The sequence below is a fragment of the Setaria italica genome, chromosome VI (genome assembly GCF_000263155.2).
Source record: "Setaria italica strain Yugu1 chromosome VI, Setaria_italica_v2.0, whole genome shotgun sequence".
Taxonomy (NCBI): Eukaryota; Viridiplantae; Streptophyta; class Magnoliopsida; order Poales; family Poaceae; genus Setaria; species Setaria italica.
The window spans coordinates 7822907-7888473 of record NC_028455.1 but is presented as its reverse complement, the minus strand read 5'-3'; the positions used below and the strand labels follow the sequence as shown (position 1 = coordinate 7888473).

General features: G+C 46.4%; 5 protein-coding genes and 2 pseudogenes across 8 annotated transcripts; 4 read left to right on the top strand and 3 right to left on the bottom strand.

Annotated features, from left to right (window-relative positions):
• The first annotated feature begins 8102 nt into the window (after positions 1 to 8102).
• Positions 8103 to 12608, top strand: LOC101755050 (peptidyl-tRNA hydrolase, mitochondrial). 2 transcript variants are annotated; one of them, XM_004972962.3, is made up of 9 exons: positions 8103 to 8241; positions 9240 to 9447; positions 9525 to 9609; positions 9726 to 9793; positions 10120 to 10170; positions 10245 to 10318; positions 11204 to 11262; positions 11336 to 11412; positions 12003 to 12608. In XM_004972962.3, the coding sequence occupies exons 2-9, from the start codon at positions 9298 to 9300 to the stop codon at positions 12132 to 12134; spliced, it is 696 nt and encodes a 231-aa protein (XP_004973019.1). In that variant the 5' UTR covers positions 8103 to 8241; positions 9240 to 9297; the 3' UTR covers positions 12135 to 12608. The 2 variants fall into 2 exon arrangements, with proteins under 2 accessions (XP_004973019.1, XP_022683573.1); XM_022827838.1 differs by lacking the exon at positions 12003 to 12608 and adding an exon at positions 11500 to 11996.
• A 286-nt stretch (positions 12609 to 12894) lies between these two features.
• Positions 12895 to 22187, bottom strand: LOC101760202 (annotated as a pseudogene).
• A 1176-nt stretch (positions 22188 to 23363) lies between these two features.
• LOC101759790 lies at positions 23364 to 28113 on the top strand (annotated as a pseudogene).
• A 2649-nt stretch (positions 28114 to 30762) lies between these two features.
• LOC105914554 lies at positions 30763 to 31433 on the top strand. The gene is made up of 2 exons (XM_012846784.1): positions 30763 to 31071; positions 31161 to 31433. Exons 1-2 carry the CDS (start codon positions 30763 to 30765, stop codon positions 31431 to 31433), a joined length of 582 nt encoding a protein of 193 aa, XP_012702238.1.
• A 3125-nt stretch (positions 31434 to 34558) lies between these two features.
• Positions 34559 to 36520, top strand: LOC101759386 (endoglucanase 19). The gene is made up of 2 exons (XM_004974452.3): positions 34559 to 34837; positions 34943 to 36520. Exons 1-2 carry the CDS (start codon positions 34613 to 34615, stop codon positions 36224 to 36226), a joined length of 1509 nt encoding a protein of 502 aa, XP_004974509.1. The 5' UTR covers positions 34559 to 34612; the 3' UTR covers positions 36227 to 36520.
• A 934-nt stretch (positions 36521 to 37454) lies between these two features.
• LOC101755726 (heterogeneous nuclear ribonucleoprotein Q) lies at positions 37455 to 41432 on the bottom strand. 3 transcript variants are annotated; one of them, XM_004972964.4, is made up of 9 exons: positions 41341 to 41432; positions 40597 to 41013; positions 40386 to 40502; positions 40147 to 40287; positions 39886 to 40065; positions 38708 to 38912; positions 38244 to 38407; positions 38067 to 38152; positions 37455 to 37975 (listed from the first exon to the last, which is right to left on the bottom strand). In XM_004972964.4, the coding sequence occupies exons 2-9, from the start codon at positions 40996 to 40998 to the stop codon at positions 37864 to 37866; spliced, it is 1407 nt and encodes a 468-aa protein (XP_004973021.1). In that variant the 5' UTR covers positions 40999 to 41013; positions 41341 to 41432; the 3' UTR covers positions 37455 to 37863. The 3 variants fall into 3 exon arrangements, with proteins under 3 accessions (XP_004973021.1, XP_004973023.1, XP_004973022.1); XM_004972966.4 differs by having other exon boundaries at positions 39886 to 40059; XM_004972965.2 differs by having other exon boundaries at positions 41158 to 41355.
• A 3321-nt stretch (positions 41433 to 44753) lies between these two features.
• On the bottom strand, positions 44754 to 47395 carry LOC101756668 (L-gulonolactone oxidase 2). The gene is made up of 2 exons (XM_004972967.2): positions 46571 to 47395; positions 44754 to 46289 (listed from the first exon to the last, which is right to left on the bottom strand). Exons 1-2 carry the CDS (start codon positions 47234 to 47236, stop codon positions 45201 to 45203), a joined length of 1755 nt encoding a protein of 584 aa, XP_004973024.1. The 5' UTR covers positions 47237 to 47395; the 3' UTR covers positions 44754 to 45200.
• Positions 47396 to 65567: the final 18172 nt, after the last annotated feature.

The following is a 65567-nucleotide window of genomic DNA, read 5'->3' as shown; positions in this document are numbered from 1 at the left end:
TTCTTGGGACCTAGAAACCTACAAGGTACATGCTAGACAAAACATTAGTCCCGATGACTATGTTGTCACTTGATCACCAAAATCACAAACTATGGCTTAACGAGGCCATGTTAGCTACAAAGCGACTGGACACGCTGGAAGAACCGAGCACACATGGCGGGGCAGTGGTTGGCTAGCCAGCGTGCCCGCTCGGACGAGGCCAAGGTTCCTTGTATTTCCACTGCGTAGCGATGGGAGCTCGGCGGCCGGCGCTTGGAATCATTAGGCGGTGTAGGGCGACCAAGTGGCCAACCTCGTCATGGTCATGGCAAACAAGATAAAATATAGCAGTAGCGGCTCATCATTCTTGCTTGGACTCGCAGATCCATGGCCGCCTCATCTCTAAACCTCATCTCATTCAATCATATTCAGTTCTCCGTAACCCAATGTGATCAATCATTCTCTGTTGAGGATTTAGGCATCATCATTTTGTATATCCATTGTTAGGATTCAAATTTCTATACACATAGTATCTTTGGTTGGCTAGAGATTATCTTCATTATTATCTTTGTTAAAAAAAGAAAGTTCAACTTTTCAGTTCAGGTCCCATTTTCCTACGCACCGGAATCGATTATTTTAGGATGGTAGAAGAAAGATGGTGGTTGCGGTTTTTTCACCTTTGTGCTATGTGTTTTCTTGTGTGTGCATCAATACATGATCTCTAGCTTTCCAAGCTCATCATAGGCGATGCCGATGCTTATATACTAAAATTTGTTGCTGGGAAAAGCGAGGTAGCCGGGGGCGCATTGTTGGCCGCTTGCATTGCTTGGTGGAGCAAAAGGGGGCCGGAGAAGAGGAAGGCGCTTTGATTTGAGTTTGTTTGAGGGGAGAATGTGGTCTGCGCAAGACGCTTTGGGCTTTTGAGCTAAGCCTAATCATCACTGTAGTGCCGCGCTGTGTGCGCTAGCTTTGAATGCTCGATCACAAGCGCGTGTTGCTGATTGTTGATTTGTTCATGCAAGATGATAAGATGATGGTTGACAAGATGCTATTGTTCTTCTCAGTTCTAGGAGAGACGATGATGCTTCTCGTAACCAAATAGAACCTGATGCCAGTTTTTGTTCAGCCTCAATAGAACCTGATGCCAGTTTTTGTTCAGCCTCAAATTTTACACGATAGTAGACCCTTGCACGTTCGACATCATATTTATGGATGAATTTTCCACGCACCGGTTAACTACAGTGCAATAGCGTAGCTCAGCTGGTAAAGTTCCTTATGGTGCAACATGTCCACCCGAGTTTGAGTCCTCGACTCAGCACAGGTGCTCGCATTTTAATGGCGCTATTCTTTCAGTGGTAAGCGACATGCCTGTCAACTGCGAGGCGCCAGTGCCGACTTCATCAATTTCAAGGATTTACCAGCTTAGTCTCTCAAAGGTGCTCATAGTGTACGGTTGCGTGTGTGTGTTCCTAGGAGCAATATGCATGATGTATGTACCGATTCGAAAATAAAACTATGGTGCACTACAATGAATTAATGGCCCTTTGAAATGATATAGAGAGTAAGGGTTCCTATGTAGCTTCCATGTGCGGGATAAGCAACATGGCTTTACAGCCCATTAGGACCAAATTAGAAAATTCAACATTTTGTATCAGATCCAACATTTTAGCATATCAGATTCAACATTTATTTGAAATCATATCAACATTTGCAAAAATACTTAATTCAATATTTTATAAAACATACATTCAACATTTCAAAACACATATTTCAACATCTTGAAAAAACAAATTCAACATTTTTCTAAACCTACATCAACATTTTTAAGAAAATGCACATCTTCTCCGGTGCCGACAAGGGCATCCGCCGGCGAGGTTGGCGGGAGCCGCGGCGGTGAGGCTAGCAACTGCGTGCGTGGCCGGCGGGCGCGGTAGCCGCGGCGGCGCCGGTGGGGGCTAGGGGCGGCGGCAGTAGTCCCAGCAATGGGTGTGGCGGCGGCGGTAGCCGGTGGGGGGTTGGGGGTGGCGGTGCCATGGAGGAGGGAGTTAGGGTTAAGGAAGATGGGTGCATACAAGGAGTTGAATTGTTTGCACGAATCTTAAACAATGGAAACCATATAACTAATGGGCTACTGGAAGCCATATAGGATTGGAGCATAGAGTAAGGGTGGATATACGCTGACCCAACAAAATCAGAGTGTGTCTGGTTGGGCTGTGGCCTTTGGAAAAGCTGCTATGAGCTGTGGACTGTGGAAAAACAGCTGTGAGAAAGCAGTTGTGGGAAAAGCATAAGACTGTTTGGTTAGAGCAGCTGTGAAACTGTATGCTGTGTAAGAAATACCAGTAATGCCCCTAAAGGTCTGTGGGTGTGTTTATATGCAAATTGCTCGTAACAAAATAATGAGTTCACTAATTCGCATGTAAATAACTATTTTAGAAAGGAAAAAAATAAATTTATATGTTCGTCATCCATTAGTGATTGGTCCACATAAATAGAACAATATCCATCAAAAGTTTTATACAATGATGCCATCCCTCAACATTACTGTCCTCCTCTCGCACTAACCAAAGCATCAGCTATTCTAGTACGAATGATATTCATGGTATCCTCATTCTCTACATCGTCAGTCTCATCTCCTTGTGTTTGTCTCATGCCACTTGTATGTTGTACCAAGTAATCCTCATCATCACATCTCTTGCACTTCTTATCACACAAATTGCTGTCACGGATAAAATTATGCAATGCAAGACAAGCCATTATGATATGCTTCTGAGTACGAGGTGAGAAACTTGGCATGCCCTCCAAAATACGCCACTTCTGCAAGACTCCAAAAGACCTTTCAATGATATTACGAAGAGATGAATGCAAGAAATTGAACATCTCATACTTTCCTCGAGGAGGCCCTGAACGTTGCCGAAATTCTAGTATATGGTACGTGCTTCCTTTGAAAGGCGCAAGATACCCAATTCGGTTTGGGTAACCCGAGTCCACAAGATAATACTTTCCTACAAAACCAAGTTAGTGAGGTATATAATAATACAAGTATTGCTAACTTGATGAAGGAACCATTTATACCTTTAGGAGGCACGGGAAATGAAGGAAAATTTGCCAATGCAAGGTTGAGGATACGTGTGTCATGTGCAGAACCCAGCCACCCGGCAACCGCAAAGGTGAACTTCATGTCGAAGTCACAAATAGCTAGCACATTCTGAGATGTATATCCATGACGACATGTGTGGTTAGCACATTCTGAGATGTATATCCATGACGACATGTGTGGTTAACTACTTCATCCACTAGCACTACCACTTTAACATGTGAACCATCTATTGCTCCAATTGCGCCTTTAAAGTATGGCCAAAAACGGTCCTCTCTCACCCTTTCATGCTCCGTAGAAAAAGTAGGATTTCTCGGCTTAATGTTGTCCTTAGCTAACTTGCGCAAACACTTCAACACTTCGTGAAACTTCATGTGAACCGTCTAAAGTGACCGTGCGAAACGATTTTCAGCTTGTGAAAAAGATTGTGATCCTCCGACAATCCACAAGAACATTGCCAATGACTCAGTAAATAAAACGTTGTTGCTTGAGGTCAATTCGTAGGTTGAGACTAGCAAGTCACGAAGTTTCTCGAAAATCTCGGTGCTCATCCGAAACATCTTATAAAAATACCTCGGACATGACATACACCTTATCACCCATTGAATTCCAGTTTCTGATGTTTCCCTATATTCAGCTTTGTGCAAATACCGCTCAGTGTACAAGTTGCCCATTTCTCCAATAGCACCAGCATGCTGAGCAAGTTCAGCTAGCAGTAGTATTCCTTTTTGTCCTCCTTTGACTACATCTCCCAATCTATCATCCATCTACATGAGACATTAGTATATTAATAATTAAATACAACAACTTTCTTGACAACACTAAATGAAGAAGCTCAACATAACACAGTAATAGATAAATAATGTTTCACATCTCCAAGCAAATTATGGTTCAACATAGGGAAATTGTTGTCACATATGACAAGAAAATAATCTGACAAACATGGAAACAAATCAGTGGCGCTTCATCATCTTCTTTTCTAGCTCCCTCTCAATCAAATCAAGCCTACCTTTAGTTGTTTCTAGATAGCTAAAGAGCTCCCTAAATTCAGGCTTAATAATTAGGGAGGCGACTGTGTACATTAGAGCAGTTACTTCTTGCACCCCACATTCTTTCACCATCTTCATAGTCTCTGCAATGATAGGAACTGGATTGGTTGGAGGAGCTGATGATGCTTAAACACTTGTGGAGATCCTGTCTGCAGCATTTTCTATCTTCAAACAAGTGTTCTTGTACAAACGAAAGAATGGGCTCTTCTCATCCTTCTCTTCAACACCAATGGAGGTACCCTTGCGTTTCCTTTTTCCTAGGTTCACTGTCATATCCTTCTGTGTAGGTTTTGGTACCACATCAACATCCTCATCACTTGCCTCATCGGAGGATATATCTCCAGGACAGGATGCAAAAGACCCACTTACATATGCCTTGCCAAACAAGATATGCAGGTCATCAAGGAACTTGGGTCCTTATTTTCGAAACTTCACATGGTGGCATTTGATTCCTTTCTCACGATTGTTGCATCTCTAAAATTAAAATAAATTAGGAAGGCAACCAATAACAAAGAATGGGAAGAATATATTTAAAATGACAACATAGTTCTTACAGCAAGGTGTTCGTTCCAACATTCTTCTGAGCAGTCAACAATTTGTTTTGCCTCATCCCATCCAAGGCCAGTGGCATAATTCTTAAACTCCATAAATGTTGAATACTCCTTTTTTAAAGATCTAACTTGTTCTTCAATTATTTTTTTTTCTCCTATCATCGGATTTTTCTACAAACTTGGAAACAACATTCTTCCAACCGGTAGTAGAGAAAATTCACATCGGCCTATTCCCAGCTTCAATCTCTTCTTTGCAAGCATCAATCAAATGCCTTAAAAAAGCATCACCCCAATCTGCCTTGTCACCCATTCTTCAACCAACCAAAAATATTATTTGATTCAATTCATATGACTAATGAAAGATACTGTGACTTCAATAAATTATAAAAACTAGAACAAAAGTGCTAGATTCCACATCCCTCACATGTGAATTACAGTACATAGTCAGGTAGTCAGGTCTTGTTATGTAGTTTGACATAGTCCAACAGTAACACATTCATGTACTAGAAAACCATACTCCATAAGACCATATCAGGAGCACATATGTCATTTTTATTTCCTTACCAACAAATCAAGCAGTGGAAATCATATCACCATATCCTAGTGTCATACACTTCCACAAGGATGTTCTGACCCATTTGTGAAAATCCATCCAAGTGAGGACAATTGCTAGGGCATGGACACATCAAACATGAGGTGAATAAATCGATTTAAGGTTGGCTAATTAGTAATCTCAGTCAATGTTTACAATGGAGATAAATCGCACGAGCAGCAGAAATTTTTGAAGTAAGAAACAACTTCTTCTATGTTTTACATCCACTAAGTAATGTTAGACCGTAGGCACTTGGCTCAACTTTATAAAAATTAAAGCAGAGTACGCTGAGGTGCGAAGGGTATGGAAACATGAGCAGATCAGAAAAAGGATTCATACCTCGGGGCGCGGCGGACGGCGGCCGGCGCCGGGCGGGCGCGTCGGGCGGTGGCCGGAGGCGGGCGGCGGGGTGTGGCGGCCGGGGGTGGGGTTTGGCAGGTGACCAGGGGTGGCAACCGGATTAAGCAGCAGGCGGACTGGCAAAAGGGGCGGCGGGCCGACGACTGGTGTAGGCGGGAGGCAGACCGGCAACCGGGGACGACGACTGGTGTAGGCGGGAGGCGGACCGGCAACCGGGGATGGCGACCGGCGACCGGGAGCGGAGGGAGACGGTCCGCTGGGGGCGGCGATCGAATGCGGGAGGCGGACGGTTTTGATGGAGGACTATGGGAGAAATAGATACGAAAAAACAAATCGTTACCTTCATAAACAGTGGTAGGTGGGTAATTTTTTACCCCAAAAGCACTTGAAAGCAGGGGGATGGTGCTTTTGCATTTGTACTAGAGCAAAAGCAGCTTTTGGATAAAAGCATGTAGAGCTTTTTAACCCTTTGGTTGGCTTTTGCAAAAGCAAAAGCAAAAGCAAGTTCAAAAGCCTAACCAAAGGCACCCTCAATGCGAGTGATTCCAGACCACACGACCCAAACACATTTTCGAGAAGCAACACGACAGCACAAACTATAATCCCATCCATCACACCTAGGCCTAACCCACTCAGACGAATGACTAGCCAACAATGTTGCCGCGGGCGCACGGCGGCGGTGGACCGGAGTACGACACAGTGCTGGAACGGAGCAGTTGCGCACCGGCAGGCTGCAATAGTGCTCAACCAACATCCAGCCACCGAGCCACAATACCCCGTTCCCCTCGTCGTGGCCTCCCTTATACCATTGGCGAGGGCGGGACACTCCTTCGCGTTGCCTGATGTGAACCCGTGGGGTTGAATTCCGATCTTTCGATGAGAGAAGGTAAACTACCACCGCCCGTGCGGAGCACAGGGTAGAAGATTTCCTCCACGATTTAGCTAGGTGATTAGTGTCTGAGCACTTGCTTCAACCGAGTTGTATCCTGTTTTCTTTATTCCTCTCATCTAGTTGTCTTGGTGCGGGGGTGCGAGCTGCGTAACTGGCATCGTTCTGGCGAGATGGTCATGACGCTTGCGCTTGCTTATGCTTTGGCATCAAAGTTCCACATTGGTGCAAGCGCTTTGGGTGAAGGTGGCAGCAGAGGCGGAGCACCCCCTACAGCAGGATGGGACACCAGCGGCATTTTCTGATTTTCTTTCTAAGGACCTGTTTGGTTCTAGCCTCCTAAAATTTTAGCTCCTAAAAAGTTTTAGTCCCACTTTAGTCCATGGACTAAAGGGTGTTTGGTTCAAGTGACTAAAGTCCATAAATGCTGTGAGAAAATGACCATGCTGCCCTCCCCAGATGCCCCTAGCGCTTCTCTGCTACTGTCCACACCTTCTTCTCTCCACGGTGCCTAGGAGCAGCTTGCCGGCGAAGGGAGCAGGAAGGGGCCGCTCATCTCCAGCGAGGAGCTCTTGCCCCACTCATGGATAGGAGAAGAGTGGCGCATGGCTTGGAGAGATGGAGCCAGGCCATGGAGCTCCTCCTTGCCGTGCTCGAGCTTCCTGCCCCGAAGCTCATCCCTACCGTGCTCTAGCTCCCCGTCCTCCTCCGTGCCGGTGGAGGGAGGTAGGAGAGGGGCAGTGCTGCCCATTGGAGGAGGGAGGCAAGGGAGGATGGGCGGCCCCCTGGCGGAGGGAGGTAGGGGAGCACGACGCGCGCCTCCGCCGGTGGAGGGAGGGAGGAGAGGGGCGGCCCATCGGCGAAGGGAGGCGGGGAGGGACGAAGTGTGCCTGCCGGACGAGGGGGGAGGGAGAGGAGGGTGCCAGCGGAGGGAGGCAGGGGAGGACAGCGTGCGCCCGCCGGCGGAGGGAGGCAAGGGATGGTGGCGCGGCTGGCCGTCGGAGGGGGCACAGAGGAGAAATCGGGTGGATTCGTCTTGGGGGCGGCGGACTGGCGACTTGGGTGCGGCGAACCGGCGGGGGAGGGCGCAGCCGACGGTGGTTGGGCGCGGTCGCCGGCGTGGAGGACAGATCTAGCGGCGGCGGGGTTGGGGTTGGATGTGTCTGGCGGCAGGGTACGAGCGGGTCGGGACGAGGGTGTGGGGGGCAGGGGCCGCCGGTGAGAAACCCGGGCGACGGCGTGGAGGAGGAAGGGATCGGTGGTGGGAGGGCGCGGCAGGGGCGGTGGGTGGGGCAACAGGGGTGGGAGGGCGCGGGGTGGGCAGAGTAGAGTGAATGAGGGTATGTGGTGTCCAGTTACTACTTTAGAAGGTTTTAGGAGGGAGTGGAGTTCCTAAAGAAATTTTTTAATCACTTTTAGTCAATGTGTTTGACTCTTTAGTCCCTTTTTAGTCACCTTTTAGGAGTTAAAATTTTAGGAGGCTGGAAACAAACAACCCTAATTTAATTTCTTCGAACGTGGCAGCATCTTTATTAATTCGTGGGAAAACGTAAACTATCAACCCGCACGTGTTTACGTCTTCACATGGCGCAGGCGCACCCTATCGGCCAGAGTTCTATCTCCACATCCAGACTTCGTCCGTGCTCTCAACAGCTCTCTCTTCTCTCCTCCGACGATTCGTGCTCGTCCAATTGTGGTGGTGGTGGTAGACGGCCGGCGACGAGGTGGGTCCTCCTCCTCGTCCTCCTGCTCCTCATTCCTCTCTCGGATTGAGGCATGGTGGTGGCTGGGTTAGGGTTTCCGGTTCGGGGTCCTCGGTGGAGGGCTCCATGGCCGGCGGGCTTAGAGTGTCTGGCGGCGGCAGTACGCACGGCGGCGGTGGCGGATCGAGGGTGGCGAGGTGAGGTGCCGCAGGCGGCGGATGATAACCGGCAGGAAGGGCCGACGGCGGGGGCGAGCGGCTTCCTCAGTTAGCGAATGGCGGGGTGGAGGGCGGCTTGTGAGTGGCGCGGCCGGCGGCGCCATTGCCGACTGTGGTAGGGGCAGTCCAGTGCGTTGAACCTGGACTGTGGACACCGTCGCCCCAAATCTTGCATGTGCAGGCGTTAGTAAAGTCCTTGATTTATTTCCGTGTCGAAGCTGCGCATCCTGGCGGGCACGCCTTTCTCCTTCACCTTTTTGTCATGTGATGTTTTATTTTAGCAACAGGGAAATAGGAATTAACTGATTTGTCTTTCAAATTGAAAGGTTTGGTTCGTTTGGCTCTTGCATCCTGGTTTGTGTTGAATTAATGAATTTTTATGGCATTAAAGACTTTGCTACCTTTTTATAGGAGGTACCATCTTCAATATTTAAACATAATTTATTAATCGTTTGTACTCTTATTTGTGTGATTTCAAAGAGAATGTTTGGCATGCGTACATGATCTTTTTTACTATGAGTTTTGTCTCACATGTTTGCCCCATCTAAAATTTAGAATGTGCTCCACCATTGGGTGGCAGGTGGTCGTACCACCGCTCTGCTGCGTGCCCTGCAGCTGTTCGATGAAATGCCTAGGCGCTTAGATAACAGGTTATGGAGGCAATTTTTCCAAATGCCAACAATATACGACGTGCTGTTGCTGGATGCATTAGCTGCTACTCCTAGGCCTGTTATTCATATTTGCATGATTCTGCCTGGTTGATCTAGTGTATTTAAAGAACCAATGCGTCTTGTTTTGCAGACTTTGGCATCTGCGTTTGGACACTGTGGATTTTTGGATGGCGGTGATTGAATAAATCATGAGCGAGATGCTCTCAAATAGATTGGTGCCCTTCCTTTCCAAGCGTTGTTTTTCTAGCCTTCAGACATCCTCATTGTCCCCAATACAACCATGGTTATTTATTGGTCTTGGCAACCCTGGTGAGAAGTACCAATCCACCAGGCACAATGTAAGTTGAGCACCTAATCTTGTATTTAAAAAATTCTCAGGTTCTCATAATTTATTCTCAGATTTTCTTGAATGTAGGTGGGGTTTGATATGATAGACGCATTTGCACAGTCTCAGGGTATACCATTGACTACACATTACTTCAAAGCACTATTTGGTGAAGGTTTGGCTCCATTTATGCACTCCCAGGAAGAATGTTACTCTCATATTTTGCGATGCATGCTCTTGTTTCATAGTACAAAGGTTTAAGTGAATGTGTTTTCCTCACCATTGATGCAGGGATGGTTGATGGGATCCCTGTTCTTCTTGCCAAGCCTCAGACTTATATGAATCTCAGTGGAGAATCTGTAAGCAACTTCTGGGAGTCTTTCCTAGTTCTCCTGCCCTAAACTTTTCTATTGTTGCACAATTTGTTTCTTTCACGCATTTTCTAAAGTCTGGGGCTTTAATTTGGTTGATGCAACTAAAATACTATTTCAACTGCTACCTCTTGAATTTGAAGTACTGTCACATAGCATGCAAACATAACCATGCCAGTTCTGTTCAATGATAACATTCTTGATGCATTGTGGCTTTTATTCTGTTGAGCTTTCTTTAACTGAACATATAAAAATGTTAATACAATTATGTTTCGATGACTACTAATGATCAGTCTCCATTTCTCTTATTGCAGGTTGGTCCACTTGCTGCCTATTATAAACTGCCACTTAATCGCATCCTGGTGGTAAGTGTTTGTTTCTAAACTTTGCTAGTACTACATTGTGCTACAATCTGACTCCTCTGATGTGTGAGTTTCAGGCATTTGATGACATGGACTTACCATGTGGAGTTCTCCGTTTACAGCCAAAAGGAGGTTTTGGACGGCACAATGGGTTGGTAGACTTTATTTTTTGTTTTGTTTTGTGGGAAAATCTTCCACCTGACAAAAGTAGTTTGTCTTTTGGAAGGAAAACCATCCTTGCTATGCTTATATGCATATATCAGCAGAGTTGTAACTACTTTATCAGTTCAAAAAATTTGGCCATCGTCTTAGAGCATCTCCAACAGACTCCATTTTTTGCTCTCTATTTGACCTAGTTTGTTGGCAAGCTTTTAGGAGACACTTGTCTAATGAACTTGATAAACAAGATGCTAATAACCTTCAGTAAGCAAGTTCTGTAGTTGATAAACAAGATGCGAAGCACAGATGCAAGTACTTCTAAAGTTCTGTAGTTTTTTTACTCCCTCCGTCCCAAAACATAACGCGCACATGCATTTCAAGATTCAAACCTTGTAATCTTTGACCAACAATTAGTCTAACAATATGAAAATCTTGTGGTAAAAAAGTGGTTATGTTGGATTTGTACTTAGAAATACTTCCTCACAATGAAACTTTTGTTGCCACAAATGAATCAGTGGTCAAAGTGTAAACTTGATGATATTTTGGGACAGAGGGAGTACTTTTTTCTTTGGTGTGGTATTCATTCATCTAGCTTGCTTTCTTGTTTTCCTTTCATTTTTTATGTTTCTTTTATTATGATTTTCTTGCTGGCATCTTCCATTTTGCATAACTTGGGGCATCTAATTAGTTCTCCGAAAAGGTTATCCGTACCTTACAGCACTCTTAATATGTGTGACAGCATACTCCTGAATGTCAAATGTTGGAAGTTTTTTTTTTTGTTGATGTGAAAAAAAAGCATAGGCTATATGATATCTATTTGATGTTGGTAAGGTTTATCTGATCTTGACAACAAATATTTACCTTTTTAGTTTACCAGGTTGAAGAGTGTGATATACCACTTTCGCAGGAATCGAGAATTTTGCCGATTAAGGATTGGTACTTTCTACACTTTTGGCACTTATAATTTGTTTAGTATTGCTTGACAAAGAAATCATCTTGACTTATTCAGGAATTGGACGGCCACCTGGCCAGATGGATCCTAAAGCTTTTGTTCTTCAGAAGTTTAATAGGACTGGTCGCGAACGGGTAAACATCTCCTCACAAGTAATATGTACCTTTTTCGTTGTTGTTAGCCCCTATCTCCCAGGATTAACACTCTTAATGCTCACACAGTGTTTAGCTAGATTTGAGCCAACCTCTTGAAGATGGAGGGCCTTAAGCTTCCTTAGTGTGCCATCCATACTGTTGACCATTTAACACTGTCACTGATACGTGGAGTCACCTGAGTCATTGACACTGGACCAGGGTGGCAAATATTAATTATTTCCGTGGAAACTGAACTGCTAGATTAAATTGAAGTTGAACACTGCTTGCCACTGTTATCACACGGAAGAATGGGAAATGGCAATCTCGTACTCCAGAGGTTTGATGAGCTATGGTCATGGACTCATTCTACTAGTGCCGTTTTTGTCAAATACATCAGATCTGAATTTGTCATTGTATTGTGACAATTTATGTTCTATAGTATTGCACAACAATATTTAGATTCTAAAAATTCGATGGACCACCATTTAAGTTCCATACTGGTAAAAGCACAATAAATAGTATGTTATCTTTACTCGCTCTCCTGCAACCACCAGAAACTCATCATACTTGCATGTTTTGTTTCAACCTAGATTGATTCAGCCATAAAAGAGGGTGTTAACATTCTGAAGATGGTGGCCACCAAGGGTTTGACAGAGGCTGCAAGATTGTCAAATGCAGATCAGAAGTATAAGCATCTGAGATCACATGATCTTCAAGACTGAAAATGATGAGACTCTGCTTATCTGGGGAATTGTTCTTTCAGCATGCCTCTTGATGCCCCTCATGCTCCAGTACTTCTATTGGATGGCTGGATTGAGAATCTAGTATACCCAAATGTTCTCCCTGATCTCTGCAGCATACGTCTCTTTGGTGCTGGATATGGAGTTTTCGATGTTTCTCGGTGGTCAATTTCAGTTGACTCGACAGTTGTTGATGTTGAACTGGTGATCCAATTTCAAAGCTTCTGATTAAGTTAGAAGAAAGCATCTTTTGAATTAGTTTTGTTCATTTTGGGGAAATCAAGTTTCTCATTACCGCATGGTGATCTGGGGATGCTGTTGTTGTGGTAGCACATTACTTTGGTTTGCAATGGGCACCAGTGTAATGTGAATCTTGTAAATATAAAATGTTGAGCCATTTTTCCATACATCACATTAGCAGAGATGCTACGACAATAAATATTCCTTCTATTTTCACTTGTTGAGGAAAATCACAACCACATTCACATACAAACATGACAACAGCATAATCATATTTATCATGTTCAATATCCTATATCCATCCCACACAACACTGACGACATGGCAAGCAGTACTTAGAAGAACAATACTTTTTATGAAAATAGTGCAGAGATGCCAAGCTAGCACATTATCTGATGACGCGTGCCTCACTCTCACTCTCCTAAATATTCATAATTGTTTATGCCATTTTCTTAATTTTTTTACCCTTTCCAATCCATAATCAAGAATCGCTGGTATTATATTAGAGGGGAATGTGCTTGACGAATTGGCTCTCCAGGGTCTCTTTAAGTCCCTTGCTGTTTGTATAACCATCTCTCTGGTCGAGGAAAAATATCATCATGCTCATTGCAAAGTTTGTGACTCGTAGAACTGGAAGCGATGTTCAAAGAGTGCATGATTTAGTGTTTTCCATGCATCATCAACAAAGGAACCGATCTTGGCCAGGGCAACCCCAGCACTGACATTGTGCTCCTTCATGTAGCACTCCACAGATGTGACTACATCCATTTTGTTCCTTCCTCTCTGTGAATAAGATGTAGCTAATTAGTTTAAAAGGCCAGTAATTCTGCTTGTGAATATTAAGCTAGCTGAGTCATCGTACAATGCTTGCATGGTGCTTTCATTAAAAGAAAGCGTTGGTTAAATAAAAGGTTCTTTAGACATAAACATCATTTATACATGGCTAGACTTTGCCCCAAAACCAATCGTGGAATGAACTAAACATATTTCACTTGAACTAATCCCCGGAATCTATATGATGCCTTGTGCAAGAGCACAGATTCTACCAAGGCTGACTGGATCACTACTAGAGCACTCTCGGTATAGTACCGGTTCGTAGGGTACATATCTCCAAAAAATGCATCCGGGATTAATCCGTCGAGATAAAAGGGGGGTCTTTTATTACGGGTCCCTCAACCAGGATATAAGACCCCCTTTTAGTCCCGGTTGGTACTACCAACCAGGATAAAACGGTCATCACGCCAGGGGCTGCCTCCCGTCCCTTTTATCCTGGTTGGTATTAATAGTTTTGCAAAAAAAATTGCAAAAATAAAAAATATCGGGGGGACTAAAACTGTCACAAGTCACAAGTTATGCAATTTATTTTGCGCATGCGCGGTCCGTGGGATTCGAACCCATGACCTCAAGCCTCGCGCGTAGCTTCCTTACCATCCCACCTACACACCACATCTATCTATATAAGGGATGTTATCCTTTTGTATTAACTCATGGAGGACCCTTTAATCCGGGTTGGTAACACCAACCGGGATTAAAGACCTCATTTAATCCCGGTTGGTAAAATGTTCGAGGGATTTAGTCCTTTCCCAGCCACACATGGGGGACCCTTTTTATCCCGGTTGGAAACACCTACCAACCGGGACTAAAGGGTGACCTTTTAGTCCCGGTTGATCTTACCAACCGGGACTAAAGGGTTCCCCACGTGTGCCTGAATTTTTTAACTGGGTCTAAAGGATCCCCACGGGTGGCTGATTTTTGAACCGGGACTAAAAGGTTCCCTTTAGTCCCAATTGCAAATACCAATCGGGAGTAAATTCTAGCCTACCGTGGCGCACCCCCTTTTCTCTCGGACCTAAATTAAATTGGGACTAAAGAGGAGGGATCGAAAGTCAGTTCTCTAGTAGTGGTTGGCCATTTGGGATTGTGAACTTTCTAAAATCAACCTTTTCAAGTGACCAATGGATGCAAGTAGAAAATCATTTTTTGCGATTGAGGATAAAGTTTTTATGATGAACTCTATTGTAGTACCAGTCTTGGCTCACTCCATATTTGGAGTGCAGCCTCCCTTGAGGGAGACACTGCCCCTATGACGAAAAGATACGGATCACCAATAATCAAGCCCTTTCCCCAATTGAATATTTAATCATGGCGAAGCTCTTCATAATGTCTCAATAAATGTTTCTTTTTCTGATTTTGAAAGAGAGAGAATGACTTCTCTATTTGTTACATGTTGTGCAATATACCTATAGGGCATATCGCCCTAATTTCAAGTTGCTATATACCCTGTAGAGTAAGAGCATTCCTTCTAGTATCCTTAAAACAACTTTTAGTAAAATACCTTAAAATTCGCCATGTCATCCATGAAGCGTGACACCTCTCCAGATGCTCTTATGGCATTAGTGTTACCAATGGCCCTGTTAGAAGTAAAGTTTGTAACGTGTAAACATGCATGTAATCTGGTAACATGGAAACCTATCATGGCGCTAGGATTGATTGTTAGTTGCCTTGTAAATAGGATCTGTTAGGATCCTGCGCCTAGAAGGTTCCATGGGTGCATATATGTACTGCTACGGATGGGGCTGTTTCATCCACTTGATTTAACACGCAACATCGTCGCAAGTCCCCGACGTTCAACACGCAAGTCCTGCCCTCTGTTTTTGACATGGTAATCAGAGCCAATTCCATCTAGATACACCTCGCCGCAATGTCGTCCTCTTCAGCCCTCCTGCCCAACCCTCTCTCGGCCACGGCCATCACCGAAAAACTCACCAGGACCAACTACCCCATCTGGGAGGCTCAGGTCCTCTCGGCTGTCAAAGGTGCTCGCGTTTATGGGCACCTCACTGGATCCATGGTGGCACCAGAGAAGGAGATTGTGGACAAGGAAGGCAAGCAAGTCCTGAACCCGGCGTTCGAGGAGTGGGAGGCACGGGATCAGCAGATTCTCAGCTTCCTCTTTGCCAGCGTTTCCAGGGACATCCTCAGCCACATCGCCAAGTCCAAGACGGCACAGGCTGCATGGGCAAAGATTGAGGCGATGTTCGCCTCACAGACCCACGCTCGCGCAGTGAATCTGCGCATCGCGCTCGCTAATACCAAGAAAGGTAATCTTTCCGCTACTGAATATTTCACTAAGATGAAAGGTTTCAGTGATGAGATGGCGGCGGCGGGGCGATCTATCACCGACGACGAGCTGGTTGAGTACATTCTCACCGGATTGTCCGCGGAGTATGAGTCGCTGGTTACCTCTCTCGTTACGAGGGTGGAATCGGTGACGCTTGATGAGCTGTATGCACAGCTCCTCAACTTCGAGACCAGGATGGGTCTGGTCCATGGCGGTGAACAGACGTCGGCCAATCTGGCCGGTCGCGGAGGCGGGCGCGGTTCAAACCGTGGCCGTGACTCCACACGTGGGCGTGGTCGCGGTCCTCCCAGCACTGGAGGCCGTGGTCGTGGCCAAGGATTCAGCACCAACAGTCAGCAACGTGGCAGCTTCAACAACAACAAGAAACGTGACAAGCCAATCTGCCAAGTGTGCGACAAGGAGGGGCACACTGCCCTTCGTTGCTGGTACCGGTTTGATGAAAGCTACACAGATGAGAAGATAGGGGCGGCGGCTTCAAGCTCCTACAACATCGACAACAACTGGTACACAGACACTGGTGCCTCTGATCACATCACCAGCGAACTTGAGAAGCTGGCGGTTCGTGAGAAGTACAATGGAGGAGATCAGATCCACACTGCGAGCGGTGCAGGTATGGCAATTAGTCACATTGGTCAGTCTATGATTACTGCCCCTAGCCGTAATCTTCGTTTGAATAATGTTCTGCATGTTCCTGAGGCACACAAAAATCTTATATCAGTTCATCGTTTCACATCTGACAACTCAGCATTCATGGAATTTCATCCAAATTATTTTTTGGTAAAGGATCTGGACACCAAGAAAATTCTGCTTAAGGGTCCGTGTCGACGCGGACTGTATCCACTTCCTTCCACTTCAGCAATAAAGCAGGCCTTCACCGCGTCCAAACCATCTCTGTCCCGGTGGCATGAGCGTCTGGGTCATCCTGCATCTCCCGTAGTTCGTCAGATTGTCAGGAATAATGAGTTGCCATGTACCTCTGATTCCAGTCATGAGTATGTGTGCAATGTGTGCCAACAAGCCAAAGCACATCAGTTACCATATCCCATATCCACCAGTGAGTCTAGTGCACCTTTAGATTTGGTTTTCTCTGATGTGTGGGGCCCTGCTCTTGAGTCTGTTGGTCGCAAACAATATTATGTGAGTTTTATTGATGATTACAGCAAGTTTACATGGATTTATCTTATAAAGTTTAAGTCTGAAGTATTCCAGAAATTTCATGATTTTCAGAACCTTGTTGAGAGGTTATTTGATCGAAAGATCAAGGTTGTCCAAACGGATTGGGGTGGTGAATATCAGCGACTTAATTCTTTTTTTACCAAGATTGGTATTTCGCATTTAGTCTCATGCCCGCACGCACATCAACAGAATGGTGCTGCGGAGCGAAAACATCGACATATCGTTGAGGTCGGGCTTTCCCTTCTCTCCCATGCATCTATGCCTCTGAAGTTTTGGGATGAAGCCTTCATAGCCGCAACATACTTAATTAATCGCTGCCAAGCAAAGTCATTGCCTCCTCCACGCCTCTAGAGCGACTATTTCATCAAAAACCAAATTACTCAGCCCTCCGTACATTTGGGTGTGCTTGTTGGCCAAATCTCCGACCATACAACACACACAAGCTTCAATTCCGATCCAAACAATGTGTCTTCCTTGGCTATAGTGTCCTTCACAAAGGATTTAAGTGTCTAGATGTATCTTCTGGACGGGTATACATTTCTCGTGATGTAACATTTGATGAAAAAGTGTTTCCCTTTGCAAAGTTGCACCCTAATGCAGGCGCATGGCTAAGGCCAGAAATTCTCCTGCTTCCGTCCGAAACAACGGCTAATCCTGGGGCTAGTGACATAGCTGATCAATCCACTAATGTGCCAGTTAGCATTGATAAAAATTTTGAGCGCAGGAACTCTGGATATCAAGAAAATCCAGCATCAAATGATACCTCTACCGGCCGCACGGAGTTCCAGGAGGATTCGGTGGAGACAAACGGTGCAACACACTCTACGCCCGGTTCTGCGTCTGCGCCAACATCCCCCTCGGGGTCGCGGCGTGAGATTCACGAGCCCTCGCCTGGCCACGCGTCTTCTCCGTCTGGCGAACCCAGGGGCGCCACGCCTCCTTCGCTCTCGTGTGTGGGCCTTGATGGCGGGTCGCTCGCCGAATCTGCGGGTGCCACAGCCTCGCCACATGACGACGCCGACGGCGCAGGCGTCCAGGGTCCTGCATCATCCACGGACGCGACAGGTGCGTCGGGGGCTCAGCTTCCAGGGGAGATCTCCTCGCCAGGATATGCCGTGCCGCCAGATGCTGTGCACCGCCCTACAACGCGTCTTCAACGGGGCATCAGAAAACAAAAGGTATACACCGATGGAACCATTCGTTATGGATTACTAACTTCCACTGGTGAACCTTCTGATCTTGATGAGGCATTAGCAAACAAGAATTGGAAAGAGGCCATGAACTCTAAGTATGCAGCACTAATGAGGAACCAGACATGGCATTTGGTTCCACCGCAGAAAGGAAGAAATGTAATTGGGTGCAAATGGGTTTACAAGATTAAAAGGAAGGCTGATGGGACTTTGGACAGGTATAAAGCTAGGCTAGTAGCTAAAGGATTCAAACAGAGATATGGCATCGACTATGAAGATACGTTTAGTCCAGTTATTAAGGCAGCGACAATCCGTGTTATCCTATCGCTAGCTGTCTCATGTGGCTGGTCCCTTCGGCAGTTGGACGTACAAAATGCCTTCTTACATGGTCTCTTAGAGGAAGAGGTGTATATGCATCAGCCTCCAGGTTTTGAAGACCCAGAGAAACCAAATTTTGTATGCAAGCTAGACAAAGCACTGTATGGGCTCAAACAGGCTCCGAGGGCTTGGTATTCTCGCCTCAGTGACAAGCTAATTCAGTTGGGATTCCAGGCATCCAAGGCTGACACTTCACTGTTTTACTTTAGCAAGGGAGGCATCACGATGTTTATACTTGTCTACGTCGATGACATCATTGTTGCAAGTTCAAGTGAAGCAGCCACAACCGCCTTACTTCAAGATCTTAAAGGTGAATTTGCTCTTAAGGATCTCGGTCCTCTACATTACTTTCTTGGTATTGAGGTCTCAAAAGTGCGTAATGGCATTGTTCTCACTCAAGAGAAGTATGCGTCAGACTTATTAAAAAGAGTCGGTATGGGAGATTGTAAACCGGTAACCACACCTCTCTCTAGCAGTGAGAAGTTATCTTTGTTTGAAGGAACTCCATTAGGTCCAAGTGATGCAACAAGGTACAGAAGTGTCGTTGGGGCATTACAGTACTTGACTCTCACTAGACCTGATATTGCATTTGCCGTAAACAAGGTGTGCCAATTTCTCCATGCTCCGACTACAACACACTGGGAGGCGGTGAAACGAATTTTGAGATATGTGAAACAATGTACCAAGCTCGGTTTGAAGATTCACAGGTCGGCTTCTACTCTAGTTAGTGCTTTCTCTGATGCTGACTGGGCTGGCTGTGTTGATGACCGAAAGTCCACTGGAGGCTTTGCAGTATTCCTAGGCGGAAATCTTGTATCATGGAGTGCAAGGAAACAACCCACAGTATCTCGCTCTAGTACAGAAGCAGAGTACAAAGCGATTGCCAATGCCACAGCTGAGGTAATGTGGATACAGACATTATTACATGAGATAGGGGTTAAAGCACCTAGAGCAGCCAGATTATGGTGTGATAATTTAGGAGCTACCTATCTGACAAGCAACCCAGTGTTCCATGCTCGAACAAAACATATTGAGGTGGACTATCATTTTGTGAGAGATCGTGTGAAGCAAAAGCGACTTGAGATCGACTTTGTGTCTTCTAAAGATCAGATGGCGGATGGATTCACCAAGGCTTTGCCGGTTCAATTAATGGAGAACTTCAAGATCAATCTCAACTTGACCAAGCTGTGATTGAGGGAGGCTGTTAGAAGTAAAGTTTGTAACGTGTAAACATGCATGTAATCTGGTAACACGGAAACCTATCATGGCGCTAGGATTGATTGTTAGTTGCCTTGTAAATAGGATCTGTTAGGATCCTGCGCCTAGAAGGTTCCATGGGTGCATATATGTACTGCTACGGATGGGGCTGTTTCATCCACTTGATTTAACACGCAACATCGTCGGAAGTCCCCGACGTTCAACACGCAAGTCCTGCCCTCTGTTTTTGACAGGCCCACTCAAATACCTCCTTAGTTGCAACATCACCCATGCCCGCAAGCAGCCCAGTGCACATCACTTGACCACCTCGTGATATGGTGGATACATTCACATGATCATTGAAACTTGGTATGTGATCGTGATGAGACCATTCCGCTTCTTGGAGATAACTTTTGGATATAAGCTGGAACTGGATGTGCGTAATATAAAAAGGACATTGTGTTAGTATTCAATGAAGAAGAATCATAGAGGTGTGAAAAAACTTGAATCTCGGTGGACAAACGAGTTACATCTTTTACTTTATTTTTCTTTTTTGGCAAACAAAAGGAGCTACATCGGTTTCCACCTCCTAAATATATCCATGTTAGGTGTTATATATGACTTTTCAAATTTTACAATGAATAATTGTGCATTTTTTCTTTCAAGATAGATTTACATAAGCCTTTTTATGATTTCTACATTATATTAGGTAGAGTCGTTAGTTATTTCAAAAAAAGGAAGGCAGAGAGTAAGAGTCGTTAGTTATAACATACCCCTTTCCTAGCATAAGCAATGCGGTACTTCTCATGTGGTTCCAACTCATCCTCAAATTCCTTGAAGTTTCTTAACACCTTGAGAAAGAATTTCTTCATGTATTCAGGTAGAAGAGAAATATCACTCTCGTCACATCTGCATGTATAAATGCCAAGCATTTAGGCCACTGATGGTCATTCTCATTAATTTTCATTGTCAAATTGATTAGTTCACACCATCTTATTCTTATGGATGTTTTGTTCTTTAGGTGAAGGTTAAGCTACCTTTCTATAGCCTTGGTGAGCTTCCGGCTCTCCTCCAAAGTAGCATGACCATCATAAGTGTCGTCTAACAAACATGTTAGCATAAATATCCTGACAAGAATCATCCGTGCACGTGCATACTCTTGCTCGTAGTACACACTATAAGCCCAAAAGTAACACTCAACGATCCGATCCCTCACATATTCTAGTCCGATGTCTTCAAAAAGATCCTTCCACCACCTGGTATAAATTAAATAGGCATAGTCATCAATCTGAGCGAAAAGACTTTGAAGGTGTCATTTTATCAATCTAGAAGGTTGAATTTCCAAAAAAAATTAATAACAAGTGCCCTTTTAGGACACAACCACCGCAGCATTTGAATCCATGTGATATCTAGGAATATTTTTGTTCACAAAGAAATAGTGTGTGGATGTTTGTCTTGCAAGTTCATTTCATGGTATCACGAATTTTACTAGCCTCTGTACACATAAATATGTAAGGTATAGTAATGGTATCAATCATGTTGAAGCTGTCGTCACTTATACCATGTAGTCTAATATACTTACAGAGAAATTGTCTTGAGATCCTTTTGGTGAAGACGTTGTAGGAGGTTAAAATCTAGCTTGGCAAGATCCAATATGTAAGGAGACTACTTTTCATCGATTCCAGATGGCACCTTGCAAATAGAAGGGCTTCTTCAAGTGCACCCTCGTCGTGTGTTAAAAAGGTTAGCTACGCTGTATAAACTTAGCAAGCCCTTCAGGTCATTAGTTATGTCATTGATAAAGCTCCCATCTTCATGTTTGAACTTCTCAAATACACCTTCACAGTAAACATACATTATATTAATTCTTGTTGTAAGAAGCATTTAATTATTCATGTCAATCACGTAAGATGTGCCATCGTACCTGCTGAAACCCAAAACCCATGCTGCCTAAGCAAGCGAAAACGAAGGGCGACCTCATGAAGGCTTGAGCTGTTGAATTCACCCATGTGAATGCTTCTTAAGGTGGTGGCTATTTGTTCCTTGAAATGGTGATCTATCCCCAAATGTTGCAGCACATCTACCAGGTCCATTTTTTCCACAACATTCTTGCAAGCCTCAAATAGACCACTTACTTCCCCTTTCAGTTGATTGACTCTCTCTAACATCTTTTCATCTGAAATCTGCCATTATGAAAGGAGACGTGAGATCACACATCGGTTTTGGTACACATCATACAAATTAAGGTGTTAGTTGTGCATTTTGTTTTGGTAACTCATGGCTACTTTATACTTAAAAAATAGTTATAGAAATATTGGAATATTGCAAAGAAATAGGAAGACCGTATATTATTGTGTTTTTCCAAAAAAGAAAAGAAAATCCCGACACGTTACCAACAAATAGCTCTACACACTACATGATATACAATCATTCCCAGAGGTTTTTAGTGAGTGGCCAACAGTTTTGATGCTTCTTACTATTTTTCTCGAGTGGCTGACAGTTTTTCTAATGTAATTTGCCTCTTTGCAAACAGTTTTACCAAATCACCAATCCAATTCATTTGCTTTGTTTGATGCACAGAAGGTACGCAGATTGGCTGAATTTTATCCTAAGGACTTCTCCAAAAATGATAGAATTGCAACTTGATAATTATATTGATGACGTGCGACGAGATGATAGCTTCAAGGGTCTAGACAGCATCGTTGATCTCTCAGTTAAACTTGTTCAAACACGGAGACACAAAGTGTATGATATGGTTTACTTGCTTCTCAAATTGATATTGCTTTTACCGGTGGCAACAGTGAGTGTCGAAAGGGTATTTTCTGCATTAGTTAAGTGAAAACAAAGTCAAGGAATAAGCTAGGTGATAGTATTTTGGATGATTATTTAGTCACTCATGTCATTCAAAAAGGGTATTTTGGATGATTGTCTAGTCACTCATGTCATTGAGGCTTATGACAAAGCAGCCTAATGCTAGTTAGGCAAAAGAGAGAGAATTGTGATTCTTATAAGTTTTGGCGTACGTGACAGTCTCTGTGATGGGCCGTCACCACACAAGGACCATAATGACGACGACACGCGCGCCACGCAGCAGTGAAGCCCATCATGTTAAGCAATCAACCACAAAAGGCAACAAATACTGGCGGAAACGCTCGGCCATGGCCCAACCCAACCTGACCATGCCCACTGAGTAGCTTCCATGAGTAAACAGCAGGTCATGCTTTTGCTCACAACGTTTGCTGTTCACTGTTGACTTCCAGAAACGTCCCAAATTACTATTGACTTGACATTTAACCATTCATTTTATTCAAACGTTTAATGCAAATATAAAAAAGATAAATCAAGACGGACCAAAAATAAATAATACACACGCGACCATGCGCCTCCAGCTCTTCTATTGCAATAAAGTTTCTTGCGACTGGGCACGGAATCGCCATGGCGTGGAGCAATTATGAGCATATATGGACCATCAAAATCTAGAGTTTTTATATCGACAAAATTTAGTGATATACATCTGTTGCCATCAAATCGTTCAAATAAATAAAAACCATTTACAAATAATATAGCCATTACAAATCTTACGATTACTAATAATTACACACTCTAATCCTTATGAGATGCGTAAAGGAAAAAAGATAAATACTATACATAGAAAAATCAGAAACATCTAGCCATCAATTAAGCCCCCCTTCGCACGGCTCATCGAGCAGCTTAATCAATTAATCCTCCAAACCAACTAAACCGGGGACTCAAGCGGCTTTTGATGAAGCCGTACCAAACGGCATGAGCGAAAACGGCTCCGGGGGAGAAGCCCCCGAAATCGTGCTGAGATGAGCCATCGCACGGTGCAAGAGCCAAAAAAAACTGGCTCATTGTGGCTTCTCCTCCATGCATGGACATGCTGCCCCAAAGTACCCCTCCTCCTCGTACCTAGAGGGCAGTGGTGGCGACACGCTCTCCTCCTCGTACCTGGAGGGCCGGGGTGGAGGGGCGGCGGCGGAGGGAGCAGGGGCCGACGGGGTGGCGGCGGAGGGGCGACGGGGTGGCGGCAGAGGGGCGGCGGCGGAGAGAGCCGGGGTCGGCGGGGTAGCGGCGGAGGGTCGGAGGAGGAGGGCCGGGGTGAAGGAGCGGGTGCCGTTTGGATAAGGAGAGAGGAGGGGGAAAGAAAAGAAGGGAAGAAGCCGATCGGATAAGGAGAGGGGAGGGAAAAAAGAACGGGAGAAGGAAAAGAGAAATAAAAAAGGAAAGAAAAAGGAAAGAAAAATGAAGAGAAAAAAGAAATATAAGGGTAGTTTGGACATTGACATCTCATTTCCGATCTAAAAAGCTAGGAGAAGCCGTTTTGCCAAATGTTTTCTTACAAAATAAGCCAGAGCCAAAAAAATAAAGCTACTTTTCCAGATGAGCCAGAGCCAGATCTGTTTTTTCAGGAGCCAAAGCTGTGCCAAATGGACCCTAAGTAGCCTCTAATCATCATTGATAATAATAGTTATGGAAACAGTCTAAAGTAATCCTCAACCCTAAATTTATATATAAACTAGCCACCTCCGGCATTATGAAATATACTGGAAAGTAGCTCTATAATCTTCATATAAATTGCTCACATGTACATTATAAAAATAATATAAATTAATCCTTAATTTTTTATCTAAATTGCTGCATCTGTCATTATTTAAAAATAATCTAATAAAGTAAATTGTCTATATTTATCATTATAAAAATATCAAAATAAACCAGTATTGATTTCAAATTACAATATTTCTATAATTATTGATGTATTAAATACTAACTGAATGTATACATGCATCATGTGTGTTAGCATGTTGACCATGTATACATGTAGGAAGTGATAAGTTAGGACTTAGAAGTAAGGATTTAATTTAACATATGTCGGACGTATATGAAGGTTTAATGCAAGTGAAAAAATTATGAATTTGGATGAAAAATGTATAGCAGTACTTGCTAACTAAAATCTATTATTACTGGATAAAGATAAGTACATATTTATATAAGTATTGTGTTAGGATATTTGATAAATGAGGGAGTAAGAGAGACACTCACATGGTAAGCAATTTTGATTATTACTTATAAATCCTATTTTTTAATAAGTTTGTAATACTCATGTCATTCAAAATTTTGGAGGGACTAGTAATTTATATAGCAATAAAATATAGGCCACTAGGATTTGGACGCCGAGATTTATCTAGAGAGCTGAGGAGCATAGAGAGGGAATCTTTTAAAATGGATAATCAACTAAAGATGTGGACAGCGAAATATGCTGCCTACTCGCTTGAGCTTAACAGCCGCTACAGCATCGTATGGACTAATCATGAACTAATTAGGATTAATAGATTCATCTCATAATTAGTCCTCATTTATGTAATTAATTTTATCATTAAATTATATTTAATACTTCTAATTAGTGTCCAATATATGATGTGATAAGAGTATCCAAATGCCCCTCAGGTGGTCTCGTCAGGTCAGCCGTTGGGTTCGATGCATCAGGGAACTGTCACTGCTCGGTAACCGAAGCATGGAACACGAGTTGGATTAATCAAATCAGGTATAAGTAATCGAGACCAGCCGCAACCAAAGAGATCGCACACGCTTATACTCAATATCACAGAGAGTTCCAGGATCAACCGCTGGCTGCAGGAAGGCGACTTTCACCGTCGGCAAGATCTCCGCCAGATTTCAGGTTTAATTTGGCGGCCGATCTCCGCATATACAGAGCTTAAGCTCGAAAAAAAAATCGTGTGATCTTCTGATCGGTAACAGTATACAACCCTGTGTGATTCGGAAATAAAATGTCATGTAACGCTAATCACACTACTAGGGAATCCCGTCTAGTCCCCTCCGGTTCCGCAACCGGTACTGAAAATTCGGTACTAGAGGGGACCCTATAATACCGGTTGAGATAATCGGTACTAAAGTATTAAAAAAAATTGAATCATGTAACGCTAATCACACTACTAAGGAATCCCGTCTAGCCTCCTCCGGTTCCGCAACCGGTACTGGGAGTTCCATAAAAGAGGGACCCCGGGCTGCCCGGTTATAATAACCGGTAATAAAGGGTATCAAAAAATGAAAACCCCACCCCAGCCCCCCCCCCCCCCCCCCCGCCGCCAGCCCCCTCCCGCCTGCCCGCCCGCTCCTCCGCCACCGCCCCGCCACTGCTCCTTACTGCCGGTGAGGGGCTCGTGGAGGGGGGAGGGGAGGGGAGGCAATGGAAGGAGATCTAGCTAGCGGAAGAAAGAAGATAGAGGAGAGAAAGATAGCAGTGGGGAGGAGAGAAAGATTGCGGAAGGAGGAGATAAGGGAGGGGGTGGCGGGGCAGGTGGGGCATGGAATCGCATGAAAAAAGCTAAGTCCTTGCGGTGCGTCCTTTAGTATCGGGTAAGGGTTCTACCCAGTACTAAAGGTCACCCTTCAATACCGGGTGGAGCCCCCACCTGATACTAAAGAGGATCACCTCATCGGAAGGTCCGGTATAAAGACCGGTACTAAATCTTGAGATGAGATGTCATTTTTTTAGTAGTGTCACTTGATTAAAATAGGCAGGGAAGAGGAGGTGAGGCAGATCGTAAGGGACACCTTTGCCTCCTCTTTGGACATGGCTCTCAAGCTGGAGCTCGTCGACACGCTGCAACGGATCGGAGTGGGCTACCATGGAGGAGATCGATGACTTTCTCCGTGCTGTTCATCGCGACGCCCTGCGTCAAGAAGAGAAAGGCAGTGACGACGACGACGACGGGCTTTACGTCACCTCGCTGCGGTTCTATTTGCTCAGGAAGCATGGCTACAGATTCTCTTCTGGTAACCAATACTACTAAGGCAGCAACATCATTAAAAACTCATCTGCAGTATTAACAATATAATATACTAGTGTTACTTGCAACTAACTAATCCGTTAACAGGAATGTGTTATTCTATACATACGCAGATGTATTTGTGAAGTTTAGAGATGAGCAAGGAAACTTTGCAAGTGATGACGTGAACTGCTTGCTGATGCTATATATATGACGCTGCACATCTTAGAACTCGTGGAGAGGAGGTACTTGACAGCGCCGTCACTTTCACCAGGGTCCGGCTCCAATCTGTGGTGGATTCTTTGGAGCCAGAGCTGGCAAAAGAGGTGCGGTGTACATTGGAAACGCCTCGGTACAGGAGGGTTGAAAGAGTGGAAGCAAGCCGCTACATCTCGGTGTACTACGAGAGAAAAGCAGCTCCTTCACGCAATGACACGATCATGGAATTTGCAAAGCTGGACTGCAACATTCTGCAGGCTCTATACTGTGAGGAGTTGAAAGCTCTAACAATGTAAGAAAGACACACACCGATAGTTTACAAACTACAAAGTGATAATGGGTGGCAATTCACTTGAATTAATTGCAAAAGTAAAGCTCTCTAATGACTAAATTTGTATTTGCTCGTTATTCTACAGATGATGGAAGGATCTCCGGTCAATGGCAGACCTGAGATTTGCACGAGAAAGAGTGGTGGAGATGTACTTTTGGATGCTCGGAGTTGTGCATGAGCCTCAGTCCTCACATTCACGGATACTCTTGACCAAGTTCTTTAAACTTGTGTCGTTGATAGATGACTTCTGTGACAGCTACAGCACCACGGAAGAAAGCGAGAAGTTCACTAATGCAATACAAAAGTTCGCCTTGACCTTGATTATCACCTCTTCAAACGGCAGATGCAATGCACAAAAATTAACCATGATGCTTACACATTTGCATTTGCTTCTTCAAATTGATGCATTATTGCAGGTGGGATGAACAAGATGCCGAGCTATTCCCAGCATATATGAAGGCGTTATACATCAACATACTTCACAATATAAACGATATCATCCAGGAGCTACAACTTCGGAAAAAACAGTCATGCTGAATTGGTCAAAGAACTGGTAAATTTTTAATGTTCCAAAGATCGAACTAAAAGTAAACACAAAAACATTTTGCTTGTGGGCTTTATTTCTAAGTTTCTAACATTTGTTCCATGCATGTGCATATTGTTAATTGACATCACTCAATGTTACCATGCTGAGGTGAAATGGCGCGATGAGCATTATATACCAGCAAAGGTTGAAGAGCACCTACATCTTTCGGCGCCTAGCAGTGCTTGTATGCACATAACACTACCTCACATTCATTTCACTGGGAGATGCGACGACCAGCAGGGAGGACATTGAGTGGGTTTCCTCCTATCCAAAAATCATCAGAGGTGTTTGTATTATCGCGCGCATTAGCAATGACATCATGTCACATGAGGTACTGACTCTATCTACATATAAATTAAACATTTTTTATCAGTGAATTGACAGCCCATTTATTCATTCCTTTTTCCGTTTCTTTTTTCCCTTTGAAGCGTGAACAAGCTTCGAAGCACGTGGTTTTCACGGTGCAAACTTGCATGAAGGAGTATGGGTTCACCGCAGAGCAAGCCAAAGGAAAGCTTGGGGCGCTAATCGACGAAGCATGGATGAACATTGTCGAGGGATGTTTGGATGGGGAACATCCCATGGGGTTGTTGGAAAGGGTGGTCAATCTTGCGCAAGGAATGGATCACATGTACAAGCGACGATGCATGCACCTTCCCAATTAGTCTCAAGGACGCGATAAATTCTTTGTGAATCCAACTGTGACGATGGTCCAGCATCAAGTACTACATACGGAGGCCACATACATAGGCTTCAGCATATGGATGAATGTCATGTTCTTGCAGACTTTGCATCCATGACATGATCCTTATAAATAATTCAAGGAAGCCTATAATCAATCCTTGTATATAACTTTATGGTGTATTGGATGAAATGACATGCAGCTCTCCTCCGTTGTTGGAGAAAAAACAATGTTGCGAATAGAGAGGCAACGCTACGAAAGCACAAACTAGGATAGTGCAGACAGGTGAATGTAAGCCTATGTGACTACGTTTTAAGAAAAAAAAGAAGCTATATATGAAACCAAGAAACGTATCAGTTTTCTATACAGAGCTTACATCCACAAACTCTAAATGCCTGAAAGAACCACAGAGCAAAATAGAACAAGTATTTCCTTTGCTCTGAAAGACAAGTAACAGCTTATATATAGGGATGACTAGCCAGAAGTGCATCAATCAACCTGCACGCTATCGTCTGCAATGACAACATCGATAGAGAGTCCTGACGTAGTAATGCTGCTGGCGAGACTCATCTGGAGTTGCTCAACGCTTTGCCCCATGACGATTCTGCAGGTGCTCCAGTCGTCGGCCTCTATCTTAACTCCCATGTAGGTCAAATGGTCAGTAGCACTCCAGAACAGCACAAACACGCTCCTGGAGTGAAAAACAGAGATATAAGAATAGATGTTGAGCTAGGCAGCAACAAATTGAAGCTACCAGGTCCGGTTGAAAACAGGTGCCCACCTGCTACAATTTGGGTCTTCACCAATGCCATCGCAGACTTGAAAGGTTGTGTTGCCATCAACATCATGTTCCCACACCTAATACATGTAAAAGTTTTGGATGATGTCGCAAGTATGTTTTGAGTCAGGTAACACTTCAGATTCAGTTCAGGTAAGATTCTAGTCAAAACACATGTAGTTGGTCTTCAACAGCCCGTTCGGCTGGGCTGAAATAGCCGGCTGGGCTTTTTCCACCTGGGCTTTTCAGCCCAACCGTTCGGCTGGTCCAGTAGAAGCCGTTCGATCGGCTGCTGGCACCGACGTGAGACGCGTCATTTTTGCTTCCTCTCGCCTCCCGTCCTTATCCATTCGCCTCGCTCTCGTCCGGTCGCTCGCTCTCGCCCCCGATCCGCCGCCGTCGCTCCCTCCGCTCGCCCGCTCCCTCGCTCTCGCCCGCTCTCCGCCGCCGTCGGTCCGTCGCCTCGCCTACTCCCTCGTGCTCAGCCGCTCTACGCCGCCGTCGCTCCCAAATCTCGCTGGCTCTCGCCGCCGTCGCTCCCAAATCTCGCTGGCTCTCGCCGCCGTCGCTCCCTCGTCTCGCCCGCTCCGTCGCGCTCGCCCACTTGCCGCCGCCGTCGCTCCCAAATCTCGCCCGCTCTCCACCGCCGTCGATCCCTCCTGCTCCGTCCCAAGCGGCCGCCTCCCTCCGTCGGTCAAGCGGCACAAATCGGGTAGATCCACCACGGGAGGCCTCTTCCGCGCCGGTGGCGGACTATTCGGCCCCACCGCAGCGCCGCGGCACCGGGGGTGAACGCGGCTGCCAGGGATCCTGGTCGCTGCCCAGCACGGCAGTCGGGATCCGGGCTCTCCACCATCGCGGCCTTCACCGTGCCCCCCCTCCCCCCCCCCCGGCCGCCTGCCAACTAGAGCTGGAGGAGGTCACCCAGATCCAACATCCGCCGCATCCAAGCTGTGCCGCCGCCGTCCCCTGACGAAGCGCACCATCTACATCCAGGTACGCCTTCTGCACCATTTTTGGTAGCGGTAGGGGTGTTTCTAGTACTTGCCTGAGTTCATTTTCCACTGTTTTGCAGGTTCATGGTTGACATTTAGTTGGGTGGGGCAACAAATTCTTCACTTCGTTCTAGTAACTCTTGCCTTCCTTAATGTAGAGCAACTGCTTCGTGAACATGCTTTACTGCTGGATTGCCTGTGATTATGATCCATGATGCCTGCTTTCAACAAAAGCCGTGAACATGCCTGTGGACCTCGGGCTGCTTTGCTGTTCTGTGCATTAGCATTGTAAATTGTTAACTTTCTGTTGCTACTTGGGTACACATGATCCATTTTTATACTTTGATGTTGTACGATGAAAATTAGCCATACATGTTCTGTCCATGACATGTTTGCTCGTACTGATCTCTTCTTTTGTTGAGTTATGGGTTTCATTACGATGTCTTATTTCTTCTGTTGTCCTGTGCTTCATTCCAACTGCTGCTATAATTCGAGTTGGTTGAAACTTAGCATGCTACTATCCATGTTCATGAAGTTAGCACTTGTGTGCATTATGCTTGCGGCATGTTCTTCCTCTGAAATGTGCAAACATTTATACAACACACTCAACATAAGTAATGTGTCTGTTTTTTTTCACCTCTCCAGGCGTCTGCTACAAGACTAGTAGCAGCCCACCCATGACGAACTACCAACGGTGCCCACACTGGCATCGTCATCCACTTCTTCGTGCTCTCCCCCACCAGTCTGTCTGTACAGTTTCCATCACAAACGTGCCAAGACAGCTGCTAAGGCAAGCGACATATCCATTACTGTTGAAATTGTTTACTTGTATGCCTCCTACTGTTCCTTCCTTTGTTGCAATATAATTGCAGCTGCTGTCTACTCAGATGGCTTGCTGCCGTGCCAACTGGGACGAGGCCACAACGAAAACTTTGCTAGACCTATGCATTGCTGAGAAGAACCAATTCAATTGGAGCAACAGGTGCCTAACTAAGTTGGGATGGCAGCACGTATACCGCAACTTCAAACAACAGACTGGTCTGAATTTGGGCAGCAAGCAGCTGCAGAACAAGCTGAACGCCATGCGGAGAGCATTCCAGAGCTGGAAGGACTTGCAAGCCCAATCTGGTTTAAGCCGTGACAAAGAAATTGGTGGCGTTGCTGCTGATTCCTGCTTTTGGGATGACGATGAAGGGGTACGAACTTTGACAGTACCATAACTTATTGCTCATCTTATGTGTACCAACATATTTTTGTTACTAACATGTACTGTTCATCATTGCAGGAAACCAGTGCTGGTGCTGCCCAAACGAGTTCTGCTAAGCCACCCCCATCCCTCGACGAATTATACATGTTGTACGGCCGTGACACCCAAGATAGGGGCACCTTGCTGATGGTAGGAGGTATTCGTGAGGCGACACCTAGCGTGAGGACTGAGGCCAATGCACATGACTTCTACCTGGACCCCATGGCTGCTAGTAGTGCTCGTAACTTATCCAAAAGGCCAACCCGGGAAATCTCTGTTGACAGTCCTCCGAAAAGAAAAGTGGCAGCTTGAAGGACTATGTCAGAGAACTTTCTGAAACTGTGGCAACGAGGAGCCAAAAACGTGGCGGCCGTGAGCAGGAGGAACTGCACCGTGCAATGCAGCTTATAGAAGAAGATGGTATCGAGGAGGGGTCTGAGCTGTAGTGTCAGGCACTTTATTTATGTAAGAATGTAGTGTATCGGAGGGCCTTCACGAAGATGAAAACGAAAGAGGACCGATTGAATTGGATCCAATTCAACTGGGATAGGGAGAACAAGTAGAGTGATTGTGATATGACTTTGTTTTATTCTAGTGATGTGTGCTGATGGGTTGAAACAATAATGTTTGCATATGTAACGTATCCTGTGCCATGAACATTGTGTTGTACTGCAAGTTAAATTTTTTTCAAGTTCAATGTCGCCCATGATCTGTACTACATGACCACTTTTTTTACTTATGTCACAACGCTTGTCTTAACAGTGACGAGGAATTTTAATGTCTGTTGTCATTGTGCCATGAACTGGAAGGTGGGGAGGCCATTGGAGGCCCTCAGCAGGCATCCCAGGAGGACGATTGGTTTTATTCTGGTGAACCTGAAGGAAGGTGGGGAGGCTATTGGAGGCCCACAGCAAGCGTCCCAGCAGGAGGATTGGTTACTTGTCTGGTGAACCTGAAGGAAAGGGAGGATGCTTGCCAATCCTGAAGGAAAGCGAGGACGCTTGACAGGTTTGAAACAAATTCATATGTAAATTGTGGTGCAACTAGTAATGTGTAGGCTTTGTTGATTGATCCCCCCTCCGTTTGTGCATGCACAAGTTCATTCAAGTATGAGTAGTGCTGAGGAATCAAACAGTGACACCGGCAGTGATTCCAGCTCCATCGTGTACCAGCTGGCGAGTGTAGCAGCAGCTGTAGCAGCATATGTGGAAGTGATTAGAAAGCCACCTCCTGTGGTGAACCCGCCAGTGAAGTTGCCCAGCAGGTTGAACTAACCTTGGGCTCGCCGGCGGGTGCACGCCCGGCGCAAAGACGCGCGATCCAGGAACTTGCAGGGGCAAGAAGCCTGTTGGAACAAGAAAAATGGAAAGGGTAGAGGGCGAAAGGGAGCTTAATAACTACTACTACTATGCCAGAGGTAGAGGAAGGGAAATCGAAACAGGAATTCCACATCCGCGCCATAGTCGTTGCCCAGTTTAGGAGCGGGGACAGCGACAGGATCTCAGGGGAACGGAGACGGACCGGGCGGGACTAGGCTCGGCGACCGCGATGAGGAATCGAGAGATGAAGGGAAGCGACGGGAACTGTGCGCCCCCGTTCTCGGGCCGCAGTGGGGGACGACTGGTATGGGGCGCGACGGCCCAAGGAACCAGATGTTTCTGGATTGATGGAGCCGTCTAGCATGGGCCGAAGAAATGAATTCACAGAACAAATTTGAAGTACCTGTCTTTTCACTCTTCCAGTAGAACTACACTTGTCTGTAAAGAATAAAAAAAGGTAGAATTTTACTGTGATTTTCTCTTATAATCGATTTTGGTTTCTCAACGGTGTCCAAATCCTCCTCATGTATAAATGGATGGTAACAATCTGACCATTCTGGCGCTACCTACTGCTGGCAGCGATCCATGATCCATCCCCTGCGAAGTACCATCACGCCACGGCATTTGAGATATAAGATGCAGTCGTGCTTTGTCTTGCCAGGATTTTGTCTTGTATCCTAAATTTCTAATGAGTGTTTTTTTCTCACTAGATATCTTGCTAACTTCCAGTGGCATGGAGAGAATTGTCTCTAGCATTTTTGTACTCTAATTAAATGTTGAGTACCAATGAGATTCATGTAAATGTTGTATGTCAGATCATCTTCAGATTTAGTTAAAGTTACATGTGAAAGACAACACCATTGTCTCACACTCTCACCCAACACAATAACCATTCAAGTTATTGCTTGATACTTGAAAACACAATAGATTTGAACTAAATAATAGACATTCCAACAAAGCACGTGTTAGATAGCAATAATTCCTCGGAAAATAGTTGAGCTTCTTTTACAGTACACAATACTAGACTATATAGGTGGATTAGTATAAAAACATCCGATGGTTAAAGACTTCACCAGTTGTATAGGTAGTATGTGTGGGTAGTATATGTGGTACAAGGGTATTACAGGAACAAGAATATAAATGGCATATACGTAATATATTTTTCTTGTTTGGTAATATATTTCTAATTTGATAAGGTTACATTGGTCCATCAATATTTAGTAATAACTACTATATTACCATTTCTCTGTACAATTTACGTGGTAGACTGCCAACAACCAAATTTCCTGACCCAGTTAAACATGTCAAAATAAGAAAAATTCCACTGCATCCGTCCGACTCTTCTTCTTCGTGCTGCGTGTATGGGGGCTTCTTGGATTCCTGTTTGGCCTCGCTGAAACCTCACCTGCTGTGTCCTGTGGAGGCATGCTTTGCAGGCCTTTATGGATCGGTCGGAGGAGTGGTCGCAGCAGCACTTTTGCATGCGCCTGCCATCGCCAAAGCGAAGAAGCGTGCTGCATCTGCATGCATGGTGTGTGTGCCAGTCGGCTTTTGACCGGTCTTCATGCGGCCCCTCCCCGGCCGCAGCCGCCGCATCCTGCGCTGCCTGCTTTCCCCTTTGCGCCGCCCAATTCCCCGTTGCCATCGGCTTTGGCTTTTTGGTTTTCTTTGAGGAATGTGAGGGACAGTACGCACGGCAGGCGATTACCTCCTGGTGTTCCATCTCATTGGCAGGATTAACAGGACTACTCAATTAAGTTTGTTGTTTGTCCCCCATCAGGTTACACTGACCCGTCCTGCACACTCGAGACAAAAAGACAATTAAGTTTGACTGCCCAATGCAATCAGAGGACCTGTTTTCAGGAGAAAAGGCACCTGGTATTTTCTTCCTTAACAAAAGGAAAGTGTTATGCTCCAACAATCCCAAAGCCGAAAGTCACTCCGGTCAAAATCTGCGAATTCGTTCGATTTCTTCGCCCTTCTTTTCCTCTCCAAAACTCCTGCACTGACCACTGAACCGTGTCCCCCAGCTCCCCGTTTTTTCGCAGCTGATACCAGTGCTCCTCCCCTTTCTACAAATAGGCCCCGCCCCCTCACTCTCACTCTCGCTCTGCTCAGGAGACCCAACTGTCACTGGCCACTTCACTTTGGCCGAGCCGCCGAGCGCGCGCAATGGCGCTGCCCAAGAGCACCAACCGCCGCTCGCGCGTCCTTGCCGCCGCCGCCGCGCTCCACCTGCTGCTCCTCGCGCCGGCCCCCGCCGCGGCGTTCAACTACGCCGACGCGCTCGCCAAGTCCATCATCTTCTTCGAGGGCCAGCGCTCCGGCAAGCTGCCGCCGGGTAACCGCATGACGTGGCGCGGCGACTCCGGCCTCCGCGACGGCGCCCAGCACAATGTACGTTCGCCTTTTCCTCTCTTTCTTTCTTCTCCAATGCCGGTCGCCGTTCGATCTGTGCGTGACGGCTTTATTCCCTTCTCCATAAAAAAAACAAAATAAAAGGTGGATCTGACCGGCGGGTACTACGACGCCGGCGACAACATCAAGTTCGGCCTGCCGATGGCGTTCACGACAACGATGCTGGCGTGGAGCGTGGCCGACTTCGGCAAGTTCATGGGCGCCGAGCTCCCGCACGCCCGCGCCGCCGTGCGCTGGGGCGCCGACTACCTCCTCAAGGCCGCCACCTCCACCCCGGACACCCTCTACGTCCAGGTCGGCGATCCCAACCAGGACCACCGCTGCTGGGAGCGTCCCGAGGACATGGACACCCCGCGCAGCGTCTACGCCGTCACCAAGGACACCCCCGGCTCCGACGTCGCCGCCGAGACCGCCGCCGCGCTGGCCGCGTCCGCCGTCGCCTTCCGCCGCGCCGACCCGGCCTACTCCTCCCGCCTCCTCCACGCCGCGATGCGGGCCTTCGAGCTCGCCGACCGGCACCGCGGGTCCTACTCCGACGGCTCCCTGGGCGGCGCCGTGTGCCCCTTCTACTGCTCCTACTCCGGGTACCAGGACGAGCTCCTGTGGGCGGCGGCGTGGCTCCACCGCGCCTCCAACAACGCCTCCTTCATGTCCTACGTCCGCGCCAACGGGCTCCAGCTCGGCGCCGGCGACGACGACTTCTCCTTCAGCTGGGACGACAAGCGCGCCGGCACCAAGGTCCTCCTCGCGAAAGGCTTCCTCCGCCGGAACCACAACCTCCCGGGGCTGGAGCTCTACAAGGCCCACTCCGACAGCTACATCTGCTCGCTGGTGCCTGGGACGGCGAGCTTCCAGCCGTCGCAGTACACCCCGGGGGGCCTGCTCTACAAGGAGGGCGGCAGCAACATGCAGTACGCGACGGCGGCGACGTTCCTGCTGGTGGCGTACGCGCGGTACCTCCGTTCCGCCGGCGCGGGGGTCGTGTGCGGCGGGCGGGAGGTGGCGCCGGCGGAGCTGGTGGCGCTGGCGCGGCGGCAGGTGGACTACGTGCTGGGGAAGAACCCGGCGGGGACGTCGTACATGGTGGGGTTCGGGCCACGGTACCCGCGGCGGCTCCACCACCGTGGCGCGTCGATGCCGGCGGTGCGGGAGCACCCCGGGAGGATCGGGTGCGACGAGGGGTTCCGGTACCTGCACTCCGGGGAGCCCGACGCCAACTTGCTGGTGGGGGCCGTGGTAGGAGGGCCCGACGCGCGCGACGGGTTCGTCGACGACCGCGACGGGTACGGGCAGACCGAGCCGGCGACCTACATCAACGCGCCGCTCGTCGGCGCGCTCGCCTACTTCGCCGGCACCGCCAAGTACTGAGAAGCTCTAGTGTGGCTGACTGGTCGGTCCTGTAGGGACGCCATGATGTAATCGTTCGTGTTCAGTGTCAGTGTGTCGTGTGACAGTGTGGGAGCGCAGGGGCGGAAGATTTGGCCGAGCTCCCCCGTCAGCCGTGCCGGCCTAGCTAGCGTTGCTACTCTGTGTACGTGTGTCTCGCCGATTCTGCTCGTGCCAGTGGAACGGATTTGGGATGGATCTGTGTTCGTACGGATTTATTGTGCATTGTGTATCGTCTCGCCGAAGCGTACGGTCCAAATGGCCTTGGTACTCTTATCAGCACGACGATATGGTTGTCAGTTGCCTGTTGGGTTACTAGCCTTCTTCATCTCTGCTCACGAGACGAGCGTATGCAAACTTTCAAAGCCAAATCCTCCCGATATTGCAACGCCATTGTACAATTTGCTCCAAATTCTTGATAAAAAACAACTTTCAGAGGTTAAAAAGTGGGGACTGGCAAGCTTTTGGAATCTATGGCCCACCTTTTGCTTCAGTTTGTTCCGGTTCTTATCCACAAATCCTTGCCAATAAAAGGTCGTTCGATTGTAGCAGGAAGCAGAAGGGCCGGTTGGTTACTTTTGCTTATTTTTAGCACGTGTCACAAATGTTTAGATACTAATTAGGAGTATTAAACGTAAACTATTTACAAAACTCATTACATAAGTGGAGGCTAAACGGTGAGACGAATCTATTAAGTCTAATTAAGCTTAATTAATCCATCATTAGCCAATATTTACTGTAGCAACACGTTGTCAAATCATGAACTAATTAAACTTAATAGATTCATCTCGCCGTTTAGCCTCCACTTATATAATGGATTTTGTAAATAGTCTACGTTTAATACTTCTAATTAGTATCTAAACACGGGTGCTAAAAATAAGCAAAGAAACCAAACCAGCCTAAGCATGAAAATCCCTTTCAACTCCAGTTTCACGTAGTTCAATCTGGAGATATTAATTAGTTGCATACAAAAGGAAGACATTACCACAATTCAGCATGAATTCTTATGAAACCAATTACGCTTCAACCGAATTGAATACATGCAAAAGGCTGTTCAATCATAGTGCAAAGCAGATCAGCACAAAAGTTCTCAACTCCAGTTTCATGTAGTTCATGCGGAAATTCAGCATGAGCTCTTTATGAAACCAATGACGCTCCAACCAGATTGAATACAGGTAAAAGGTTGTTCAATCGTAGTGCAAAACAAATCAGAACAAAGATTCCCTTCGATTCCAGTTTGATGTAGTTCATGCGCCAATGTTCAATTCAGAATGAACTCTCCCAACCGGATTGAATACTGACACTTGTTTATCAGTTTATACCAACAGGTTCATGAATGCAGCAAAACATGCATTCTAAGCCAACAAAGCTCCAACCAGGAGTCCACAGTTCATCAGTTCACCACTACAAAGTGCTAGAAGGTAGGAACTGATACAAAGCGAACACAGTTTCAGCCACATGCACTGCATGATAGAAATAAGTTACCGAAAGAACAGATGGTACAAGCCTCATGCCATTGCAGGCCTTATACTGGAACATGAAACGCAGGCTCCTATCTTGTCTCATAAGTTAACAAATCCATCATGCAGCGCGATGAGGTAGAGCACACAAGGGAAAAGCTAATAAGGGCGATATCGCCGGCTGTGGCTCCCTTCACCACCTCTGGCACCATCCCGCCGGTCGCCACCCCTCCTAGGTGGGGGTGGAGGCGGCATTCCACCAGGCTGTTGCCTGTCCGGCCAAAGAACACACAGTGAGGAACTGCAGATATGCACTCACAAGTATATAGACCTCTGACAGGGTTGTGGAGAAATCATCTTACAGGACATAGCCAAGCCGACCGTCAGGAAGCACCATTGGTACCATCCTCATTCCTGCTGGTGCAGGTCCTCTACCATATATCATTGGCTGCCAAAAAGATGATGTTAGTAAAGCAAAATGAAACATTACAGTCCTGCAGATATGTAATCTGAATGTCTGAATGGTTAGGTTGGCTTACCTGGTTGTATGCAGGACCGCCGCCGCCATATGCACCATATGGATCTCCCATGTAGCCACCACCATAAGGAGGAAGAGGATAATTAGGGCCACCTCCAGGCCTGTGTGAATGATCAGGTTTCTTATCTGCCAAAGGTTTGGCCATGGATACTTCCAGTACTTGACCTGCATTTTAAGTGAGCCCAGGGTTAACTCTCTGATGCAGCTATTTATTGTTTATGTTACAAGTAAGCGATTCCAGCAAACCAAGAACTAATGAGCCTAAGGATATAAAACTGCTAATCTTACTAAATCCACATATAGACAGATATGCTGAACGTAACAAAAGATCCCATGTAATCAGTACAACAGAAACAGGTATGACTTTAAATAGTTCGAGCATTCAACTCCGAACAATTTCCGAGTGCCTTACAGCTAAACAATAAATTTCAAAGGATAGTGCATGACAACAGGAAGGCAGGTTACCATCAATCTCATATTTTTCACTTCCTTTAACTGCCTTCAGGGCGCTTGATCTTTCAGCAAAATGAACAAATCCAAAATCCCTCTTATGCCCAGCCTTGGCAGGTGGTAGAACGATTTTTGTGACCTCTCCATGTTTGTCAAACAGCTCCTTAATCTTCTCTTTAGAAGCATTCTCAGGTAGGTTCTTCACATATATAGTCTTCACCTGTGGATAAAAATGTAATTTTAGTAAATATTCAAGGTCTCAGCCAAACAAAAGGAATTTGAATGTAAATTTATGCGCATGAAACTCGACAAGCCAAGATAGACTTGAACAAACAGTATGAAAAGACATATTTGCCCCTATTTCATTCTGTATATTCAGGTTACTGCCCACAGTTGGGGCGAAAAATGATATGAGGCCCAGTACATCCTAATTGCATATATCCATGTTACTGTTTACAGCAGGGGCAAATAAATACTATGAATGCCCTGGTCCATCCTAATTCCGTAGACTCATCACAGCAGGGTAAAAAAATGCTATGAATGCCATGTTTGTCCTAACTCCAGTTACTAAAAACTCAGAACCTGTAACAACAACAACACGGGCAACTCCATCTTTTCACATGGCGCTAAATGGTATTTGGATGGAAAAATTAACAGCAGATAGGGCATGAAAATAAGGATGATACCAAATAAGGAAGAAAAAAATCAGGGCCAGTGCCAAATAAGGAATTCTCTCTCTAGTCATGCATTTCCCCACTAGATTTGAACAAACACTGTGCTTCAAAAACCAGCTGCCTAGTTCACTAAGGCATCACCAAAAGACAAAAAGCTATCCAGGAAGTTTAGGCAGAAGTTAGCAGTAGAAACAATGCCCACACATCACCTAGTTCTTTGTTTCACTAAGCTAGAACCTCTTTAAAAAAAAGTACCACATCTTCAATCCAAGAATCATGAGAGAAATGACTAATCAGCAAATGCTATAATTTAGCCCCCCAAGTGCTTCTCTATAATCATTTTCCAGTGGCTTCAGCTGTTTCTAACAGATTACTAAACCAAGAGAAATTTCATTTACAAATAAATTTCTCAATTCATCTGGGACACAGACAAATTTGTACAAGGCTACATGCTGAAAAACAAAAGTCCTAAACAATGGGGTATGTAAAAACTCTTCTTTTCATGGACAGTGCCTGTACCTGAGAAGCCGCAGATGAAGCATCTGTTGAACCCTTTGGTTCAGCCCAGCTGACAGTCAATTGGCTTCCATCAACCTTGAAGTTTGGTGATGACAGATTCTGCCTGGCATAGTCTGCGCAGGCATGGTTATAATACTCAACAAAGAGGAAGCCACGGTTACGGTTTGGGTCATGCTGATCCTGCGAGACACCATCTCTCTATTAGAGAACCTGAAACTTGTAATGTACAGACGAAAACCGCCACAAAATCACAGAGCGCACCTTAAACATCTCAATGTTAACAACACCTGGCCCCTTCCCCTTGATAATGTTTCTCAGCTCCTCCTCACTCAGCCCCTTGGGCACATTCCCAACAAATAGCCTGTGCTTTGCCTGCGACAATGAGCATCGCAAAGTCCTCCCCTGCACCACCAAGGCATCTCATGTAAGCGCATCATACATGACAGAACAAGAAACCCCATGTCATGCAGGAAATTCAACATCTTGGTGAGCCACACTACCTTGTACTCCCTGTCTTGCAAGTCCTCGATCGCACGCTGCGCGGCGTCCTTGTCGGTGAAGGTGACAAAGGCGAACCCCTTGTTCTCCTTTGTTTCCTTATCCTTCGTCAACCTCACCTGTCATTTAATTCATGGAGCAGAGATGTTCATTACAACTCCGTGTTACAGGCGGATAGGCAATGCAAAATTACTACGAGAAACATCTACTGACCTCATAGATTTCTCCCAATGGCTCGCACAGCTCGCGGAGGTCCTCCTCGGTGATGTCACGGGGCAGGCCGCCGATGAAGACCTCCGAGCCGTGCGGCGGCAGCGCGAGCAGCTCCTCCCACTTCCTCTTCTCCTCCTCGTCCTCGGGCCCGTCGCCGGCGCCCTCCTCCTTATCCATGTCGTCGTCGTCGCCGGCTCCCAACGCGGCCGCCGGCTCCGCCGCCATCCCGTCGCCGTCGCCCTCGGCGCGGCGGTCGTCATTGTCGTCCTCCTCCTCGGGCTCCTCCGAGTCGTCCCGGCTTCCGCGGCGGCGGTACCCGCCGTCGTCGTCGTCCATGCCGTCGTCGTCCCCCTCCAGGTCCACCTGCTCCTCCGGCTCCTCCGACTGCTGCCGCCCCGACATCCCGAAACCCTAACCCTAGGTTGAGAAAAAAAAACCCAAAAAATCACATAAATCACCCACGAAATCCGCGAAAAAACCACAGAATCTCGCGTCGCGAACACGGAATCGCGCGGGCGCGCAACGGATCTAGCGCCGGGGGGGTCGAAAACACGAAGTTACCTTTTGAACGGAAAAAACCTAAGCGCGGCATGATGCGAGCGAGAGAAACAGTAGCAAGCAGTAGTAGTATATAGATTAGCAGCAGTAGTAGCAGTGGGGCGATTCGATTTGATTGATTTTCGCAGCAGAACGAATTGGAGGAGAAGATCGGAGGAGGAGGGGAGGGGGGGAGGCGGAGCTTACTGGGGAGTGGAGTTGTTGTGTGGGTTGGGGAATTTGGCTGCGGGCTTTTGGGGGTGCTGTGCTTGCCTCCACCACCGCGGTTGAGCAGTCGGGCCAACCCTGCTCGCGGGGAGGGTTTTATAGCAGCGGGTGGAGAGTCCCTGTCGAGATGGCCGGTAGTATCCTTAGATGCCGTTCGGTTCGGATCCAACGGTCGTGAAGGGATGATGAACCCGTACAGTGAGGATTATGCTGCTGGCTGCATACGAAGGCCCTTTTGGCCCGGCTCGGGGGCTTCTCCATCGGCTTCGGCTTCTGAAGAAGTCGCAGAAGTCACCCCAAAACGCTTCTTCTTAGAATAACTTTATTGCTAAACCTCCTTAAAACCAGCTGACTGGAGCCATTGGAGGGAGCGGGAGCCAAAAAAAATTTAGCTCTTTGTCCATAGGAGGGCCCCGCAGACGGAGCAGGCGGACGGCAAGGGTAGGAAGGAGGGGGCGGAGGCCGCAGACGATGGCAACACGGGGAAGGTGCCCAACGTGTGAAGCTAGGTAGGGGCGAAGGGCGACAACGGCGTGGACAGGGTTGGCCGTGTGAGATGGATGGCGTCAACGAGGCCAACCGGCACTTAGGACGTATGGTGATGACGGTGTGGATGAAGTTTGCGGGTAGCGGCGCTGGGGCATGGGCCGGCAGCCTGCGCTGGGGAGTAGGCCCGAGGTGGCCGGTGGCGTGGATGAGGCCAGCCGGCCTGGGGTGTATGACGATGGCGGCGGACAAGCACTGCAGGCGGTGAGGCTAGGGCACTGGCCGATGGCGCGGGACGAAGGTATAGACCGCTGCGTAGAGCAGAGGAGGCGTTGTAGTGGAGGGAGGCGTGGACGGGGAATCGGGATAAGGATGAAGAAAGAGATCGGGGTAGAAAAAAGAGGAAGGAAAGAGATAAAAAAAGAAAGAAGGAAAAGAAATAGGAAGAAAAGAGGGGAAAATAGAAAAAAAGAGAAAAAGATAAGGGTATTATGGATATTTCACATTTTTATTCATTTTAAACAACTAGAGAAGTTGTTTTTGCCAAAAGTTTTTGCAACCAGATAAACCGAAGCCAAAAAAAGCTTCTCCACAGAGAAGCTACAGCCGGAGCCATTTCAACCATAGCCACAGCCCTGCCAAACGAGCCCAAATTTTATCTGGCTAGCATGACAAGTATGAATACCACGTGTTTTGTTATGATGACGGGGATGTGTTTTTTGTCTTTTTTTTGTAAGCCACAAAATAAATTCTTTTTTGTGTATTTTGCCATCTTATTTTTCTCGTCTTATATGTTTTGATGAGAAAAATAATATGGCAAGGGTGAGTACAATTTTACTTATTCTTGTATTTTGTACTCTTGCGGTGCAGTGGTAGTATGAGTACCTGCAGAATTCATTTCGTGTGATCTCCAAGATTCATGACGAGAGAAAGATGGCATGATCGCGTGATTTGAAAACATTGATTTGGTGTGATTTGAAATTGAGGGGCAAAGATGTGCATTGTTCCGCCGGTCATTCAATTCTGGTGGTGGATCGTCGTCCGTAGATATATGTTTGAATTGAACTCTCACATGGCATGATCGTGTGATCTGAAAACATTGATTTGGTGTGATTTGAAATTGAGGGGCAAAGCGATCATTCAATTCTGGTGGTGGATCGTCGTCCATAGATATATGTTGAATTGAACTCTCATGTTTTGTTTGTGCCTTCAGAAAAACGAGAGGGAGAATCTCAGCTCATCCTTATCCTTTTGTCTACAGTAGAGCGGGGGAGAAAGGGCGGCTCCAAGGTGACTGAGAGTTCCATCGACAATTTCGCTGGCTCTCTTCCTCTCCGGCGGCTGCTTTGGCACCGGAGAGGCAGTGAATCGTCGGGCGGCGATGTATAGCAGTAGATGTAGGGCTACGTCTTCGTGCTTGCATCTCCTGGCAACGACTTTTATATTGACATCTAGGGTTAGGATTCCTCTTCTTTTCTCCGGTGGCGGCGGCGGTGACGGCGTTGGCTTTGGAGAAGTTCGAAGGAGGAGGTTAGTATTGCTCTATCTTCTTGCGTTTGGGGTGGAACTATTGTATATCCTCTTGGGGTTTGTTTTCTGCATCGGGGATCTTGTCGGTGGTGGTGGAATTGTCTTCCGGTTGGGGGCGTCCTGGTTCACCCTTAGCTGCCTAATGCCGATCTTCTGCTAGGTCCCTGCTATTGGTTGATGGCAGAGGCGCCAGCTTGCTCTCCTCATGGCCTCAAGGTGGTGGCCAACATTCTTTCAGTGGTTTAGATACGTCTTGGGGTTCCAAGGCGTTGGATCTTGCGGCAGCATCCATGCTTTGGAGCCTCTTTGCGGAGCTGTGGTGGGGAAGTCTCTAGTGCTTGCTATCCTGCGCGACGGCGGCGACCGGAGCTACAATTGGGGAATGAAAAGATCCCGGTGGACTTCCTTGTAATTTTTAGTTTCTTTGGGGCCTCAGTTGTATCTTGGGGATGTACTGTTTCAATCCTTTAATATATATAATATATGTCCATAGAAAAACGAGAGGGAGAGGTCCAAATCACATGGCATCCAGCAGGTTGTTCCTCCAAATGGGCCCGGGAAACTTGTTTACTTATCCCCTAGATATGGGCCAAGAAACGTAAAATTGTTCTACCGGCCCAAGGCCTAATCGATCCATCTTGGGCTTTTCTGGCCTAGTCCACCTTCTGGTTATCCTAAGCCTGTTCAGAAACCGTCCCCTCCTATTTCAAAAAGAAGCAGAAGCAGCAGCAGCAGCAGAAATGTCACATCCATACTATTTTTACGAGGATATCTCACTATGAAAGCGTAGTTCGTTAAGAAGTATATTAACAAAATTATCCCATCGGTCATTTTTTTTTATCAACCAATGATGCATAAAGCTGTAAATAAATCAACCATTGTTCTAATTCTGCACTTGGACTCTCTTTAAGCCCTGCCCTCTCAAATGTCATGGAACATTTCTTCGCATGGTTTGCACCCAAAAAAGAAAAAAAAAGAAAAACGTTGAACTTGAAGGTTTTGAACACAAAGGAAGCATGGTTCCACTCTAGAATCAATTTTCCTGACGCTATCAGAGACAATGACGGCCATGCATGTTGTTCTTGTTGGCCTAGGCGGACTGCTATGGATCATGGGATATCTCACGGAGAGCTACTAATTGACCGACGCCCGTCACGATTCCCTCCACCGGTCGACTACGCATACGGTCGAGCATACATGTATATGGCGTAGCCAAGCACAAGTTGCCGTATTTATACATCTAGGTATCTGTCATTTTGAAACTATAACAAGACAAGTCAAGTTGTCGGCGTTTTCTTTTTCTTTTTTTGAAATAATAAGTTGTTGGCGTTTTCAAGTGAGACAGGGGCGGCATATTTCCAAAAAAAAAAAGTATATTATTCAACACCAAACACAAGAAGTAAATTAGGAACTCTCAAGTTATCCTATACATGCTGTAAAAGGATAAACATCAAAGTACCCAACCTAACCACCTTTTAGAAACGTTACCCAAATGGACTAACCAGTGCCCTGGAAGTCTGTCTAACCAATGCAAGGAAGAAGCTCCATAGTGACAACAAAGAACGACCAGTCACATTCTACCTATGGACAACAAATGCCATTCACTTGCTTCCAATCCAAATATACTGTAGTAGTTGTTTCCAAGTCGATATTTTCAACAAAAATGCAATTACTACAAAACAAACACACAAATAATCCTGTCGACCTGCCCCACCATATGCTGTACCAGTTCAGAGGCAAAATGATGGTGCTCTCTGGAACTAAAGATCAAACAGATCGAACCAATATGCTAATGATCGATGATCATTCATTCTTCAATTAATTCAGAGCTCGTCGACGAGACGTGTGCGCTCGAACCTGCAGACCCTGGCCTCCGTGTACACCTTTCCCGGGCGGCAGAAGTACCCCTGCTCCGGCGCGCAGTGGGAGTCGTCGGAGCAGACGCAGAGCCCCTCGATGGCGCAGCGTGCCCCGACGACGTTGGGGCTGCCATTGATGCCGAGCACCTGGTCGCTCCACTCGCTGGAGAAGATGCCGTCGGGGTCGTACCTGTCCTTGACCTTGATGAACTCGGCGGCCTTGGGGTACTTGGCGATGGCGCCGTCGAAGGCGAAGTTGCGGTTCTTGCCCCAGTGCGGCATGGCGCCGTACTTTCGCAGCGCCATCTGCTCGAGCTCGTCGTAGACGTCGGCGTGCGCCCGCGGCGCGCCCTCGGCGTAGCTCCGGTAGTAGGTGACGTCGAAGTCCAGCGAGTCCTCCGCCTTGCCGAGGTACGCCGACGAGGCCTTGACGTAGCGCATGAGCACCCCCATCTTGGCGTCCATCCCGCAGAAGGCGCGCGGGTTGAGGTCGCGCAGCCGCTGCACGTCGGCGACGAACGCCGGGACCTTGGACACGGCGACGCTGAAGCCGGACTGGTAGAAGAAGGGGCCCCGGATGCGGGAGTCCCACGTGCAGGCAGAGAGGAGGGCGTCGTCGCGGCCGTCGATGCAGGTCCCCGACGCCTGGATCCGGTGCTGGAACCCCACCACCGGGTACCCCGTGAAGAAGACGCCGTCGTTGGTGAACCCGTAGGCCTGGAGCTCAAACGTCGCCGCCGGCAGCCGCGCCGCCAGGCACCGGGCGATGTCGGTGCCGTTCTCCTCCAGCCGCTCCTCGGCGGCGCGGGCGGTGAGGAGCCCCAGCGTCGGCTGCGCTCGGAAGCCGATGTAGTTGTTGAGGCCGTTCCCCGGCGTGGAGACGTCGACGCGGTTGTCCTCGCGGTAGATGGCCTTGCCCTGCCGCGGCAGCCACGACACGTCGCCGAACTCGTGCAGGCCGCCCCACGCGGCAAGCTTCGCCGCCATGTCCTTGTCGTCGCGCGTCACGAACGTCACCGACCGCTTGAACTGCGGCTGCAGCTCCAGAGTCACCTGCACTTGCATGCAGTGCACACACATGCATCGACTCGTTATCGAGATCCAATCGATCTTGGATTTCTTTTTATGTCAACGCATTAGGTTGATCTACTCCATAAATAATCTAGCATGGTAATTGTCAATCAAACTTGTTTTTCACTTCAACTTTCGATCGTTCATGGATGGATGCATGGTACGGCGACACGCGTATATGCTGCAGTTAATCTTTACGGTACATGTGCGACATGCAGGGATGTTCACCGACGAGAAAAGCTAGTAGTACGGTGCAGTACTACCTGAGAGATGACGCCGAGGACGCCGAGGGAGACCTTGGCGGCGTCGAGGTCGGGGTCGCCGGCGGCGAGCTCCCTGACGACGGCGAACCCCTGGCTGGCCGGCGCGGGCGTGACGATCCTGAGCCCGACCACGTACTCGTGGACGGCGCTGCCCTTGCCCCACAGCGAGCTCCCGTGCGCGCCGGTGGCGAGCATGCCGCCGACGGTGAGGCCGTACCAGTAGGGCGAGTGAGGCAGAGCCAGGCCGGCGCCGGCGGCGACCTTGATCAGGTCCCTGAGCAGCATGCCGCTCTCCACCGTGAGCAGCCGCCGGGCCTTGTCGACGCTCACCGTCCGGTTCAGCCGCTCGGTGCTGATGATGGTGCCGTCGCGGCCGCCGGGGCAGGCTAGCTTCGGGAAGCTGTGGGAGTGGCTGGTCGCGACCTTGACCTTGCGCTTCGCCGCAGCCGCCGCCGCCACGGCGGCGACGAGCTCCTGCTCGGTGCGCGGGAACGTGGCGTTGGCGGCGCGGCAGATGGTGCGGTCCGGGAAGGAGCCGTACGTGCTGGTCACCGTGCAGTCCGACGTGCCGCGCGCGCAGGACACCGGGTCCGGCGGCGGGCTGCTGCCGGCGAGCCGGCTTAGTAGCAGAACGGGGAGGAGGAGGAAGAAGAGGACCCGCATCATGATTGTGCAAGCTAAGATGAGCTGCTTAGATGCTTGAGGCCTCCGCTAGCATCAAGGCAGAGACCTTAATAGATAGCTAGGGTCGGCCGGGGCGTTGAGACGACGGGGTACTGCAACTGGGTCGCCATTTGTTTTAGGCACGTTTGATGGTGTCGACAGCATGCGAGAATAGAGATCTGCTTCGTACCAAACCTCTGCGTTATGGTACTATCGGTCACCTGCAGACTGTGACTTTTTTTGCCCTCGATGTCATAATTTATTCGTACCAAACCCAGGACTCCCGGCGATGGTTCCTTCATTTCTATGACTAAGATTAACTTCTTCTCCACGAAGGTTTATTTTAGATTTGATCATGGGCCACCTGACCCAACAAACCCAATCCGACCCACCCAAAAAACCCAACCCGACCCAGTCAATATGTTGGGTGGGCGTGGGCCGATATTTATGACCTGATCTAAACCACGGGTCGGGCACGGTCCAAAATTTTTACCCAAAACCCGACCCAACCTGAAAATTGCACATAAAAATCCGAACCCGACCATGTGACGGGTCGGGCACGGGCTAAAAATTCGACCCGATGGTTGGCACGGGTTGGGCACGGGCAAAAAAAACCTAAACTAGTTGTTGATCCAACCGCCCATATAATTATTTACCCGAATCCAGTGAGAATTGATGACGAAAAGGATATCGAAATCTGAAAATGAGTACACCTTCTTTCTCTCTCTGTGATCGCCCAAGCCACTACCAACAGCTAGCCTCTCCAATGCTGAAAGCAACCTGTCACTCGTATCAAGCTCAAGCCGTCCACGGAAACGGATGCAGCATTTAAACCTACCGCTTGCTTGTTGGATGGTTCGTTCGGCTGATGACTTTGGAGCAGCAGCATTGCCAAGCCACATAGGTAACTACTACTATAGTACTATTATACCATCATCGTCACAAGACCAAAGGCCCATCAGCCCATGCATGGAGAGACTTTTTATAGCAAGCTGTTGCTGCGGTCTTACTTTTCAACAAGCAACTCAAAGCATTTAATTTGCTGAGATTGCCATGCATTCCTTCCAAAGATCTACTATACCACGAGCTAATTAAATATATATATCTTCGCCATTTGGGAATTGGTTAGGTCTCTACCTTGACTTATCTCATTTGTCTTTTTGTATTTGGTAAAGTTTTGTATGTCTTTACTGCATATTATTCAGCGATGATCAAGTTGCATGGGTTAGCGATGACTTGTACTACAATGGTTTGGTGGCATGTTCGCCCGTTATTAGTATATATTAGCGCTGAGAGATTAAGTAGGATCGTCTAGCTAGGTTGCCCCCTCCTTGCTGTGTCTCAACTGACGCGGCTGTCAACAAAAGGTCTGGATGGTGCCGTGCGACCTTGGGAAAAAACGGGGTTGCACACCTTGAAGCGTCACCTACGGCTTGCTTGTTGGATCCTTCATTCAGCTGAGATAGATGACTTTGGAGGCAGCAGAAGACCAAAGAACCATCCGCCCATGCATAGACTTTTTATGTTTGCAAAAGGTTAATTCTGAATGGCAATCGATCGCAAGGCGCTGCTGCAGCAACCCGGAGCAGTGGCGTTTTGGATTTTGGAGGCGGTCGATCTCCACGTGACCATCAGTACCAGCGTCTGGTGCGTCAGCATTCGCATCGGGATTCTCCTGCTTCTTGCCCGCTCTCCGTGTGCCCTCGCGCCGGCCAGGCGTCGCCGTTGGCCTCGCCACCTCGGCGTCTTCCTAGAGGTGGTGGCGAACTAATTAACGGCGGAGGTAGGCTAGGGCCTTGCACTTCTCCTCGAGTTCGCGGAGGTGGCCGGCCTCCTCTACGGCCTATCCGCTTATTTCCCGCTTATCGGTGAAAATAAGCGATAAGCCCACCCAAACGCCTGACTTCACTTGTAGAGAATTGACTTTCGATGTGCCTCCTTTTATCCCGGTTTAAAGTTAGCCCGAGATAAAAGGGGGTGCGCCACGGTAGGCAAAAATGGAGGGGAGAGTTAGTCCCGGTTGGTGATGGGACCCGGGACAAAAGGGTACGTCCACCAGGCGGGACTGGGAGCCTACCCTTTTATCCCGGGTGCCACCACCAGCCGGGATAAAAGGGGGGCCTTTTATCTCGGTTGGTAATGGGACCCGGGATAAAAGGTCCTTTAGTCCCGGGTACCATTACGAACCGGGATAAAAGGGGGGATAAAAGGCACTGTAGCCTCTTCTACCCTCACGCCAGTTACACTTAGCCAAAATTTCGCCAAGATCCCGCGCTCTGCTCCATCGCCGCCCGTCCGCCTCCCTTGCCCGCCGCCGTCGTCATCCCCCATTGCCTCGGCTATCGTCGTCCCGCCGCCCGACCGCCTCGCCCGCGCCCGGACAGCCTCCTCCTCCATCGTCCCGGCCCGCCTCGATTCTCCTCTGTCGCGCCCCCTCAACCTCGTTGCCGCCGGCCGCCTCCATCGCGGGGCCTCGTCGCCACCTCCGTCCTCGTCACCGCCTCCGTCGCGCGCGCCGTCTCGTCGCCCCTCGTCGCCGGCCGCCTCCGCCCGGCGTTTGCTTCGCTCCGTCCTCGCCTCTGCCGTCCCGCCGCCCCGGCCACCGTCGACCGCGTGAGGTCCGCCGGCAGTGGCGCCAGGAGTACCGCTCTTGCTGACGCAAGCCCACCGGCTTGCATCAGCAAGGGCCTTTTTTTTAGTTAGAAAATAAATAGAAATAAGTAGTAATTAGTTAGAAAATCAATAGATATTTGTATATGAGTTAGAAAATCAAATTAGTGGTAATTAGTAGTAATTAGTAAGTCCCAGGTTACGAAGGGCTCCGCCTAGGTTAGAAATTAATCGTGTTTCGTCGTGGTTCATTCCTTCGCATAGGAGACGGTGGCTAATTTCAGAGACGTCCGTCCTCGCCTCCGCCTAGGTTAGAAATTAATCGTTGCCACGACCACCTCGCTCCGTCCCCGCCTCCGCCGTCCCGCCGCCCCGGCCACCGCCGTCCCAACCTAGGCACCGTCGACCGTGTGAGGTCCGCCGACACTGGCGCTGGGAACGAATTAGTTATAACATCAATAGAAATTTGTGTATTAGTTAGAAAATCAAATTAGTAGGAATTAGTAGTAATTAGTAGGAATTTACTAGAAATTCCAATAAATATGTATAAATTAGTAGAAATTTGGTAGAAATTCGTACAAAATACTACTAATTTGTTGAAATTTGTATAAACATTCCAGACTTTGTGGAATTCATGTTATTGTAAAATTAGTAGGAATTAGTAGTAATTTGCTAGAAATTCCAATAAATATGTATAAATTAGTAGAAATTTGGTAGAAATTCGTACAAAGTACTACTAATTTGCTGAAATTTGTATAAACATTCTGGACTTTGTGGGATTCATGTTATTGTAAAATTAGTAGGAATTAGTAGTAATTTGCTAGAAATTCCAATAAATATGTATAAATTAGTAGAAATTTGGTAGAAATTCGTACAAAGTACTACTAATTTGTTGAAATTTGTATAAACATTCCGGACTTCGTGGGATTCATGTTATTTTATGATTTCATGTATATACCCTTATGTACATATAACTAAGGCAATTTTTATGACTGTCATGTATGATTCCATGTATGTTTCAATCAATAGTTGAAATGGCAGACGACGAGACTGCAATGTATCTCATGGAGCAGATAATCGCTGGTGATGGTAGTGGCGACAACCTTCCACTATCGTACACCGATGAAGAGGGCACCCAGGCGGATATGTTCCTCAACATGTTCGCCGATGGGAATGAAGAGCATGAGCCCCAGCAACACCTTGCCGTGGCGGAAGGTTCCGACGAGGTATATATAACGAATCTTGTATTGTTTCACGCCACCGTTACTACTACGTACTAAATAACGAATTTTGAACTGTTAGCCCTCTAGATCGACGCAAGGGCAGAAGACCCGAGGTCGTACAAAGGTGATGGAAGGGAGGCTTGTCATCACGGAAGTGACAGAAGAGGGCAGGCCGGTTGCTCCCGAGAAAGTAGCAAAGAAGTTCGTGAGTCAGATCGGGGCAATCGTTCGGGACAACATGCCTATCAGCATCAGAGAATGGAAGGGCAGAAGGACTAATCCGTACACCCTCCCGGAGATAGAAAAGAATATGCTGTGGGAAGACGTCAAGAGACATTTCACATTCCCCAAAGGATATATTGAAAAGGATGTGAAAGCGTGGACGCTGAAGAAGATGGCTACACAATTCCAGGCATTAAAGAAGATGCTGGATGCCCACTACATTAAGAAGGGCTGAACTCCAGACTTCAACGCGTGGCCAAAGTTGAGGGACCACTGGGAGGCATTTGTTGAATATAAGGGGAGTGAAGACGGTGTGAAAAAGATCCTGACCAACACTACAAATGCTAGTCAGAAGGGCTACCATCATCATTTGGGGCGAGGTGGTTATGGCACAGCAATTCCCAAATAGAGGAAGATGGAACAAGATCTGATCGAACAGGGAATCGTAACTGCAACTATTGAATGGCACGAACGATCAAAAAATTGGTATTACGCTCATGGAGGCTCCCTAGGCCAAGAGGATGGGACGTTGATTTTTAATGACATAATACGTGAGAAGGCCGAACGTCTTATGAAGAACATTGAAGATTCTAAGGCTGTGAGGTTGAAGGTGGACCGAGAGAATGGTGAGCTCACATTGGCCCTCGGTAATCCCGAGCATCCAGGACGTTGCCGAGGGTTCGGGGTCATTTCGTGGAAGTTTGCTTTCCGAGGTGACAGCGCATCGTACAGAAGCCGCAAGCGAAGAAAGGAACAGATCGAGGAGAACTGACGGCAAATGCTAGAATCCAAAGTGCAGGCACAAGAAGAAAGAATGTTGGAGGAAATCAATCGTCGAGTGGCCTACGCAGTTGCGGAGTTGGCCCAATCTGGAGTATTGCCGAATCCAAACTACACCAGCCCTTCTCAACGTTCTTGAGCAGTTGTGCTTCTACAGGGGTCCCTAAGGCGCAGACGCCCAGGTTACCCATGGAGGAGCAACGGTTCCCCGTGGATGCCATCACGCAACGCACCACATGTGAGCTGCATGCACCGGTCGGCAACCTCACTATTAAGGTATACTTATACATAATATTTATGCAATCTTGTCAGTTGATCCATGCCTCGTGATCGGAGTTTAATAACTTGTTTACTTCTGCTATATGTACAGGTAGCGTACGGGAGTGCGTTAGCAACCCTGGTGGGGCAGAGCAGTCATGGCATGGAGATTCCACCTGGCTATGCCAGCATCCGCGTAGAGAAAATTGTTGAAGGCCTAGAGCTCGACCTCCCGGGAGGTGACGGGGAAAGGACACTGGCATATGCGCTTCATGGGATCATTATATGGTGAAAACGCTACATCATTATTCCCGGCATGGAGCCATCTTCTCAGAGCTCAAGACCGCTCCCCGTAGATCCCCAGCAGCGACCTTCTCCTCATAGCTCGAGACCGTCATCTCCTGCACAACCTGCTCCAGGACCATCGCTTCCTGCTATATCAAGGTCTCCATCTCCACCACATCCTGGTGGTGGGAGCGACGACGACAATAACAACACCCCTCCCCGATCACTGTCGCCGGCACCAAGAGCAGCCCCCATGAAGGAACCTGCAGCACCACTAAAGAAGTCACGAGCACCGCCTCCCAAGCAAAGACAGAGAAAGAAGAAAACAAAAGAGCCTGAAGTGACTCGTAAGGAACGCTGGGAGGCAATAACTCATGTGGAACAGTGGGTAGAAATGCAACGAGAGGCCAGTGAGTGGTTCAAGAAACAAGCCGAAGAAAAAAAAGCAAGGGAGATGGAGCTACCGCCAGTAAATCGAAGAGATTTAAACTTTTTTATCAGGATGGAAGAAGGAGCCAAGAAAAGGATACCACTCTTATCAAACTATGAACGGGCTTTAGTAAAGGCTGATTAAAAGGACAAAAGGAAAGGAAAGTCATATTCCAGTGGTGTTGTCCCCGACCTCAGCCATTTATCAAAAAAAGATGCTCAAAGGGTAGTAGCAATGCCCTTGGATCAACAAGAAGAAGTATTGAAATTCATGCAAGAAACAGGTCTGGGACTTGATGAATGTTTAGGGCAAGTTGAGACGCCAACTGCACCGCCCCCTGAGCCGAGATGGCCTTATGAGCTAGGCAAACCTCTTGTAAGGCCTTCGTTGGTACGGAAGCTATCAACAAAGATGTACGAATTCCATCAATGGTACATGATGGCCTCTGCCGACTCGAGGGAGATGTTCAGCTTGAAGGTAAAACCGATAGATTTTTACGGCGAAGGCGAGAAAGTGCTGTGGCTAGACTTCAAGGATATATACAAAGTGTACCATCATGATGCCCTGGACGTCTCTCTGATCAGCGCTTGGGTTCTGTAAGTGTCCGTTTATCTCTACATGTAAATTTTGGCGTGCGTCACCATACTAACTTCGTCTTCCATTTTATGTAGGATGCTAATTCAGATGTGCCGACGAGAGACGTACCTACATATAGGCTTCATGGATCCATCTGTAGTTAACCAAAAACAGATACAATTAGCGCCGGAAAAAACCTTGGTGGAAGTATACAATTTCCTAGACAAACAAACATTCAAGGATTTCATACTACTTCCATACAACTTCAAGTAAGTGTGTGTATACCATCTACTTTCGTTGTCTTTTTCCTTATCTCTACATGTTAGTTAGCTCTAATATGCATGAACATTTTACGTACGCAGCTTCCACTTGATCCTTATTATAATTGAGCCTGAAAGAAGCCACGTCACTATCTTCGATTCGTTGAGGAAAGATCCGGTGGAGTACCAAGACATGCAAGACATGCTAGGCTTGTAATAATTCTGAACCTTTATCTCTATGCAAAAGTTTGTTTCCTAAATTTTATCCCTGTTACACTATATCATTCATTATTCTAATTCTCAGCGCATGGAAACAATTCATAAGGACACACAAAGGTCCATTCAAAGAAAAACTTACATGGAACACAGACTTCCCAGTACGTATGAAGTCTGCACATTTATTACATTGTATAACACGAATATTTCATAACTTATTTTTTCCGCACTGAAGTGCTTAAGACAGGAACCCGAGAATAATCTATGTGGCTACTACATCTGTGAGCACATGCACAGTTTTATGGAACCCAAGGGACTAAAGATGACGCCGCACAACTTTAAAGTACGTAAAATAAAACTATTACTAGTTAATTATTTTCTAGCTTCTTATATTTATTTATTCGTGTAACATTCACAAATTTCCAAATTATAGATGTTAAATGTTCAACAAGGATTCTTGAAGGAAGAAAGAGTAGCGGCAATATGTGAAGGTCTCATTGGATTCCTAATGGACGAGGTGGTAAATACAAAAGGAGAATTTTATTACGATGGATGACAATTAGACGCTCCGAGCAGCAACACCTCGACGGGAAGATTGTAGATATATAGTTTGATATATTTGTATATATAATATACGCTAATTATGATCGATTTGTACTAGTTGAATTGTGTATATGAATTGTGTATATATATAGTAATTGTATAATTACAAATTTTATTCGTTTAAATACTAGTTGATTTCATTCTAAAAAAATCTCAACTACTAAAGGTGAACAAAAGGGCCGCCGCCACGCAGGGTGCCATGCAGGGCGCCATTTAGTCTCGGTTGGGAAACCCAACCGGGACTAAAGGGGCACCCTTTACTCCCGGTTGCTTTTACCAACTGGGAGTAAAGGGCCTATCCCGCACCTGGCGTGGCAGGCCCTTTAGTCCCGCTTGGTGACACCAACCGGGACTAAAGGGTGACCTTTACTCCCGGTTGAAAGACTCGGGACTAAAGACCCCCTCCTTTTGTCCCGGTTGGTTTATCCCGGATGGATTTTCGGGAGATATGCACCCTACCAACTGGGACTAAAGGCCAATTCTCTACTAGTGCTTATTTCCCGCTTACCACCCAAGCCGCTTAGCCCACAATCTAGAAAACAACTAGTGCCCCGCTCATTCTCTACGCGGTCTCGAGGCCGCTTCTCGGGCAAGCGAAGCTCTTTTCCCCCGATACCCTCACCCGTCCACCACCTGCCGTTTGCCGCTCTCCGATCGGTGCCGGCGCCGGCTACATCTCCGTCCGTCGCCCACCTACCTCCACCGCTTCCTTGCACAAATCCCACCCAGATCCCATCGCCGCCGGTCGCCAGCACTCTTGCCTAGATCCCGTTGCCGCCGGTTCCGTTCGCCACCCGCCGTTGGCCGGCCCTGCGCTTGGCCCCTGCTGCTTGGCCTCCGGCCGCCCCTGCGCTTGTCCTTGCGGAGTGCTGGCCGTCTGCTGCTGAGTGCTGGCCGTGCGCCCCTACGCTTGGCCTCCGGCCGGCACTGCTGCTTGGCCTCCGGCTGCCCCTACTGCTTGGCCGCTGCGCTTGGCCTTGGCGGAGTGCTGGCCGTGAGTGCTGGCCGTCTGCTGCTGAGTGCTGACCGTGAGCAGCATTTGAGCTGGCCGTGCATGCTGTTGTTGTTGTTGAGAAGGAGCTATGATATGGGTGCATTGCATGATGTTATTGTTGTCGTATGGTTTTGTGATTCGTCGTTGTACTCATGACGGATGTTTCCATATAGAAAATGAGCTATTATCAGCCTCAGGGGCATTTAGGTCAATTTACCAGCCAGGACAGACAATCGACATAAAATAATCAGGATTGCCAAACACCTAGCTTATTCAGACTGCAGATTCTCTAGACAACAGTCTTATCAAATAAGCATGCTTGCCAGATAAGCGAGTTCCAGAAAAGCGTATACAAAAAGGACCTACGTCGCCCCACCGGCCTCCAGTTCCTCCCTCCTGTAATCGCCCTGCGCTGCGCCGACCAAGGTGGTCGCTGCAAAAGCAAAATTGCGGATCCGATTTAGGAGGTTTTCTGCAAATATTTGGATCGCGATTAATAATCGCGATCTGACTAAGGGGGGTATATGTAAATACTTGGATCGCGACCAATTTAGGAGGTTCCGTGAAAATATTTGGATCGCGATTAATGTTCGTGATCTAATTCAGGGGTTTGTATGTAAATGTTCTGCCCGTGCCGGCGAGGTCGCCATGGCTCTCACCTCCTGCCGCCGACGGCGATGACCGCCTCCTCGTCGCTCATCGACTCATTGTCGCTCAACTCCATGTCTCTCATCCTCGCCTCCCAACCAAACCCGCCGCCGTTACATCGCCCCGGCCTCTCCTCCATTGGAAGTGGATGGTCCCATGCTCCCGTTCCCCAATCCGCGCCCCAATTCTCACCCACCTCCTCTTCTTCCGCTCCAGGCGAAAGACCTGAAGCACGAGACACCTCCGCCTCCGCGAGGAGCTCAAGTTCTGTTGTGTTGTAACTGTGCGGTTGAAGGAGGAGCGATGGCGAGTGGTGATCGATCTGTTCCCATGAGTAACTTGATTTGTCGGTTTTACTGGCATTTTACTGAAACCTGAACTTTACATTTGGGAGTTCTTTAGATAATGATACACCTTTGGAGTTTGGACTGCACTGCTACTGCAAAATACAACAGAAAATTTTGGAGAATAGCTCTCTGCTTCCAGATTCAGTTTACCATAGGAGTAGGACATTCAGTTGTCTGAAATGTAGTTTCAATTTTTCCATTTTGCAGCTTTCAACTGTGCGGATGAGATGCAGAAACTTGGCTTGTCAGCTGATTTCCTGGGTGAAACTATCAGGCAGCATTTTCTCTAGACTAAGTTTCTATAATCTGCATGTAACTAGTATCACTTGTTCAAGTATTCCTAATGTTATTTGCTTGTGCATAGTGAAGCTTGCTCCTCATTTGCTACATTTTCTCAACAAGCAGTGGACTTCATTGGGTAAGCTACAATTGTGCTGTTATATGTTTAATTGCTCTTGAGCAATAGTCTAAGTTATGGATTCTGCTTGTTCAGACCCTAAAGAAAATGTGTGCGTTAACTTTCATCACTGAAGTGCATAGCATATTAGTTCTCAATCGTAAATTCATGATGAACTGCTTAAGTGTCAATGTCAACTAACCTAATGCCTGAATTAGTGCATACTAATGTGAAAGAAATTACTGTCAATGTCAACATACCTACAACCCAAATTCAGTTGCCTGCATCACATTACACTCCACTTTCACTGTTTTCTTTTTCCATGCTATCATGTTAACCTCTCAATACATACTTAAAGCATGCAGGATGAGATCTCAGAAATGTATTAGAACATGTGCTTGTGGTTGTATGGAATACTCAATATGTGATAAATGCATGTCAGATTATTGCACATCTTTTTAGTATAAAGTACTGTTATACCCAAGTGTTTACCAATTCAAGCAGGATATAATAGGCACCCGTAACCATCATGCATGTTTTAGCATGGCAAGGCAAAAACATGATGTTAAATGGATGTTAGTTATGTCAACGGTTTTATTGTCCACGGTTACTTCTTTGGCAGAGAAAGGGTGATCCTGAAACCTTGGTTTATCTTGTGCCATTTTCTTGTAGTTGGAATACGAGTTATGAAGTTACCAGCCTTAGCTTTCCTTTTTTTATGGTTTCTATTTTACAGATCAATAAATTTTATAAAAACTGCACTGCCATACCAGAAGAACATTACAAGAGTTCACACCGTTTCAAGATTTCTAATATTTAGATGAATGACAGGAATCTCTATTTATTATATCAGCTCCATGCATATTTGATTGAGACAACCATGAGAGTAATCATTTGGCAGTGCCTCCTTTCAGCTTCGCTGAAGAACATTTTATCATCAAAAGGGAAAAAGGAGATAGTTGAAGAGATAATTGATGGTTTAGAGACTTAAAAACACGTTTAATGAAGAGGAGCTGCATTGTCCCTGAAAAGGCTGGTTCTTCAGATTCAGGCAATACATACTTACTATACTCCTAATACATTTTCTACATTTCGGGTAGTCTGTACATATTCTTTGTGTGTGACGCAATGAGTTGTCCGAAGGTGTGTTTCTTGAAATGCACAGTGAACCTGACCTGTTAAATTGTTTTTGGTTTTGGGAAATTAAGTTATCTTGCTGTTGGTGCTTGGGCTGTTTTCTTTTGCAGTAGAGCACAAGGTGCTTGATGCTCCGAGGTTCATAGTACTGGTGTCATGTCTATCTTAAAGGAGGATGTTAAATCAAATCCATAGAGTCATTGTTCAAATTATCTGAGAGATATTGAAATGCTACTATAGTGTATTTTCCTTAACATTTCAGCTTGCAGCACATCAGGGAGGAACTAGATGTTTCAAATTTCGTCTTAACTAATAGAGCTCTCAGGAGTTTATGTTTGCTTTGAATACTGTCCAAGAATTAGCGTCAAGAACGTCTTAGGTACCATTTGAATACTGTCCATTGGAATTGGTACAGTAATGTTAAATTGGTTAGAGGCCTTATCATGTTTTGTTCTACATGGTTTCTCTGAATTGTGATTCATACTGATCAGATGTACTGCCTCCGTGGTCTTCTTTTCTTTCTCTGTCTCTACCTTTCTTTGTTACCTTTGGTAAACCTTGTGCTTAGTAAACTACAGTACAGTAAAATAGGATTGTTTAACTCTAATAAATCTGATATGCATTAACTAATACTAGTCCATCAACCCGTGCTCCCGCACATGCTAATACTTTTAGAAGTTATTGTATTTAAAAATTATTTAGAAATTAAACTCGTAGTTAATAATCAAAATTGTTTACCTACTACTCTCTTATTTTTCAATACTTCAATATAATACTTATATAGATGTGTACCTATATTTGTCCAGTTGTGGTTGATTTTTAATTAATAATTACTCAATGCACTTTTTCATCCATATTCATATTTTTTCCATTTTGCATCACACCTCCAATCCTCCATACATTATGTTTAGCATACAAATCAATATTTTTCATCGATTCCTCACATACATGTATAAATGGTCTAAATGGTGGCACTCATCATGTGTATATATTTTAACTTAGTATTTTTATATTAACAACGACATAAATAAGTAATTTAAAATAATATATCAGTTTACTTTTGACATTTCCGTATGATGCACATGAAGATAATTAGATTAAGATTTTGGTGTTTACTTTAGATTATTTTTAATAACGACATACGTGGATAATATAGATAAAATTTTAGAATGACATTTTAAGTTATGATTTATAATGATGTGTATTAGTAAATTGGATGAAGGTTATGGGGTTACTTTAGATTATTTTTTATAGTAGCTGAGCTCGATAATTGAAATATAGGTTTAGAGCTCATTTTTGAATATTTTCACAATGATAGTGGTGGGTAACTTTTTAAAAAATATAATAGATCAATGGCTATGATTATTAGAGTTTACAGGATTGGTGTTTGACGTTTTTAATTTTTATGAGAATTTGTCTCTTTTTTCTTGCTTGTCTCATAGGAACTAATGTGGAGCCTCCAATGGAAAAAAAAATGAGACTACATTGCTAAAAAACTATTACCATAAGCTCGCTCTCATTTGTTAAATATTCGAACACACAACACTTATGTAGATATATACTTAATATATTCATCTAATTGTGATAGATTTTAGATGATAGATTTTAGTTAGCATTTATAATCTTTAACTTTTCACTTTGCATAGCAGGTATGCGCTTGAATTTGTTTAATGAACCTTAAGTTTGAGATACAATTTGATAGAGTCGGAGTGCCCGATCTTTCGGTCAGTGAAAATAAATTCGACTTGGTGGAAGTAGAGCCTCACGATCCGACTACGACGAGCGAACCCGAAGCGCCAATGCAATCGCTGAACCAACTCCCTGTGGTTACCAACCTTGCCAGCGCAAGATTAGCCTGATCACGAAGATCGATTTCTGTCCGCAATTGAAGAACGAACAAGAAAAAGAGGCGAGCAATCTAAATATCACTCAAAGGTGGAGTTCTGAATCACACAAGGACAACGCGTATTTGCGCGTGTTCGAGAGTAGCTAAAGCTAGATGTAAAATAAAACTCAAGTCTGGAAATAAACATAGACTCTATCTAAATAGAGGAGAGGAGGGAACGCAGCCCCTAGCGGCCAAGAGGAGGCGTGCGACCAGGAGGGGCGCGCGGCAAGGAGGGGGGGCGTGGATGCCCTGACGCCCAACCCTAGGCGTCCACACATGGGCCTCCTGTTGGGCCAGCTTCTATTCTTCTGGGCCTTCATTCTTTAGTAGCATGATAAAGGTCAATTCTCTCGCACGGGCCCGGGTAATTGGCTTAGAAGGTGGCGCCTGGGGTGGAGGATCATGTGGCGCTGGAGAAGGTGTTGCTGGTGTAGATGTATCCGTGTTGTAGTTGGTGTCCTCGTCACAATTTTAGCATAGAAATCAATATTCTCATCACTTTATATCCTTATAAATGGTGACACAAATCATGTGTATAGACCTTAATTATTATATCGTATACCAATAGTGCAAGATATAGATGATTTAGAAACATATATTGTTGTATATTTTTAATTAAGGTTATTTGATTCAAACATAGAGTTACCTCATGTTATTTTTAATAATGGCATGTGTGAGTAATATAGATGCAAATTTAAGGGGTTACATTAAGTTTTTTTTAAGTAATAGTGGTAGGCAATTCAGTTGCAAATTAGGAGGTTATTTTAAATATTGTTTATAATGGTATAAGTGGGTAATTTTGATGAAGATTAGGGGTTACTTTAGTTTATTTTATATAATGGCAGAAGTGGGTAATTTATATATAGATTTAGAGGTTACTTTAGGCTATTTTCATAATGGCATAGGTGGGTAATTTTTTTAGAAAACATAATAGATCCAATGGCTATGATAATTTGAATCTATCGATTGATGGTTGGATGTTTTGTTTTTTTGTGAGAATTTTTAGGATTTCTCTCTTTTTCTAGAGTGTCCACCTAGAAATCCTAAGTGGTTTTACCTGGAGGCTTCAAAAGGAGCCTCCAATTAGTAATAGTAAGATTATATTGATATGTGTTCCTTCTATATTGTTCAGTGGTTTGCAGGATCAGCTGACTACTCATATGCACAGTTCAACGGTTCCTTAAGTTAGGAAACGAGGAGTTCATTAGTCATCGGATAATCGTTGCAGTTTCTCAAAAGATCTCAAGTATATCAGAAAGATTGCTTCTGTCTGACCCGTTTGATCAGAAAGGGTGTTGACTCATTAAACCAATATGGTTGCCCAGTGTATCGATTTTGACTTCATCATTACCCAGCGTATCCATTTTAACTCCATGATTGCCGGTGTATCCATTTTAACTCTCAATTAAGACCAAATAGTTGACTTCATCAGTGCTGAGCTATGGATGGAAAACTAAGCACTTGGGGCTTATTGCTGATGCATAATGGTTGTTATGTTGAATGTGAGGCTGTAACTGTGCTAAGATACAGTCGATTATCTGCTAATGTGCTGTAGTTTCTGCTAAGATACAGTCGATTATCTGCATGGTAGTCTTTTCTTTATTTAATTTTTTCGTCATCAATGTTTACCCAAAACAAGCTAGATTGTGATATATCCAGCTGAACAGTTTGGAATGCATTGGTCAAGAATATGATTGACTCCGCGGCCACCTTCTCCACGAAGTTCTCCCGCCGCGATCTCCAATTGACCATCAGCACCGGCGTCTCTGCCGCACCAGCAATTCAGCATTTCGTCGGGATTCATCGTCGCCGCGGTGGCGCGCCATAACCCGCATCTCGGCCGCCGCTCTCGCCGTGCCGATGAACAAGGAATAATCCCAGCAAGCCTCCCCAGCGGCAGCGTACGGCGGCGTAATCCGAAGCACGGTGCCGCCTCCCGTGCTCTTCTCGTCCGCCGGCAAGGCAACGCGCCCCTCCGTTTCGTACTCGTCGCCGTCGGCCTCGTCGTCTGGTGGCGGAGGAATGCTTTGAACTTCCACTTCTCCTCGACTTAACCGAGGTTGTCGGCCTCCTCTACGTTGCCGCGCCGTCGTCCAGTTCCTCCCTCCGGGCTCCGGCGCTCGCCGTGCCCCTGCGCCGGTCAGGGTGGTCGCTGCAAAACTGTGGTTCCATTTCAAGGGGGTTCTATGCAAATATTCGGATCGCGATTAATAGTCGCGATCCAAATCAGGGGGTTACATGTAAATATTCCGCTCGCCCCACCGAGATCGCCGTGGCTCTCCCCTCCCACCGCCGCCGGCGACGGCCGGCCGCCTCCCCGTCGCTCATCGACTGTTGCCGCTGAAGGCTGCACTCGCCATGTCTCTCGTCCACTACAACCGCCTTCCCACCAAACTCCCCGTCGCCCCCGCCTCTCCTCCATTGGGAGCGGAAGCTCCTCCAATGAAGCCTTACGCGCGCTCGACCGCCCACTGACGCACCCTTACTGCTGCCTGTAACGCCTGTTGCAGGTTACCATAGGAGTATGAGATTCAGTTGTCTGAACTCTGAAGTGTAGTTTCATTTTTTTTCCTCATTTGGTAAATTTCAACTGTGAGGATGAGATGCAGGAACTTTCCTTGTCAGCTGATTTCCTGGTTGAACTATCAGACAACATCTTGTGCTGAGTGCACTATAGCAGAGTAAAGTAGGATTTTTTAACTCTAATAAAAAATCTGATAGGCACTCACTAATATTATATTGATTTGTTTTCCTTCTATATTGTTCAATGGCTTGCAGGATCAGTTGACTGTCATATGCACAATTCTGTGAGCAGCATTTGTTCTGTATGTCAGGAAACGAGGAGTTCATTGGCCATCTGATAATCATTTCAGTTTCTCCAAAGATCTCAAGTACAATATATCAGAAGGACTGCTTCTGGTTGACCCGTTTGATGATACTTTCCCTGACATGCATGGAAATATATTCATTCCTAATGTAAGTTGCTCTTGTATTCATTCTGAGTTAGATTACAATAAGAGGGTGTTGACTCACTAAACCAATGTGGTTGCCCACTGTACCTATCTTGACTTCATGATTGCCCAGAATATCCATTTTGACTTCATGATTGCCCGGTGTATCCATTTTAACTATCAGATAGGTGTAGGAATTAGAGGTATTTTACGGTTCATTTTAATCTGAAATATAGAATAAAACATGACAGTTAAGATAATATAAACAGGAACATGATCCATCATTGTATTTGCAGTCAACATAAAGCATGCAGTAGGTACTATGAAACATAAGAATTGAACGATAAAGTTCAATAGGAAATACCCAGAGGCGGGAACGGTTCCGGAGGAACCGATTGCGCCGTTACTCGACATTGCTAGTCAACGTTGTTCGATAGCCGTTCAGGAGTTGATGTAGTGCAGAACTGAAGCAGTGCAGATGCGTCACGAGGAAGTAGTCGTAGACGAACAGTGAGCAGTCGCGCTCCCCAAAAACTTGATCGCCCTTCTACTCCTCTGGTGCAGAGTCTCTGGTGAAGAGCGCAGCTTCGGAGGCCTGCTCTTCCGGCGAAATCTGTGCACACAGATTGCCAGAACGGAGATGACAGAAGCGCAGCACAGCAGTGGACAAAAGCTCTGGTGGTTAGTGTTTCGCCTATGAAAGAACGAGAGGCAGCCTCACACTTATAGGCAGCAGAAGACCTTTGGATGTCTAGGTTAATGCAGCAGTTTCTGGTAACTGCCAGCCATTAGCAGTCGTTAGTTACTAGTCACTTGAATCGTCAGTTACCAGTTACTAGTCACTGAATGAGTCATCAGTTACTAGTAATCAACCGTGACAAAAAACTGCAAAAACCTGACAAAGCCCAGGCCAGCCCACGCCTCGCCTCGGCACGGCTCGGCGAGCGAGTGCGCGCGCGTGTGGCATCCTGTTATCCCTTTATCAACTTCTCAACAGGTGCAGCACAGCTTCACCATATAAGTTGGTTAGGGACCCTCTCAACTTCCAAGTTGGTTTTAACCTTTTTGTAACTACCACCACTAATGGGCCTTGGGATTTATTTGATTAATTAAGTAATTGGGCCTGCCCAATTATTCTAACAATCCCCACGAAATTCCAAGGCTCATTTGGGAATTTGTTCCACTGTTGTTGAATATACCAGAATTTTGATGGAGACCTGAATAAGGTTGAACATCCACCTAGAACATAAGCTACATTTGTCCACAACTAAACAATGGACTATGCCTTGAATGTCAGTTTTGTGCGAACAAGTTTCACTTAAGTCCTTTACTGATACTAGGCTGCAAAATGCACCTCCTCTGATTGAAGCGTATAAGTCATACTTCTTGGCCTTTCATGAGTCTCTAGAGATTACCCAATCTCATAGACTGTGACTAGCAGTCAAACTCATATAGGTGTGTTCCTTAAAAGATGTTTCTGCAGATTAACATCTTTGCCTAAACCTTTCGGATCACATTAAGGTATTTACCAACCTGCCATGCAGAATTAGGAGAGAATGCATCTCTAATGGAGTAGGTTAGTACAATAGTACTCTCCTTCTCAGTTAGTCAAATAGCTTGTTTCACCACTATAGTTCACGGGACCTCCGATCAAATAGAATAGGTTACCACTATGACTTAACTCTCATGTGGGTCTCATTCCCAACTCCCTCGATGCCTCGTCTATCACAATTCGTGAAAGACCTTTAGTAAATTGATCTGCTAGATTTTTAGCTGTTTGGACATAGTCCAGTGCTATCACTCCGGAGTTTCTCATTTTTCTGACAGACTTCAGCCGCCTTTTCACATGTCTAGATGACTTCATATTATCCTTGGAATTGTTCACCTTGGCAATCATTGTTTGATTGTCATAGTTCATTAGAATAGCCGGTATTGGTTTCTCAACCACCGGCAAATCCAACAAGAGATCTTGAAGCCATTCAGCCTCAATTGTGGTGGTATCCAGTGCTGTGAGTTCTGCTTCCATTGTTGACCTCGTTAAGATGGTCTGCTTGCAAGACTTCCAAGAAACAGCGCCACCTCCAAGTGTAAACACATATCCACTTGTGGCTTTTATCTCATCAGCATCTGATATCTAGTTTGAGTCACTATACCCTTCCAGTACCCTAGGATACCCAGCATAGTGAATTCCATAATTCGTTGTGCCTATTAAATAGCGCATTACTCTCTTAAGAGCATGCTAATGATCATCTCCAGGATTTGAGACAAATCTACTGAGTTTGCTTACAACAAATGAGATGTCAGACCTCGTTTCACTAGCTAGGTACATCAGTGAACCAATGATTTGAGAATATCTCAACTGATCCCTTGCGATTCTACGGTTTTTCCGCAATATCACACTGGAATCGTAAGGCGTGGGAGCAGACTTGCAGTCACTATAACCAAAGCGACTCAAGATTTTCTCCACATAATGGGATTGCACAAGTGTTACCTCACCATTGCCTTCTCT

Coding starts and splice junctions, on each gene's coding strand:
- LOC101755050 (XM_004972962.3), top strand. CDS start 9,298: ATGAGCGAGATGCTCTCAAATAGATTGGTGCCCTTCCTTTCCAAGCGT. Junction 9,448..9,524: donor ACCAATCCACCAGGCACAAT/GTAAGTTGAGCA, acceptor TCTTGAATGTAG/GTGGGGTTTGATATGATAGA. Junction 9,610..9,725: donor CAAAGCACTATTTGGTGAAG/GTTTGGCTCCAT, acceptor CCATTGATGCAG/GGATGGTTGATGGGATCCCT.
- LOC101759386 (XM_004974452.3), top strand. CDS start 34,613: ATGGCGCTGCCCAAGAGCACCAACCGCCGCTCGCGCGTCCTTGCCGCC. Junction 34,838..34,942: donor GCGACGGCGCCCAGCACAAT/GTACGTTCGCCT, acceptor ACAAAATAAAAG/GTGGATCTGACCGGCGGGTA.
- LOC101756668 (XM_004972967.2), bottom strand. CDS start 47,236: ATGATGCGGGTCCTCTTCTTCCTCCTCCTCCCCGTTCTGCTACTAAGC. Junction 46,290..46,570: donor TCCTCGGCGTCATCTCTCAG/GTAGTACTGCAC, acceptor ATGCAAGTGCAG/GTGACTCTGGAGCTGCAGCC.
- LOC105914554 (XM_012846784.1), top strand. CDS start 30,763: ATGGCTTGCTGCCGTGCCAACTGGGACGAGGCCACAACGAAAACTTTG. Junction 31,072..31,160: donor TTTGGGATGACGATGAAGGG/GTACGAACTTTG, acceptor TCATCATTGCAG/GAAACCAGTGCTGGTGCTGC.
- LOC101755726 (XM_004972964.4), bottom strand. CDS start 40,998: ATGTCGGGGCGGCAGCAGTCGGAGGAGCCGGAGGAGCAGGTGGACCTG. Junction 40,066..40,146: donor TTAACATTGAGATGTTTAAG/GTGCGCTCTGTG, acceptor GGTGTCTCGCAG/GATCAGCATGACCCAAACCG. Junction 38,408..38,707: donor TGAAAAATATGAGATTGATG/GTAACCTGCCTT, acceptor CTTAAAATGCAG/GTCAAGTACTGGAAGTATCC.